Source organism: Zingiber officinale, chromosome 6A (genome assembly GCF_018446385.1).
Source record: "Zingiber officinale cultivar Zhangliang chromosome 6A, Zo_v1.1, whole genome shotgun sequence".
Classification (NCBI taxonomy): Eukaryota; Viridiplantae; Streptophyta; class Magnoliopsida; order Zingiberales; family Zingiberaceae; genus Zingiber; species Zingiber officinale.
This window is the reverse complement of record NC_055997.1, coordinates 143,949,042-144,020,439: the sequence shown is the minus strand read 5'-3', so window position 1 is coordinate 144,020,439 and position 71,398 is coordinate 143,949,042. Positions and strand designations below refer to the sequence as shown.

General features: G+C 39.1%; 6 protein-coding genes and 1 long non-coding RNA gene across 12 annotated transcripts; 4 read left to right on the top strand and 3 right to left on the bottom strand.

Moving 5' to 3' along the window:
- Positions 1–15,062: 15,062 nt before the first annotated feature.
- On the top strand, positions 15,063–17,438 carry LOC121998459 (exocyst complex component EXO70B1-like). Of its 2 annotated transcripts, XM_042553399.1 has the most exons (2): positions 15,063–16,315; positions 16,403–17,438. In XM_042553399.1, exons 1-2 carry the CDS (start codon positions 15,180–15,182, stop codon positions 17,082–17,084), a joined length of 1,818 nt encoding a protein of 605 aa, XP_042409333.1. In that variant the 5' UTR covers positions 15,063–15,179; the 3' UTR covers positions 17,085–17,438. The 2 variants fall into 2 exon arrangements, with proteins under 2 accessions (XP_042409333.1, XP_042409332.1); XM_042553398.1 differs by having other exon boundaries at positions 15,063–17,438.
- Positions 17,439–19,168: 1,730 nt separating this feature from the next.
- On the bottom strand, positions 19,169–20,480 carry LOC121998461 (peroxidase 65-like). The gene has a single exon (XM_042553400.1). It carries the CDS (start codon positions 20,247–20,249, stop codon positions 19,248–19,250), a length of 1,002 nt encoding a protein of 333 aa, XP_042409334.1. The 5' UTR covers positions 20,250–20,480; the 3' UTR covers positions 19,169–19,247.
- A 1,029-nt stretch (positions 20,481–21,509) lies between these two features.
- LOC121998457 (DEAD-box ATP-dependent RNA helicase 22-like) lies at positions 21,510–25,654 on the bottom strand. The gene is made up of 8 exons (XM_042553397.1): positions 25,233–25,654; positions 24,247–24,528; positions 23,720–23,842; positions 22,930–23,372; positions 22,269–22,596; positions 21,998–22,150; positions 21,865–21,913; positions 21,510–21,751 (listed from the first exon to the last, which is right to left on the bottom strand). The coding sequence occupies exons 1-8, from the start codon at positions 25,596–25,598 to the stop codon at positions 21,711–21,713; spliced, it is 1,785 nt and encodes a 594-aa protein (XP_042409331.1). The 5' UTR covers positions 25,599–25,654; the 3' UTR covers positions 21,510–21,710.
- Positions 25,655–25,758: 104 nt separating this feature from the next.
- On the top strand, positions 25,759–31,480 carry LOC121998458. 4 transcript variants are annotated; one of them, XR_006116509.1, is made up of 5 exons: positions 25,759–25,912; positions 26,142–26,313; positions 26,506–26,694; positions 30,783–30,843; positions 30,950–31,480. It is a non-coding gene; the product is annotated as an uncharacterized LOC121998458 (long non-coding RNA). The 4 variants fall into 4 exon arrangements; XR_006116507.1 differs by having other exon boundaries at positions 25,760–25,912; positions 30,783–31,480; XR_006116506.1 differs by lacking the exon at positions 26,506–26,694 and having other exon boundaries at positions 25,762–25,912; positions 30,783–31,480.
- Positions 31,481–41,424: 9,944 nt separating this feature from the next.
- On the top strand, positions 41,425–43,614 carry LOC121994524 (protein RICE SALT SENSITIVE 3-like). Its single transcript, XM_042548530.1, has 7 exons — positions 41,425–41,732; positions 41,793–41,846; positions 41,948–42,115; positions 42,235–42,340; positions 42,527–42,568; positions 42,669–42,725; positions 42,848–43,614. The coding sequence occupies exons 1-7, from the start codon at positions 41,596–41,598 to the stop codon at positions 43,376–43,378; spliced, it is 1,095 nt and encodes a 364-aa protein (XP_042404464.1). The 5' UTR covers positions 41,425–41,595; the 3' UTR covers positions 43,379–43,614.
- An 8,524-nt stretch (positions 43,615–52,138) lies between these two features.
- Positions 52,139–53,892, top strand: LOC121998456 (RING-H2 finger protein ATL46-like). Its single transcript, XM_042553396.1, has one exon. The coding sequence runs from the start codon at positions 52,313–52,315 to the stop codon at positions 53,309–53,311; it is 999 nt and encodes a 332-aa protein (XP_042409330.1). The 5' UTR covers positions 52,139–52,312; the 3' UTR covers positions 53,312–53,892.
- A 285-nt stretch (positions 53,893–54,177) lies between these two features.
- On the bottom strand, positions 54,178–60,402 carry LOC121998455 (probable alpha,alpha-trehalose-phosphate synthase [UDP-forming] 9). 2 transcript variants are annotated; one of them, XM_042553395.1, is made up of 5 exons: positions 60,109–60,402; positions 58,202–58,263; positions 55,272–57,365; positions 54,910–55,183; positions 54,178–54,820 (listed from the first exon to the last, which is right to left on the bottom strand). In XM_042553395.1, the coding sequence occupies exons 3-5, from the start codon at positions 57,251–57,253 to the stop codon at positions 54,497–54,499; spliced, it is 2,580 nt and encodes an 859-aa protein (XP_042409329.1). In that variant the 5' UTR covers positions 57,254–57,365; positions 58,202–58,263; positions 60,109–60,402; the 3' UTR covers positions 54,178–54,496. The 2 variants fall into 2 exon arrangements, with proteins under 2 accessions (XP_042409329.1, XP_042409328.1); XM_042553394.1 differs by lacking the exon at positions 58,202–58,263.
- Between the last annotated feature and the right edge of the window lie 10,996 nt (positions 60,403–71,398).

Sequence of the window (71,398 nt, the reverse complement as noted above, 5' to 3'; positions counted from 1 at the left end):
CCCATTCGAGAGCTCTAGAAAGTGCTAGCACACTTGGGGCTTTCTTCTCCATCCTTTGAGTGTGGGAGACACTCCTTGTTCGTGTGGATATCATTAGAGGAGTGTCTACGTTGACACTCTCGGGATCCGGCAACTCCTTGGACGAGCGGGAACGCGAAGGCACGCACCAAAGGTATAAAGTGTTTTCCTTTGTAGATCTACTGTAGATCGTTGTTTATAACTCCTACTTGTGTTTTCAAAATTTTTCCTTGCACGGATCCTACGGCTTTGGGTGATTCGGGGTTTCCGCGACGCGAAAAGCGATTTTCGCGGCCCGAAATACCCAACAGTGGTATCAGAGCCACGTGCAAGGCTTGTACGAGTTTGATTTTTGGTTTTATGAAAACTAAAGTTTCTGTAATTTTCTGTAAAATTATGATTTTATAGTTTTTATGGGTAATTTTTCTGTAGAAGCGAAGCACAAGTGTCTCGGCACTTGTAGGCTTCGGCTACCGGAAAGATTTTTCCAAAACGGTTTCGTTTTGCCCCAAATCCGTTTGAGACAGCGGGCTTGGGTGCCATTAGATCGCAAAGGAGCAACTCACGATGGTTAGATCGTGGGTAGGGGTACTGCCCCTAACCCCGCAAGGGGATTTGCTCCGCGATTGCACTCGAAATCGCTAAAAACGAACCCGCCGGGAAGATTTTTCCGAAACGGCAATGTCTCGGCCCAAATCGTTTTAGGACAGCGGGTTTAGGCGCTGTTGGATCGCAAAGGAACCCTCGCGATGGTTAGATCGCGGGTAGGGGCGCTGCCCCTGGCCAGGGGATCCGTTCCGCGATTGCGCCCGAAACCGCTAAACGGGACCGCCGGGAAATTTTACTCGTAAAAATTGTAAAAATTAATTTTAAATTATAGAAAATTATGAACATATATAATTTTGAATTATATATTAATTTTGTGATAGTCATGGCCCAAAAACCCAATATGATTGGATTGTGTTGTAATTCATAATACGGCATGCGTGTCATTATGTGTGTTTTTATTTTTCCGCGACCTAGCGTCGTGCCTTTCTCTTATATTCTTGTTGTAAATTAGATTTAGACTCGAATGTAACTCGAGTTTCAAATTGTAATGTACAAATTGGAGCGGTGGAGGGTCCACACGAGACGGAGTTCCGAGGCGGGCACGAGCAACACAAGGTGGTCAAAGGGAGGAGCTTGGAGAAGCTGTTGACCCTAGGTTGACCATTCGATCTTCTCATTGGCTTGAGAAGATCGTAGTAGGGTCATGACTAAATCACAAATATATAAATTAGTTAATTGCTTATGTATATGATGCATGTTTAATAAGTAATTAATTAATTAGTGCCTTACGATTAGATTAGATCTAAGTCGTGCACATGATGCACTCTTGCGATTAGATTAGATCTAAGTCGTGCACAAGATGCATTCTTTTCGATTAGATTAGATCTCGATCGAACCAACTCTAAATGTCTAACCGTGCCGTGATACCTATCACTACCTCGATCACATGTATTGTTGAATCTGCCAAAGCAGAGCAATACATATTATCTTGGTAGGGTACGGAGGGAAAATCTTGGTCCCACCTATCAACGCATGGGTGAATACAAACTCAATTAGATTGAGTATTCCTAGTTACTCGGTTGGATCGAGTCAACTATAGGCATTATTCCAACGGTTGGAAAAGATAGGTCAAAATCACATCTATATTAACTCTCGGGCGTATTAGCCAAAGCTAACTCGAGTTTTAATATAAATGCGGATATTGATTCTATAAACAAGAGTTGCATAGAGATGTAATTGGTAATCGTTACCTACCGATCATACTGAGCCTTGGGCGTATTAGTCAAAGCTAACTCAAGGGTTAGTATGATGTGGATCTTGTCCCACAAGAATTATAGAATTCAGTGGGAGCATCATTTAATTAAAAGCCTAATTAAATGATTTTAAAAGAATATGATATTTATTTCTGCAAATTTTCTGCTGTAGATAACCATGACGTCGAATACGAACTCTTTCTCCCTTCATTCTGTCCTTAAGAAGGACAAGCTCAGCAGAGCAAATTTGACTGGTGCAGGAACTTGAGAATAGTTCTCACTCGGGAACGTAAACTCGTTCTGGAACAACCCATTCAGGAGGCTCCTCCTGCCAGCTGACTGTGGTGCTTACAAGAAGCATCAAGATGACGCATTAGATGTGTCATGTCTTATGCTCACAACCATGAACTCGAGCTTCGAAGCAACATGAGTTGATGGCGCTTACGATATGGTTGAACATCTTTGTCACCTATATCAAGGACAAGCAAGGCTTGGAAGAGGAACTCCAAAGAATACCGGAAGATCACGAAGAGAAATAAGATTTCTACTTTAGGTATACATGTTATAGAAGTCAACCTCTCTATTTCTTCATCGTGGGTATTAGATACCGGATGTTCGCGCATTTGTACTAATGTACAAGCGATGAGAAATAGCAGGGTGACGAAGGGTGAGATAGACCTACGAGTAGGCAATGGAGCACGAGTTGCTGCTATTGCTGTAGGAACTTATCATCTATCTCTTCCCTCTGGGCTTGTACTAGAATTAGATGATTGTTGTTATGTGTCTGCCTTGACTAAGAACATAATTTCAGTTTCTTGTTTGGACAAGAAAGGATTCTCGTTTATAATAAAGAACAAATGTTGTTCTGTCTATTTAAACGATATGTTCTATTGTAGTGCACCTCTAATAAACGGACTCTATATTCTAGACCTTGAGAGCCCTATCTATAACATAATTACCAAGAGGTTCAAGTCAAATGACATGAACCAAACCTACCTCTGGCACTGTCGCTTAGGTCATATAAATGACAAGCGCTTATCCCAGCTCCATAAGGATGGTTTGCTGGACTCATTTGATTTAGAATCATATGAGATATGCGAGTCATGCCTACGAGGCAAGATGACCAAGACTCCCTTTAGTGGGCACAGCGAGAGAGCGACTGATTTGTTAGGACTCATACATAGTGATGTATGTGGCCCTTTCAATGTCGCTGCTAGAGGCGGTTATAGATACTTCATCACATTTACTGATGACTTCAGTAGATATGGTTATGTGTACTTGATGACACATAAGTCCGAATCCTTTGAAAAGTTCAAAGAATTCAAGAATGAAGTACAGAACCAGCTTGGCAAGAGTATTAAAATACTTCGATCAGATCGAGGTGGTGAATACTTAAGCCATGAGTTTCGTGACTATTTAGCTAAGTGTGAGATTCTATCTCAACTCACTCCTCCTGAAACACCACAGTGGAATGGTGTATCTGAAAGGAGGAATCGTACCCTATTAGATATGGTACGATCTATGATGAGTCACACAGATCTTCCGACATATCTATGGGGATATGCTCTAGACACGGCAGCTTTCATTCTCAACTGAGTTCCATCCAAGGCTGTGATAAAGACACCATATAGGATATGGACTGGGAGAGATGCCCAGGTGTCTTTCATGAGGATTTGGGGTTGTGAGGCTTACGTTCGACGTCAAGTCTCAGACAAAATAGGACCCAAATCTGACAAGTGCTATTTCATCGGATATCCCAAGGAAACTAAGGAATATTACTTCTACATTCCCAGTCAGCACAAGGTAGTTGTGGCAAAGACTGAGGTCTTTCTAGAAAGGGACTTTGTTTCTAGAAAGACTAGTGGGAGCACGTTCGATCTTGAAGAAGTTCAAGATGCGAATATTAGCACTGAAGCCTCGATGGAAGTTGAACTGGAGCCACAAAGTGTTGTGGATGATGTTCCACAAGGAGTTGAGGAACAACAACCGGTTCAAGTAGACATACCTCTTCGCAGGTCTGATAGGGTACGTCGTCAGCTTGAGGGATACTCATTTCTCTTGTCTGACCATGATGACATTATGCTCATAGAGGATGAGCCTACCACCTATCAGGAAGCTGTGATGAGACCAGATTCCGAGAAATGGCTAGAGGCCATGAGATCCGAAATGGAATCCATGTACACCAACCAAGTATGGACTTTGGTTGATCCACCTGAAGGGGTAAAATCCATTGGGTGCAAGTGGGTCTTTAAGAGAAAGACTGACATGGATGGACTTATCTATAAGGGTCGCTTGGTAGCTAAAGGTTTCAAGCAGATTCATGGTATTGACTATGATGAAACTTTTTCTCCAGTAGCGATGTTTAAGTCCATTCGGATCTTGCTTGCTATTGCAGCCTACCATGACTATGAGATATGACAGATGGATGTCAAAACCGCGTTTCTGAATGAAAACCTGCTCGAGGATGTGTACATGACACAACCTGAGGGTTTTGTAGATCCACAGCATACTAGCAGAGTATACAAGCTACATAGGTCCATTTATGGACTAAAGCAAGCTTCTCGGAGCTGGAATCTTCGTTTCGATGATGCAATCAAACAGTTTGGTTTCATCAAGAACGAAGATGAGCCTTGTGTCTACAAGAAGGTTGTAGGAGATATAGTTGTCTTCCTCATATTGTATGTGGATGACATACTACTCATTGGGAAGGACATCCCTATGCTTCAGTCTGTCAAGACCTGGCTAGGGAGTTGCTTCTCAATGAAGGACTTAGGTGAGGCATCCCGCATTTTAGGGATACAAATCTATAGGGATAGATCTAAGAGATTGCTTGGCCTAAGTCAGAGTACATATATTGACAAGGTACTCCTTCGGTTTGCCATGCAGAACTCCAAGAAGGGATTTCTACCGATGTCACATGGCGTGAGTCTTTCGAAGACTCAAGGTCCCTCTTCTAGAGAGGAAAGAGACTGTATGGATCAGATCCCTTATGCCTCAGCCATAGGATCGATCATGTACGCCATGCTATATACTCGACCTGATGTCTCGTATGCTTTGAGCATGACGAGCAGATACCAGTCAGATCCAGGTAAAAGTCACTGGATAGCGGTCAAGAATATTCTTAAGTACTTAAGAAGGACTAAAGAATATTTCTTGATATATGGAGGCAATGATGAGCTAGCTGTAAAGGGTTACAGTGATGCTAGCTTCCAGACCGACCAGGATGATTATCGATCGCAGTCAGGGTTCGTATTTTGCATTAATGGTGGTGCTGTGAGCTGGAAGAGTTCGAAGCAGGACACAGTAGCTGATTCTACAACAGAGGCCGAGTACATTGCTGCATCAGAGGCAGCAAAGGAGGCAGTTTGGATCCGCAAGTTCATCACTGAACTTGGGGTGGTTCCCAGTATCGCTGACCCTATTGAGCTCTATTGTGACAACAATGGAGCTATAGCACAGGCGAAGGAACCTCGCTCACACCAGCGGACCAAGCATATACTACGGCGCTTCCATCTCATTCGAGAGATTATCGATAGAGGAGATGTGAAGATTTACAGAGTACCTACAGAGGCTAACATCGCAGATCCCTTGACCAAGGCTTTGGCACAGAGGAAGCATGATGGTCACACTAGGTCATTAGGCCTTAGAGCCTATACTGATTGGCACTAGTGCTAGTGGGAGATTGTTAGTTATAGCCCTAGAGTCAATCATTTGATGATTGTATGGACTCATTGTATCATATTCTTGTATATTAATAAAGGCATTTGTTTGGTTATTATACTTATTTGTATTAGTGCCAAATAGACTAAGTATAATAGCGTCCTTGAGTAGAAGGTTTATACCTATATCAATCGATTAGTTGAATCGATAGTGAGATGATATAGGGAACACTACTCTAAATCATTCCTAGTCGAGTATTAACATTCAGAGACAATGTTAATACAATAAGACTAGCATGTAGGTCAGCTCAATGACTTGATCTCACAAGTCATGGATATAGAGATATCAAGCTGACACATGGGTATGCATTAGAGAATGTATACTGAATGACCCGCCATGAGAAAGTATCATGGATCGTTATATGAGTGTCATATACTTTCTCATGTGGCTATTAGTATGACTATTAGTCCTTAGACCTGAAGTCACCATGGATCCCTACATAAGGAGTTATGTACTTTGGTTTCGTCAAACGTCACCCGTAATTGGGTGGACTATAAAGGCAATTACTGGGTATGTAACGAATTATGCAGAGCGATGTGAGTGATGTAGATGAGATCTATCCCTCCCATATGACGGGAGTGACATCGATATTCTTGATAGAGTAAGACCACGAAGTGTATGGCCATACCCAAATGAGTCAATATGAGATATTGAGCTCATTTGATTGAGTGAGTCTACTTGGAGTTCAAGATTTAGATTGGTCAGAGGATGACACGGTCTATGCCTCACATTGATCAATCTAGATGTCTAGGATAGAAGGACACTTGTCATATATTGTGAGGAGTCACAATTAATAGTCACAAGGTGATGTTGGATCTCAACATTTCTTGTAACTTGGGTAGCAATGATGTATTGCTAGATGCCGCTCATTGCTTATGTTTCTAAAGGAGTTTAGAAACATTACCAACGTTACAAGAACCTATTGGGTCACACACAAAGAACAAGTGGATGGAGATTGGGTTCATATGATGAACCAATTGGATTCAAATTAGACTTATTGAGTTAGACTCAATTAGATTCAATTGTTGAATGAGTCTAATTTAGATTTGATTCATTGAGTCAATTTATATTAATGAATTGAGATTCATTAAACTGAAATTGATATGAATCAAAGATTGGATTTAACTCAACAAGGAAGAAATTGGTCAATTTTGACTTGACCAAATGAAATTAGAAACATCAAGTATGACTTGATGCCACATCATAAGGATGACTCATCCTTGCCACATCACCTCCACCTCATGAGGTATGCCACCTCATGGGGGTTACACTCTCCCCTTGGTTTTAATGTGGCCGGCCACATTAATGAGGGGGTTATAATGTGGTGGCCAGCCACACTAATGCAAAGGAGGTTTTGGTTTTGTGGCAATTGATGTGTGGTAATTATTCCATCTTCTTCCAAGCTTTCTTCCACCTCCTTGCTGCTGTTGTCGTGGACTTCCATGGTGAAGAGAAGATGGTTGAGTGAATCCAAGAGCAAAGGAAGAGTGAAGGTCACAAAGGAAGGATACTACTAGTGAGTGTATAAGATTTCTTTTATACCTTCTTCTTTTCTTCCTTTCCAATCCCATCCGAGAGCTCTAGAAAGTGCTAGCACACTTGGGGCTTTCTTCTCCATCCTTTGAGTGTGGGAGACACTCCTTGTTCGTGTGGATATCATTAGAGGAGTGTCTACGTTGACACTCTCGAGATCCGGCAACTCCTTGGACGAGCGGGAACGCGAAAGGGCCAGCTCTGAGGTGGCACCATCCAGCCCTTCCAGAACTCTGCGCCGTATCAGGCGTTTGGGCGACCTCCCCTCCTCGTCCATCGGTAAGGCCGATGCCTCTCAGAGCGAGCCGAGCGGTTCGAATTTAATTAAGACCGTTCTGCGCCTCCCCTCAGAGAGATACATGGCTGCTGCTGATCGGCCCGTGGTCCCCGAGCAGCAGATCACCTTGACGGGCCACCTGGCAAAAGCTTGGGAGGACTCTCGGCGTCGCATAAAAGAGATGACTCCTGGGCAGCTCGGCGACAGCAACCTCCAACAGGCCACCGGGGTATTCCCTTCTTCTTTATTCGTGTAGTTGAATTAAGTTTTTAACCTATTCACCTTTGATCGCAGAACTGGGTGGAGCAGATTGCTATTAGCAATCGGTTGGCCGAGCTGGAGGACGAACTGAGAAAACTTAAAGCCGCCGGGGACAACCAACAATCGACACTTCATCCGGCCAACTTCCTCCCAAATGGTCGAGCCGGGCGCGCAGAATGCGAAGAATTTCCTGATTGGTTACTTCGGCTTGACCGTTGCTCTGGGGATAAGCCACGGACGTGAAGTGTTGCTCGATGCCGTAGCTTTTGCACCAATCCTCTAGCATCTTCCCTGTGAATTGCCGCCCATTATCGGACACCAATCGGCGAGGGATGCCGAACCGACAGATGATGTGTTGCCAGATAAATTTTTTGACCATCTGCTCGGTGATCTTTGCCAGCGGCTCGACCTCCACCCACTTGGAAAAATAATCTACCGCCACTAGTAGAAATTTCCGCTGTCCGGTCGCCATAGGAAATGGACCAACGATATCCATTCCCCACTGGTCGAACGGACACGAGACTGTAGATGCCTTCATTTCCTCTGCCGGTCGGTGGTTGAAGTTATGGTACTTCTGGCATGAAAGGCACGTCGACACGGTCCGAGCGGCGTCTGCTTGTAAAGCCAATAGGATCTTCTTAGCCAGCGATCGTCTGCCCGGATGTCCTCCGCACGATCCTTGATGTACTTCTTGGAGGATGTAAGCCGAGTCCTCCGAGCTCACGCATTTCAACAATGGGCGTGAGAAAGCCTTTTTGTAAAGCTGATCGCCGATGAGTGTGAACCGACCGGCTCTTCTCCTTAGCAGCTGAGCTTCATACTCATTGGATGATGTGGCGCCCGAGCGGAGGAACTCTATGATGGGTGTTCTCCAGTCGCTCGGAATTGTGAGGCCTGCCATCCGGTCGACATGCGCCACCAACAATACTTTTTCAATTGGCTGCTGAATGGCGATTGGCGTTATTGAGCTTGCAAGCTTGGCTAACTCATCGACCGCTTGATTTTCTGCTCTGGGTATCTTCTGAACAATAACTTTTCTAAAATCGGCTTTGAGCTTTTCGAAGGCTTCAGCATAAAGCTTGAGGCGAGCATTATTAATCTCGAAGGTACCAGAGAGCTGCTGAGCGGCCAACTGCGAATCCAAATGAAGCGTTACCCGACCAGCTCCCACATGTCGGGCAGCCTGCAAGCCAGCTATGAGGGCCTCATATTCTGCTTCATTGTTGGTAGCTTTATAATCCAGCCGGACGGATAAGTGCATCTTTTCTTCCTGAGGGGAGAGCAATATTATCCCAAGCCGAGTGGACGACCCATCCACATATATTCTCCACCTAGCTTCCGGCTCCGACCTTTGCACCTCAGTCACGAAATCGGCCAAGGATTGCGCTTTGATCGCCGAGCGGGGCTGGTATTGGATATCGAACTCACTTAATTCCGTCGTCCATTTGATGAGCTTTCCGGATGCTTCTGGATTTAGTAGGACACGTCCGAGCGGGCTATTGGTTTTAACAATGATCGTATGCGCCAGGAAGTATGGACGAAGGCGCCGAGCGGCGAGGACCAGAGCAAAAGCTAGCTTTTCGAGCCCAGTGTAGCGAGATTCAGCATTCTTTAAAATGTGACTAAGGAAATACATAGGCTCTTCTCCGCTCGCCCTCACCAGTGTCGAGCCAATTGCCTGCTCGGTCGAGGATAGATAAATACAGAGCGGCTCGCCAATAGTCGGCTTGGCTAATACAGGGAGCGAATTCAGATATGCCTTTAAATCTTCGAACGCCCGGTCGCATTCTTCGTCCCAGTGAAATTTTGTAGCCTTGCGTAAGATCTTGAAAAACGGAAGGCTCCGGTCGGCGGTTTTGGAGATGAACCGGGATAGAGCGGTTATCCGACCGGTCAAACGCTGTACTTCCCTTGTATTTCTTGGAGGCGGCATATCTTGTAGAGCTTTCACGTTGCTGGGATTTGCTTCGATGCCCCGCTCGGTCACTATGTACCCCAGAAAGCGCCTTCATTTTGCTCCGAACAGGCACTTCTGGGGATTTAACTTGACTCCATATTTGCGCAGCGTTCGGAAGGTTTCCTCCATGTCCTTGAAGAGATCGGCCGCTCGGACGGACTTAATGAGAATGTCGTCCACATAAACTTCTAGATTCCGTCCGATCTGCTCTCTGAACACTTTATTCATTAAGCGCTGATATGTGGCTCCCGCATTCTTCAATCCGAACGGCATCACATTATAACAATAAGTGCCGTCGGCCGTCACGAAGCTGACCTTCTCTTGATCTTCATGGGCGAGCGGCACTTGGTGATATCCTTGATAGGCGTCAAGCATACAAATTAATTCGCAGCCGGCTGTAGAGTCCACCAGCTGGTCTATCCGTGGCAGAGGATAAAAATCTTTCGGGCAAGCTTTGTTGAGATCCCGAAAATCTATGCATACTCTCCACTTGTTGCCCGGCTTGGAGACTAATACTACGTTAGCCAACCAGCTCGGGAACTGTACCTTGCGGATATGGCCGGCCTCCAAAAGTTTCTCCACCTCCGCTCGGATGATAGCATTCTGCTCGGCGCTGAAATCTCTTTTTCTTTGCTTCACGGGCCGTGCGTCCGGTCGGACGTGTAGTTCATGCTGCGCTATACTTGGTGAAATTCCGGGCAGCTCATGTGTCGACCAGATGAAGACATCATGATTTCTTCGGAGGCTTTGGATCAATTCTTCTTTCTGCTTCTCTTCCAGATCGGACGCTATAAAGGTTGTGGCCTCCGATCGGGTTGGGTGAATCTGCACTCCCTCTTTTTCTTCATAAATTAAAGAGGGTGACTTTTCGGTGATGGCGTTTACCTCGATCTGGGGCGCCTTCCGAGCGGAACAGGCCTCTGCTCGGACCATCTCAATGTAGCATCGCCGAGCTGCTAGCTGATCTCCCCGTACTTCTCCCACTTTGTCCTCTACGGGGAACTTGATCCTCTGGTGGAAGGTTGAGACGACCGCTCGGAATTCGCTGAGAGCCGGTCGTCCTAAAATAACGTTGTAGGACGAGGGAGAATCGACCACCACGAAGTTTGTTGTCCTGGTCCTCCTGAGCGGCTCTTCTCCCAGCGAGGTAGCCAGCCGGATCTGTCCGACCGGCTGAACTTCGTTACCAGTGAACCCATAGAGCGGAGTTGTCATGGGTAACAGCTCGGCTCGATCAATTTACAACTGATCGAATGCTTTCCTGAAGATGATGTTGACCGAGCTTCCTGTATCTACAAAAACGCGGTGGATAGTATAATTCGCTATTACCGCTTTGATGAGCAGAGTGTCGTCGTGGGGCACTTCAACTCCTTCCAAGTCCCCTGGCCCGAAACTGATTTCCGGTCCGCTCGCCCGTTCTTGGCTGCAGCCAACGGCATGGATTTGGAGCTGCCGGACGCTCGCCTTCCTAGCTCGGTTGGAGTCTCCTCCGGTCGACCCGCCAGCAATAACGTTGATCTCGCCTCGGGAAGTATTGCTTCTATTTTCCTCTTCCCGAGCGGATGGTCGAGATCGTTCTCTGGACGCTCGGCGCTTCTCCTTCCTTAGGGAACGATGCCGATCGGGAGTCTGTTGCTGTGGCCTATCAGCTCGCGTCCGATCGGCTTCATGAGTTCTCTGTCGCCTATCGACTGAAGGCGACCGTCGCCCGGCATTCCAGGGCGCGGGATGAGCCACGAAGGGAAGACTTCGGCAATCCCTTGTGTTGTGCGTATCCATCCGGTGGAAGGAGCAGAACATCAGGGTCCATTTCTTCTTTGGCTTGGGCCGGGCGGCAGCTACCTCGTGCACATGAGACCTGGCGTGGGGGGATCGGATTGCTTCGGCCCTCGGTCCTCTAGGCGGCTGATGAGCGGCTTGCTGTTTCCGCTCGGCTGGAGGAGCCCGCTCGGCTGGAGTTTCCTTTTTCCTTGCCGCTTGTGCTTCTTCCACGTTAATGTATTCGTTCGCCCGGTGTAGCATGTGATCATAGTCTCGGGGCGGCTTTCGGATGAGCGATCGGAAGAAATCCCCATCCACTAGGCCTTGTGTGAAGGCATTCATCATGGTTTCCGAGGTGGCCGTTGGAATGTCCATCGCCACTTGGTTGAACCGCTGGATGTAAGCTCGAAGCGATTCACGGGCTTCTTGCTTGATGGCGAACAGGCTCACGCTCGTTTTTTGATAACGCCGACTGCTTGCAAAATGATGGAGGAAGGCCGTTCGGAAGTCCTTGAAGTTTGTGATGGATTCGTCCGGCAGCCTCCGGAACCACCGTTGAGCCGATCCCGAGAGAGTGGTGAGAAAAACTCGGCACTTTACTCCATCTGTGTATTGATGGAGAGTGGCTGTGTTATCGAACTTACCCAGATGATCATCTGGGTCGGTCGTCCCATTATACTCGCCGATCGTCGAAGGCACGTAGTGCTTGGGCAGAGGGTCTTGTAGAATGACCTCCGAAAATTGGCGATTGATCCGCTCGGGAGATGCGTCCGCTCGGGGGGGCTTTCCCTTTTTTGTTGTCCCGTCTTGGTATTTCATCCGAAGATGATCCCCGCTCTCGATTAGTTGCTACAGCTTCAGGAGTGCGGAAGAGAGCCCCATGGAATGGTACTGTCGCTGGTGGTGCTTCCGCTCGGCCACCAGACGCTGATGTTGCTTGTTGCTCCGGCCACTCGGCTGTGGCTTTTTGTTTTTGCTCCACTAGTTTGGCGACCCTCATCTCGATCAGAGCGTCGAGTTCCTCGTTCGAAAGCGTCACCATGTGTTGTCGTCCAACCTCATCCATTGTTCCCGTTCGGATGCAGGAGCGTTCCCACAGACGGCGCCAAATTGATCCTGTCCGAATCGTCGAACCAAAGGACGCTGGGCACGTGGCGCTCTCCTAGTCGATAACGCAGGCCTCCAAAGCTCCGGCGATCCTGCACAGAAGTCGGGCCGGGAAGGGGTTTCCGGCGGCGACCCTCCGACGCTCAAGTCAGGTAAGCGGACAGAAAAAGGGTAGCTCCAAAGTTTGTAGAATGCGTACCTCCGGCAAAGGAAGATGCTCTTTATATAGAGCGATGAAAGAACTAATGCACATCCCCCGAGGCGCATACGTGTCCGCAGCCCATACCTCGGTATGTACTTGTCAGAGAACTTACCCGACACCATACTGCTACAGTTCAATCATGTCTTCGATGGGACAACAGAACACCTTGTTGTCAGACTTAGAGTATGGCCTGGCCATAGGACTTGACGGCTGTCAGAAGATGTTCCTATCCTTCACTCGCCGCCCCGCCAGGACGTCCGTCCGGCCGACCGGCGCGAAGAGCGTCGTCTGGATGGCCCTAATTCCCCGCACCAGCCGGCCGGCGCGCCCATTATGTCCTGCCTTCTCCTAGGCCTTCCGCTCGGTCATTATTTACTATTTTATTGAGCGTCGGAACCCCGACCCCTGTCAGGGCGTCTTTCCCTATCAAACGTTTACGGGCAGGCCGATCGGCCTGCCCTCTTTCCATGCGTCCGGTCGGCTCACCCTTCTTCGCCGGACCACCTGCCCTTTGACCTCCACGTGACATTGACCCCTCGTTAGGGGGTCCCGGGTTCTTACCACCGAATCAATATCAATGGAATCTTTTAACTTATTTTTTACCATCATTACCGAGCTAATATTTTTAATAATAAAATATGTGAAGATAAATATTTTATAATAAAATAGAAAATAACTTTCTTACTAATTGTTCCATCTTTTATATTAAACAAAATTTAACTAAGAAAATATATATATATTATATTATATTTTAGATAGATTTTATATTTCAAAATATATCAAGCACTTCATTCAACAATGACTTTTTTTATTATATAAATGTATTATGTTAAAGTCCCTAACTCTAATTTATGGATCCGTTCTGGATTTAGACGGCTTAATTTAATTTTCTTTAAGAACAATAATTTAGAAAACTAATGTATTTCAGCGCGAATACTATTTTATCAATATTTTTATTAAAATTTATATAATAATTTTTTTTGTCGCATTCAACTCGAATCTGTTTTTGTCCCATCATTTTGTTTTGTTTTTTTTTTTTTTGGAAGGAAAGTCAAATTGAGAGCAATATAAAATGTGTGAAATTTCTTAAATGGAGAGTTTTTTATATATTTTTTTATTTAATTTTTTAAATTAGTAATAGATATTCAATCTTTCGATCAACGAATCATAGATTCCATCTTATAAATTTTTTTCACAATTATCTCAATAAATTCGGAAGTACTTAGAGAAGGGGCACAACAACCCAACATACTAGGTTTATTATTTTATTAAAGAAAAATGTCATGTAAAATTGAAATTAAATCAGGAGTATTTTACACTATAGTCGGAACATTAAGTGAAGAGTCATTGGAGTTTGATTTTGCTTCAGTTAATTTCTGATAGAAATTCTTATTAAAATTTACACAAAAATAAGGCGTAATTAAACCATTAAATAGGGTGGTCCCCAAGATCTAACTAGGCCAACTTGCACGTACGTGCCCCCACTATCCTGTCTGTTGTGCGCTGGACAGTGTTTTCACATGAAATTTTATTATTTTTAAATTAATTTTAAGAGATATATTTCATTTCATCAACTGCATTAATTGCGAGCTTACAACCAGCAACCACTCGTTAACTGGTGTCTAATAATAATTGTCAATATCGAACATGATTAAGGGATCAATCTTAAAAGTTGAGTGGTGATTATTGATTGTTAGTTTTATATTGTGGCATGCTTTCTTCCGTAAGCCGAACATTTTTGGATGTATAATTGTAATTGTATTAATCACTATTAAGATAAACATGGCAGGCTTTATTAGCATTATCATAACCAAAATTAATATCAAGTTATTGTGTTATTGTGGACATATAAAATCTTTGGTGTAATGAATGTATTTAGTATTTATTAAGTATTCAATTACTAAACAATCCTTGTTGGGGGAGTGAGCCGTGCGGTGCATCATAGCAACGACAAGGCTGTGCCAGTTAATCAACGCCAGGGAAGAACCGCTTAAGATTTCCTCCCTGAGGCAGACTCGTCAGTGGGGACCGCGGGCTTACGCACCCAATCAAGAGGCGTTGAAAGCCGGGGCTGCCTTTTCCCTTCTGAGGTGCGTTTCTCGGGTCTGGTTACGTCGGTCGAAGGCCACGTGTCTCGTGCCCAGTGGTCAGTGCGACGTAAGTTCATGAACTCGATCCGACGGACAGGAATAGACCGTCTTTTGATAGGAAGCTCCTCGAGCCGTTGATTTCTGCCACGGGTCCCACTTGGCACCAGACGATTTTTGTTTGGAAACGTGGCACGATATAGTCCGTTTGATGATTGATGGAAAGTTGTGGTCCGTTAGATTTTGGACGGCGATTACGGCCTCTCGGTACGGTGTGGCGCCGGAACCTAGGGATATTCTGTTCCGTCACGGGAGGTCAAAGTCATGGCGTTCTCTTCCTCTGCATCGCGATTAAAGACGAGATTTGAGTCTTGAGAGGAGAAGGAAAAGAGCCGCAGCCGCAGCCGCCGTACAGGAGCAGCGATTGCCTCAAGGAAATTACCCTAGCGATTTGATGGAGGGGTCAGTAGGATCGGCGTCGTCGGCGGATCTGGCCGAGGCCGACCTGGAGGCGGCGGAAAAGCTGATCTTGCGGTGGGACTCCACGGCATCTTCGGGAGGGGAGGAGCGGATGTTGTTCGACACGGGGGAACGCTCTGAAGCAGAGAGGTACCTACGCGCCGTCGACGAGATCCGACGCTCCATAAAGGAACCGGTCGGGGCGGGCAGCCCGCGGCGGTCGTCCTCTTCATCTTCGGAGAACGCGATCCAGATCGCGATGGCGCGGCTCGAGGACGAGTTCCGGAACTTGTTGCTCTCGCGGGCGACCGAGATTGAGGTCGAAGCGCTCGTCGATTTGAGCTCGCTCTCGATGAACTCCGCTTCAGCAGAGGAGATCGGCGATCTTTCTGACGTCGAGGGCAGCGTGAATGCAAGCCATGAAGGAGAATCATTTGCTTCTGATTCGGTGGGTGGGAGCAGCACTATCCGCCGGAGTAGCATCCGGTCGATGAAAAGTATCCGGGAGATGGATCTGCTGCCGGCGGACGCGGTAGATGACCTTCGGAGCATCGCGGAGCGGATGATTGACGCCGGGTACGGCCGGGAGTGCGTCCAGGTATACGCCGGATCCCGGAAGGCGGCGATAGACGTCTGCTTCCGGCATCTAGGGGTGGAGAAGCTTAGCATCGGAGAAGTCCAGCGTCTCGAGTGGGACGCTCTTGAGGCAAAGATACGGCGCTGGATCCGTGCCGCCCGGATCTGCGTTCGGATCGTCTTTGCCAGCGAGCGTCGCCTTTGTGAACGCATCTTTGATGGCCTTGGGATCGCTGATGATGCCCCTTTCACCGAAACAGTCAAAGGCGCTGCTATCCAACTGTTTGGATTCGCCGAAGCCATCAGCATCGGCCGTAGGTCGCCGGAGAAGCTCTTCAAGATTATCGACCTCCATGATACAATATCTGATCTCCTCCCGGATGTTGGGCTTGTGTTCCAATCCAAGTCCGCCGAATCCATCTATACCCAAGCCGCCGAGATTCTCTCTCGGCTCGCGGAGGCTATTAGGGGAATCCTTTCTGAGTTTGAGAACGCAGTGCTTCGGGATCCACCCAAGACTCCGGTCCCTGGCGGTACCATCCACCCACTAACTCGGTACGTCATGAATTACATCAATCTCATCTCTGACTACAAGCTCACTCTCACGGAGCTTATACTAACAAGGCCATCAGCTAGCACCAGATTATCTGGTGATGACTTTGCTGCAGCTGGAGCTGCACCATTGGAGCTTGATTTCCCGGAGTCTGAGAACCAAACTCCGCTCGGTGCCCACTTGAGTTGGATCATAGTTGTTCTGCAACACAATCTTGAAAACAAGGCCGCTCTATACAGGGATAATGCTCTCTTGCACCTCTTCCTGATGAATAATATCCACTATATAGTACACAAGGTGAAGGGCTCATCAGAGCTTCGTGAGATGATTGGCGATGACTACTTGAGAAAGCTCACGGGGAAGTTCCGAATTTCTGCAACTAGCTATCAGAGAGCTACATGGGTCAAAATTCTCCACTGTTTGAGAGATGAGGGTATTCATGTCAGCGGTAGCTTCTCATCGGGAGTCTCCAAGTCCACTTTGAGGGATAGGTTCAAAGCTTTCAATGCTTCTTTTGACGAAGCTCACAAAACTCAAGCCCATTGGTTTGTGCCAGACACCCAGCTGAGGGAGGAGCTCAGGATTTCAATCTCAGAGAAGTTGTTGCCAGCATACCGGGCCTTTCTTGGGCGTTTCCGGCAACATATAGAGAGTGGTAGACACCCGGAATTGTACATCAAGTACTCGGTCGAGGATCTCGAAATGGCTTTGTCTGATTTTTTTGAGGGGTGCAATCCTCTTCAACACAACAGAAGAAGATCTCACTCATGATGTTATGATAAGAGACTGGTGATTGTGGAAGCTGAAATTCTTTAGATTCTTAAGAGGGAGACACATCATATTAAGTCTTAGCAGCCCTGCTCATTGGAAGTATTCAAGAACGCTGTGTAGTTGGGGAGTCAGAGGTGCAACGCATCTAAATATGAAGAGGAACTTGCTAATGGATTTCCTTTAGAGATATGCCAGTTACTGTTTCCCTCTGTAAGAAAATTTGTTTCTTTTTTCCAATTTCAGTATTTGTTTAGCATGTTCATACAGCGTCTACTACTAGTGTCCTTTTGAGAATCATCAAATTTAACATACGTTATTGTACACTTTTTTCTTATAAGTTTTGCATGCTATGAAGCTTATTGAGTTGTGGTGGGGTGGCATTAACTAACTCTAGATGTTTCTTTTACTTTTTTTCTTTATAATATCTGATTCATCTCAAGAAGTTTGCAGATCAGAGATAACACATCACAAATCCAAGTAGGTATGCTTGCAATCTCTGTCTCTCTCTCTCTTTTGTCTCAAATAACTATAATAACATGGCAATGTGTTGTATTGCCACTTGAGGATTTTAGAATGATACATGTTATTATAGCTATGGATTTTTAATTTTTGTGTGAGCTTGCACTTTTATTCCAAACAGAGAATTAGAATTTACTGCAATCAGATCTCGAGTCCTTGACTCTCATAAACTTCAGAACATGTCACCTTTAGTTATAGCCTTTTTAGACTCTCTTTCTCACATTCATAATTCATACTTCATGTGCAATTGTTTCCAATATAAATCAACAAATGTTAGCATATTACATAAGTTCATACACTTTTGAAAGAAATTTCTAGTATTCTAAGACTTGAATGATGGAGAGTGTCCTAGGAAACCAGGGGATCATGAAGGCTAATTTCCTTTTAGAAATTAATTTCTGATTGGTGCACTTTGGAACCTAGAGATACGAAAGGGTCTTAACAATTCCTTCGAAAGATGTAGTGGTCCATTTTTTCTGATTGCTAATTTACTATCTATGTATAATCTACATGACTAATTAACTTCATACAAAAGTTCACATTAGCATGCTTTCCATTTACATGAACTTTCATGCATTTTTTTTTCCCAATCAAGACACTGTATATCATATATTTGGAAGTTTCATTTATTTATTTATTCTTCGTCTCTATTAATTTGGATCACCTTGTTTGCTAGATTTTTTTCCCTAACTGGTGTCAGTTTCTATGATTGAATAGTTGTGAGATATTGTAGGAAATAAAATATATATAATGCATGGATTAAACAAATATGCACAAGGTATTAAAGAAGTTCCAAGTTAAAGGAAATAATTTCTTATCCAATTATGACACAAAGTATGAAGAATTTAAAGATCATCTCAAACTACACAAAGTAATAATTATACAATTGGAAGATATATAGCAACTAAACTAATGATTCAGGAATCAATATCACATTGGAAGAACATGTATGCTCTCATCTTACTAGAAGATAAATATTATTTGAAGAACTAGAACAATCAAATACCCAATCCAAATCCTATTTCGTATATGAGTTGTTAAGGTAATGGTACTAATCTATACAAGAGATTCTGCTTAGCTGAAACTAAAATGAAAGAAAAGAGGATTGAGATAAACCAAGGAATTTTCTTTTATAATTTTTTTATTCACTTCTATCACAAATAAAAATACTTATAATTTTTTTGAGACAATTGATGAAGACATGGAATGTATGCTCATTACAATGTGAGCAAGATCCGAACCATGATGAAACTTTTTTTTTTATTATTGTTCATATTTAGACCATTTGTAATATTATTCTTATACTAATTCTAACTCTTCCCCCTTAGCCGAAAGCTTCAGAATCTGACTGTTTACCACTGAGATCAGTACTGGATCTTCTATGATGCATTGCAGAAGAGCATGGAGTAAGTACTTCAGCGTCATCTCTGTTTCAGTCAGTCGAGGAATCTAAATCCATCGCCATGATCATACTGAAGCATGCGCAAAACAGAGCACGAAATTCCGTCCAGGAAAGAGCAATACTGTATTTCCATGATATAAATAAGATAAAACGATGACAAATCTTTACTCCAAATAATTGTATTCATCGATTCAAACCAGCGACAACAATAACGCAATCAAATTAAAGATTTCAATCTTGTTTCAGGTGGCCAGGTTGTTGAACTGGTCGCACCGCCGCCGGACCTCCCCATTGCTTTCTGTTTTCACTCCGACGAGGCTGAGCTTCACCATGGCGCGGCTGAAGTCGCCAAAGAAGGCCGATTGGTTGGAGGCGTAGAGGTCCACGAACGGCCGCGTCCTCGCGTCGGCCGCCAGTGCTTGGTCCGACGCCAGCAGCCCCAGCCCCCTCTTCAGGTTGAGGTAGTACATGTTGTCGAACTTCCCCGGCGTCATCACGTCGTTGAAGGTGGAGATGGTGCCGTCGTTGAGGTAGTTGGCGCACGCCCTCTTCAGCGCCCGCGCGAATCGCGGCTCCATGGCCGAGTCGAACGCTCCTCCTCCCTGGAAGATGCGCGCCGCGAACTCCTTGCAGTGGGAGAACCCCACCGTGTGCGCGCCGGCGAGCGCCACCATCTCCCGCACCGAGAAGCCCTTGGCGGCGAAGAGCGCGACCATGGCGCCCGCCGTCATGTTGGGCCGCGGGAGGTTGCCCTCCACGGCGGAGGCGCGGGACGCCAGCCCGTCCTTGCGGCCGAGCGGCACGGCGAAGAACGGCCCGCCGAGCATGGTCACCAGGTCGCGGGCGGCGAGCGCGAGGATGTCGGCGCAGGACACCGCGCCGGGGCAGGCCAGCTCCAGCGCTGTCTTGGCGCGCACCACCGCGTCGAAGGCGTCGCCGGGGAGGGAGAGGTTGATGTCCGCCTCGCGCTCCGCGCGGTTGAAAGCGTTGGTGGAGACCAGGACGGAGGCGTCGCAGCCGCCGACGAAGCAGTCATGGAAGAAGAGGCGGAGCGCGCCGGCGGCCGTGGTCGGGCTGGTGATCTGCTTGTTCATCACCACCTCCGCCACGATCTGCTCCGCCCTGGGGCAGGACTTGCGGTAGTAACCGGTGGTCAGCCCGGAGGCCGCAGAGGAAGCCAGCAAGAGCACCGCGGCGGCGGCGAGCAGCAGCCATGGAGGCCGGCCGTAGAGCTGGTTCGCCATTGGAGTGCAAAAGCAGCGGACTTAAGTGAGCTGTGGCCTTATAAGTGAATTAAGCAGCGTAGATTGCGGTGACGGATTAGAAGACCGTTCGGTGCCTGCCAAATCTAGCGAAACAGGAGCAGAGGAGAAGACAAGATACGCACAGTGAATCGACCGTTTGGCGGTGCGATTAATCTAACTGCGGTCTCCTCTAACAAACAAATATTCTTAGATTCGTACCGTTTTAATATGGGGGCAAAGATAAAATGTGGTCCAGATTTATTGAAAATGATAATCACTAAAAGGACATTTTAGTTTTTTCGAAAATATCAAGTAGCTATTCCAACATGAAAATTAATTATTTTATTTATATCAAAATTATTATGCATAAAATGTTGTTATTTAAAATATTTTTTTTATTAAATTGAATTAATTAAACGACACTACAATCATTTTAAATTGATTAAAATCACATTAAATGGTCAGGGAAGTTACGGTTAATTATTACATAGTTATAAAAACAACTAAGTACCTGCCACATACTTACTTTTTAAATCTTAAATTCTAAATTATCTTAAATTCTAAATTTTAAAATCTTAAAATTTTAATTTTAAACTTTAAATTATGAATATTATTATATCAAAATATTTTTTTAATAAATTTGGTCAAAATTAGTTAAATTTTATTTAAATTATTTTAAATGAATCAAAATAACTTTAAAATAATTATAGAAGTTACTAAGTAGATGTTCTAGTAGAAAAATTCTATATCCTCAACCTAGAAATCTTGAATTTTTAATTCTAAATTTAACATTATTATCGGTTTGATCAAAATTATTTAAATTTTATTAAAATTATTTTTAATCAATTAAACTCATTGTAACATAATTAAAAAAAATAATTTTAAAAGTTACTAAATAATTATTATAATAGTGCAATAATATTGTATTAGCTTTTAATATTGTAGTAACAACCATCAAAATAAGGGTTTAGGGAGCTGCCAAGATTATTCTTAAAAAGTAAAAAAACGCGATTTATTTTGAAAAAAGGAATCTGAGATGCCCTTCTCTTTTTGCCCTTCAACATGATGAGGTGCACTCGCAGTGTACCGCATTGGAGATGAGGCAGTGTTCCCGCCGCAGATGGAGCTGCCAAACTAAACTAATCAAGTGCATGTATCTGGTGGGGTCCCTAATCCAGTCGTCCACGTGGGCCCCCAATCCTGACCAACATTTTACCTCAGTCTCAGATTCATAGATTTATTATTATTTAAGTTTCGCAATAATAAAAAGATCGTTGCAAATTTATAGATTTACAGATTTAAAAAATTTGTCACAAAAGATGTCATTCAAATGCCAGGTTGCAGAAGTAGTGCATCACAACACAACATCATGATGGTTAAGCACGTAGCATGCTCATTACAAACGAAATCACATCTCTGTCGTTTCTTTTTCAAGGGAAAAATTTCCATGACTCGTTCCTATTAAGCTGAAAGTAAAGAGGCATCTTCGAATTTACTTCGACCTGCAAAAATCCAAGGATGGAGGTGATCCGAAGTGGTGCAAAAGGTGGTGTAGGAAAATGATCAAAAGGAAGATTGATGTGCTAGGAAAAGGAAAATCTGCTTTTACTCGTACCTTTTTTAAGTTTGTTTCTGAAGCTTCTTTTCCTGCTAAACGCTTTCTCCTGAATGCAAACAGAATCAGACTTTAGCAAGATTGCAATCTCTTATCTCTTCCTTGATGAGACAAAATTTGAGTTTAAACTTACCACAGGCTGACCGATCTTCTCGGCGTGGCGGACGGCAGATACAAGATCTCGGTTGGATTTGGTATACAAACTAGTGACAGCTCCAGACTGACCGGCTCTGGCTGTACGCCCAACTCTATGGAGAAAATCAACAGCTGATGTAGCAAACTCGGCCTTTACTTGAACCAAAGATGAAATTAGTCCTTAGAACGATGCAGATAACAAACCAGTAACATCTCTATGAATCATTTAACTTGTGTATCAGCTGTTACTGCAAGACCAGCATATATACCTGAATGACATGTGAGATATTTGGTATGTCAAGACCCCGCGCAGCAGCATCTGTGCAGACAAGAATCCCACCTTTTTCACGAAAATGGTTCAAGTTATTTGTACGTTCCTCTATAGATCCTTCTCTATGGTATAAAGTGCATTCAAACCCAGCACTTTCCAATATCTTTGCAACTGATCGAACAGCATCAACTGTATTAGCAAAAACCATGGTCCTGCATGCATGGGCATGAGAGTCTTGGGGTCGACATCTCTGACTATAGTTTACTGCATCAAGAAGGGCATTAACTTGTGTCTCAGCTGTTACTTCAATCCATCTCTGCTCTAACCTGTGGCCCAGTAGAAGGCATAGCAACCTTGTCATTGAAATAGAATATAAATGCAAAAATGGCCTATAATAAATTAATTGTTAGACTGTGTGGATTGAGAAATGAAGAGTTGTTTGCTATTTCACATGAACCAGCATGATAAAAAATTCTAAATTCACAAACCACACGGTTAAATCTCATCAAACATTCTTCATAAAATGAACATTTAGCATTGGTATGAGTTGCAAACATTTTGTAAAGCAACAAATTGCTTGATACTTATCCAAGCAGAATTTCTCCCACTTCAATTAAAAATATTATGGTCGAACTTCTGAAAAAGAATAGCATACCGACCTAGGGCTGTGTCGATGGAGGAAACTTCCACTGACCCATGTGGCATCAGGAAACATATGCTTCAGCACTCCACCAGCAGTTTTCTTCCCACTACCAGGAAGTGTGGCAGCAACAAAAATATACTGTTTACTGCGTGTATAATGTTTCCTAACTCTCCTCCAGTCCTTGATCCTGCCACTCAATGGTTCTGTGCCATCAGTTTCAGGAACATCATTGCCAATGGGATTATCAGATTCTTCCTCATCATTATCAAGAAGCAGCTCATAATTTGTATCTTCAACTTCAAGCTCTACATTGTGTTCACTGCTTGTGTCGATCACAATATCTTTTCCAGAAGCTTCCGCCCTAGACAATAATTTTTCTTCAAAACGCAACATGTGTATTAGACGGATAACTTGGTTTTGAAAACTACCACAGAGAAGCATATCTGCTTCATCAAACACCTGTATTGTAAAAGATAATCAGACTGAATGCCTTTCAACTTAACAACAAAATCTATTTATTTCAAAATAAGTTCATAAACGTAACAAATTGTGTTTATTTAAACCACCATCACTGACAGTTATACATCCATATGAACATTTAGTATAAAACAAAAATAGATTTACACTCAGTTGCTCATGATTATCAGTCAGTTTCATATATATATATATATATATATATATATATATATATATATATTTCTAATTGAAAATAACATTAGTTACTAGTTACTAGCTATTCCTAACTTGAGAACAGAAAACAAAACCCATTTCTGGTCCATCTAAATAAGTTCAAGGAGCTAACTTACCACAGATTTGATATCTCTAAAAAAAGTAGCACGCCGCTTTTTCTCTGGGTCAAAGTCAAACAGGTAATTCAACAGAGCAGCTGGAGTAGAGACAAGAATATCAGGCTGAAATCTTGGCCATCCCTACAATAACCATTTTAGAACAGTGAGGTGTGAATAATAAAGCACTAACACAATATCATCATCCTTCAGAGGCTGTTTCATCTAAAGAACTTTGCATGTGCTCATGTATAACTGGGTTAAACAGACTTTGGAGAAAAGTTGTATTTTTGCAACTTGTTAACCACTTTGACATTTAAATGAAGACAAAGAAAGTTTGAGACAAAATGAAAAGGCTCTAATTTATAGATCACAAAGCAACCTATGGTTATAAAAATCTGATAGACATAAAAACAAACTTGTAGATGAAGCATCATAAATCAATTGGCAGCTGTACAAATTGCAAACAACTGAGAAATGGTACTTAACCAATTGATAATCCAACATCAGCCACATAATTTGAACCAAATGTAGAGCCTGGTTCTTACCTTCTGTCCACAAACTGCTGCGACTTTGACAATTGGCTCACCAGAATCGTCGATCAAACCATTGGCCATGTTAGCTACTTGCTCACAAAGCATCACATTAGGGCAAAGGACAAGATATGTCTTGTGCTTCCTGTGACTTCCCTCAGATAAATCTTCATGAGGGTCCAAATTACTAGATACTTTCTCAATTAGTGGAACCAAGTAGCCATGCGTTTTACCACTTCCTGTCTCTGCCGCAATTATCACATCTTCACCAGTAAGAATATGGGGAATAGAAGCTGCCTGAGAAAAACAATCATATATAGACTTCAATGTCTAAACACTAAATACAACAATTTCTAAACGGTAGCAACATAAACGTAAATAACTGACTTCAACATCAGAAGTGCAAAGGGAACTTTAGATAAGAGTTAAAAACAATGAACATATGAATCAAGATATGAGAGAAGAGATGAGGAGGAGAAGACAAGGTTTTTGATGGACATCTTAAGTAGAGGAACAAACCAATCCTTAAGCAAATCAGTCAGTTATTTCCCATCTAGCTACTCCTTTTGCATACCAATATCCACTTAGTCATGAGTAATATTTACGCCAGGCTCCAAGATAAAAGTCTCCAATTCTCAGAAACACGAACTAAACGTATGGATAGAGAGTAAGTTGAAATTCCAAAACCGGATTTTCTAGGATACGCGTTTATTCAACAAAATAGAAGGCTATAACAGTGATAGATTAATCAACAAACTGGGAAACAGAACAGGACGTGGTACCAGAGAGACCTGAATACAAAAGGGCTTCTGCATGGAAGCAATGGACAATTTAATGAAAAAAGTTGCTCAAGAATCAAGCAAATGTAAGTTGGAGCCGCAGTAAGTCGAAGATTCAAAAATGTCCGGCTACGCATTTATTCAAACATACGGAAGGGTACCCGACCGTAATAGCCCAACCATCACATATGAAGGCAAAACACGACACGGGACGGGAGATACCTGAATAAGAGAGGGCTTCTGCAAGGAAGCAGTGGAGAGAGCACGGCTGAGGCGGTCAGAGATCCCCAGGGAATTCCAAGAGACGCCATCTCCCGCGTAGAAATAGCTACCGTTCCCGCAGCCTCCTGACCTATCAACGCTCTCCGCGGACGATTCTTCTGAGACGTCCGCCGCGGCGGAGGCAAAGGCTCTGGCAGTGGCGAGGGGCGTCAGCCTGGGCCAGGGGAAGGACAAGGAGGTCCGACAGTTTGGAGGCCTCAAGGGCGGCCGTGGAGCAAAGAATAGAATTCGTACGGAGTGGAACGCTCGCGGAGATAGCGCGGCGACGAAGCCATGGACAAGAGGAGCTTGGCGAAGAGTGTTCATCACTGCGTAGTCTGCGTTCGCTTCGCCTCAGCGCGTCCGCCGCCTCCACTATGATACTCCAGAGCTTAGGGAAGGGTTATCGGGTTTTATGTTTTCAGATCCGTTTTATTCAGGTCCATTATAATTATAATGTCCTCAGGTAGGTAGTACAGTTATCGGATCCAATTTATTATTCGGGTCTATTTAAGCGGGTCCGCGAAAGCGCTTAACTAGAACTCCACCATGCTCCTGTTCTATCACCTTCTCTCGCGGCCGCCTTCCGAACACTCGCCGGAACGACGACGCTCGTCGCGAGCCTCCGCTCGAACTCTCAGGTTTTCTTCTGCAATCGTTTCTCTTTGTGACGATCTTTATTCTTTTCATGTCTGATCTATTCAACTGCCTTCTCATTCTTGGTTCATTGTTCCATCGACCTCGGAGTTCGAGATAAGGATGTAGGATGGGCATCCAATCGTTGACTCCCCTCTTCGTCATTCTGTTTAATTTTCATGATTTATGGATCCATGAGAAGTTTCTAATAGTTATGCTATTTCACTTTATTAGATCGACCAAAAAGATGAGGCATCTTTTATGAATGGTTTTGACAAAAGGGAACTTCTTTGCGGTCGATTATAAGGCTTTCGATCCATGGCTAACAGGAGACTTCCTCCAGCCTCTTTTCCATCCAATATTTTTTCAACCTCAAGAATTAGAAAAAGAGTTGCTTGGGAAATGGGTATGCAATCATATTTCTAGATTTTCTGCAGTTTTGGAATAGTCATATTTCACTTAATAATATCACTCTTTCCTTAATGTTCATCATTTATGAAGTGTTATCGCTGTCAAACTCCAAGATTTAGCTACTTAGACACGCTTTACTTAGTCTAATCCTTGTTCAAGGAATTCTGAGACCTTTTTTGCAAAGCAGATCCTCTCCAAGAACTCAATGGACCCAGGAATATGACATCAAATGGAAAAACCATGATTTGACAGTGGAGCGATTATGTTACTTGCAACTTGTTAACCACTCTAGTTGTCGACTGATTATTTCCTATCAAGAACATTTGGATGTTATCTTCAGTTGTAGTGACTATATTCTATGATAAGTCTCCTAAAGGTCATATTTCAAACGATTTTATTGGATTCTTTCCTATAGCAACCAATGTGAAAATACTATATGAAAAAAATAGTGCATCCGTTTGAAGTTACATATAGCTTAAGATAGAGGATATAAAAGGATAGGATATTGAAGAAATGGAACTCAATTTTTGTAGAAGCTTAAATGCATTCCATGACTTTCACATTTCTGATTTTAGTGGATCTTCATAATTTGAGTCTCCATGTTTTCATGTTCTTGGCTAAGTATTGAATAATTTGTACTCAACTGCTTTTGTTCTTCTTTCTGCATTCTTAATAGAGCAGTAGTTTCAGTTTTGACAACTCTTAGAAGAAGATACCGCACTTAAGAGGTTCATATCATACAAAAATAAGATGAAGAAGGTGGATGAGGGATATCCTCACTATTCTTGTGGTTGCTTGTATGTTTATTGTTGAATATTTGTGTTTAGAACCTTCGGTTACATTTGACACTCATTTACTACCACAACTATTTGGTAAATAGTTTATTGCTACTGCTTCAGATTTGGTGCTGGTCGATATCTTTCATCTAAGGATTGAACACTTATTCAAGATGATCACCTGCTTGAATTGCATAGTGATTAACAGAAATTATACTAGTCATAAAAATTAATGCTAAATATACAACTACAACTGCACAATTTGAGTGTATCTTTTGACTAGGACTTCTGTTTCTACTTTCCATCCTAAAACCTTTCTCATTTTAGGTCCCCTTCAGAAATTTATGTGGGCTCAAGGGTCAGGTCTTTTAAGAACCTTACATTCATGGTCACTAGAGTTGTACAAGAAGAGACTTCTCCGGCAAAGCTTTAGTTCAGAGTTTTGATCTGTAAACAAAATCAAGTTAAAGAATATAATTGCTATTTGATGATAACTTACTGTATGCATATGATAAGTACTGATTTTCATTGTAACTATGTTGGTCCTGAATCAGCAAAATTTGATTCATGTATATGTACTTAAATTTTTTGAATGTTATTTCAATGTTCTATTCCTCTTTTATTTGCATTTTCCTTTCTAATATAAATATAATTTGAGCGCAATCCATTTACATTCAATTCTCATCCATAATTCCTTGTTTTGATTTCCAAGTAGTCACAAGGGCATTTTTCTTGTTCCACAAAATCCAAATGATTGAAGTGTTTCCATTTCATTGTTTCATGATTTTTAACTTTCTGTAGGAGGGCTTTAATGTTGTCTTCATTTCTTGTTTGATGAATGACAATCATATTCAATGGTTCCATGCTTTGCCAAAAAAAAAAAAAAAATGTATGGCTTAATGCATGAGCTCACAAGCCTATGTATGGGGATCCTTTTGGTGTGTGTGGAAGATATAGTATTAAGTGTATATCCTTTTTTATAGAATATAAAACAAATACTTGTAAAAATAACTTGAAAGAAAATCAAATTTTACAAGAGCTTGGAAGTAGAAATCTCAAGCTCTTGGGGTTCACAAGAATTGTAAAGCGTGAATTCTGAGTAGCAGAGTTGTAGTAAAATGTCTTGCACTTGTTCTAGGTCAAACTCCTCTTGCCTTTGTATCTATAGTGTTCAAACCAAACTTGGATTAGCTTCTTACAACTGTTCTATATAATTTCGGTCAACTCAAACCTTTGCTAGTTCTATTTAATTACTCAAATTCATTCCACCGATCCAACACCAATGAGTCAACTCAATTGGATAAGATTGCAAACTCAGTTGCTAGTGGATCAAGATTCTAGTTGATTCAAATATAATCAAGCCTCTATAAGTCAGCTTACATGGTTATTTCTGAATCCTTATCCTCCAATAGTCACTTTATTGAGTTGACTTATGTCCACTTTAGTCAACTCAATTCAAAAACAGAGCTAGTTAACTCAAGCTGTATTCAATAGTTGACTATCTAGTTTACTCAAACCATTTGAGTTGATTGAATTCGTGTTCAGTCGACTCAAGCTAAAATAAAACCTTCCATTTGCCAGTAGAAGTGGATTGAATCTACTGTTGATCTCAATTTGACTCGAGATCCTGATCATTCGTTGACTATGACCGATAACACATGTTCCTTGTTGAATGCTTGCTTAAGTAAATTTTTATACATAAAACCCAAATTACAAGTCGCTCATGATCTCTCAAGCTCATTTAGTCTTCCTTTGCTAAGAGGTCGTGCCTCTGGGTCCACCTCATCTACCAAGAGGTCTCACCTCTAGGGATCTTCCTCATCTACACTTGTTGTGTTCTTTGCCAACCTTGATCTCTTGAGCATTTGGCCAACACCAATTGATCTTCTCCATCTACTAAGGTCCTCTTGAGCTTTTCCTTCTACCAACATTTGTTATACTTCTCCATATGCCAAGTATCCAATCAATGTTACCTACTTGGACTTCCTCCAACCTTAACACACGTGTTGAGTTATCACTACACCTACAATTACTAGTCAAGTTTCTACACCTAAACACAAACACATCAGAAATACTGATTCATATAGGTTGAACCTAAGTTAAACCCATTGTCAGCCAAATCAAAACAATCTTGTCAGACTTGACCAATTGGGGCATAATTGCACCAACAAAATCTTATCATAATTTGGTGTTCCTTACTCTAAAGCAGTTATTATTGAAAGTAAATATACAGACTTTGAACTGTGATTGTAAATGTTAGTGCTTCAATTGTATTATTCTTCTCCTATGTGTGAAATATAGTACAAATAGAAAAAAACAGAGTTTTATCATTTTCCTTCAAATAAACAACCTCTAATATAACATGCTAACAACATTGATGTTCACTTTTCTAAAAGCTTGTCTGGTCAATGTGTGTAAATTAAATGGGAGTGTTTATCAATCAGATTCAGATAATAGGGATAAAACTATCTATCTTAAAGCTAATTCAGTTGCTGATGTCAAATTAATAGTGACTTGATTGGCTTAAGCAAATATAGAATGCAAAAGGACTTAGATATTAGTTAATATAGTTCTGTGTGAATTGAGATTAAGCTGGTTAACAATTTGAGTCTTTTTAATCCTAGAAAGGTACAGATATTCAGAAGTTCATCAAACTTTAGGTCAGAGCATCTGATTAAATGCTGCAGAATTGGATTTGGTTAAATACCATAGAATAAACTTTTTTGTTTTCTGAATTGCTCTTTGCATTAATTTGAGGAAGCAGCATGAGTTTTCAATTTTAACATGATTTTGCATTTTAACTTGGGAAATCCCATTACCTGGTTCATATGAGTGGAGAATACTAATTGTTTCTGTGTATGCATTTGTGCTCATTGAGGTATCTTAATAGTACCTCTTGTGTTATGTTTATTGACTTTGTGTGTAAAATCAAAGGAGATAGCTTAGTTTCTATGACATTATTGAACTGTTATAATCTTTCTACAGTTCTTGGTTGCTCCCCTTTTGATCATGATATAAATGTTTGATCTTGTTAGTTTGCATTAATGTATTCATGATCATACATGGATATTTACTATAGGCACCAGTAATAGAGCATGCTGTCATTACACTAGGCTTTGTTGATTGGATCCCATGACACCTGCCCATTACACTAGGCTTTCTATGACATTACACTAGGCTTTGTTGATTGGATATTTTGTGTGCTTGATCTCCACCTTTTAATGGTATACTTCTGTTTTATCATTCTTTATTTAATGTAATTCAGTTATTGTCTTATTTTTTATGTGACATGGACTCTTCGGATAATGCACAAGCTTAAGTTTATAGTTTATTCCCATGATGTTGGTAACATATGCCATTTTGTTGAAGAAAAATGATTCATTTCTAGGTAGTTTCTGAAAGGAATATGCATTTCCCATGTCTAACCCATATTCAAGCTAAGAATGTCTTCTCCAACTCAGTACCAACTTCATCAATGTACTTGGATTGTTTCAATATAACAGAAGAGCTTTTTGTTGTGGCTGAACTGAACATGATTGTTAAATAATGAACATCTTCCTTAGAGGGAGGCAAATGCAATTAAAGCTGTAACATAAATATTCTTGATAGCCTCTCATGTTAGTTATGAAGGGCCCTTTGGCCTTGCTTGTTGTTTATTGTCTGTCTAAATATGGCAATTTTCTTGTAGTGTGAAGAGAAACAAGTCCTTGATTATATAAGCTGCCACCATGCTCCTGTTCAAAAACATGGTTGGCCACTATATCCCACTGTATCCACCCTATTAGTTTTTGTGTCTATGTTGTTGGCATGCCCAATGATATATGACTTTTTTTTTTTAATAAATTGTGTGTTCAGATCTTATAAACAGCATGCTCAGGTTCATGGAACTGACTTCGTCGTGGCATTGGCTATGACAATCTTACATGTTCTTGGGGAGGCCCATCCTGTTTTGTTGCGATTGTAACTGACAATTGTTTGACTGTTCATTTCTTGGTTTACAGAACCATGCGTTCTAGCCCTTTACAATTGTCCTTCATAGTACATTTGATATTCTATGTGGTGAAGGTTTGACTAAAAATTGAGATAGTAATGCTGCTCAACTCTCTCTTTTTTTTGCATTAGTTGCTGAAACTTTCTTGTGCTCTGCCTCTGATGCAGTATTTACATATTTTTGTTGTTGCCAGATGATTATGCTCTTCTTGATAATGGCATGAGATCCTCTTTTATATACACCTCTTATTTTTATTAACTTACATTTAATTATCATGCCAAATTGATTCTGACAGCTACTAATTATTTTGAATCTATCTAGGACAACATTGCTTTGCCATTTTGATCCTTTATTGATTAGCTTCAACAATGATTACTTTATGTGTTTGCAGAAACTTTTCCTCTCACACTAATGTTGAATCCTCAACTATATATATATATATATATCAAAATTGATGATAGATGATACTTGAGTTGAAGGAAAAATAGTTTTTGATTCATTTGGATACTTGCATATGCTGATAAACTACTTTGAAACACTTAGTTTTTTCCATGCTTCCATGTAAATATTTGGATGAAGTATAATGTAACAGTTGCATAGATACTATTTATAATTTTCTCCATTACCTAATCTTTGAATACTTCTTTTGATGTATCATGTTTAACTTATTCCATTGTGAGGTAAACTAAAATTGATCAATGTGAATGCAATGGGAAATAATAAATAAATATTTGACAATTCTTTAGTAAAATTATGAATTCAAATTACCAAAACCTCTCTTTTCATACAGATGTGATATAGTTGAGGTGAAACATTTACTTAAACCTACACTTTTGTCCAGATAATTCTTCTATTGAAGAAGTAAAGTTTGTGAGATGACTTAGGAGATATACCATTTACACACAGCACAATTGCCATTAGAAATACCAAATATGCAATTTCTAGAAAAACACTGCTTGTTTACTTGGTTTAGGAGAAACATTGTATTTGCAAATACTGCCTTGTGAAAGAAGGATACTTCTTATTAACGTGTTAGGAATTAGTTTATATGAGATGGAGTTTATTTACTTGTCTCTTCAGTGTAACTGTTATTATAATTTTATATGAGATAGTTTATTTTTTTGTCTCTCTTCACTGTTACCTTTATTGCATACCCTCTTCACCTTCATGTTCCACTGAGCTCCTTTTCCTAGTGGCACTTTGAAGGACAACCTCGTTGCTTACTTGCCATTTGAAAATTAGATAAATATCGACTCCTAATCCTTTTTTCTTCTCTTTTCCAATGATATGAGCTTGAGACCACCACCCATCCACTGGATTGGAATCAAATGCTTTGGAGAGTCCACTAGACAAGCTACTGGAGGAGTTAGTGTGGGCAATAATTGTAGATCCATCAGTAACCCCTGATACACCATCGTCATCAATTAGAGGCTCTCAATCTTCTACCCTCCTGACAGACTGCAGGAGAATGGTCCATGATTTCTATTTGGTGGCATTATGAGGATTATGCACTTGCTTTATTTCAGCAATTTTCAATCAGTCTCATTCTACAAAGCAGTGGACTCCACTTCCTTGCTGTTTGATGAGGAATCCATCAATCAATGTGCCTACGAAAGAGAACCTACAAGTGTCCATCTTTGGTGTCATAAGAATCATTTTTCCACCCATGTGACATCCATTCTGTAAAGAAGTAAAACCAAGAAGATGCGTGTTGACGTTGGGTTCCAAGAACAACACTAGATTATGATACTAAGGAAAGCCAATGGAAAAGAAATGTCAGCTAGAATGGTTAGGTTAAGGTAGAAGATGAATGGAGCTGTTAGCTGTCTATGAAGTGGGCCCCGCCTTTGATTGATTTGCCAATCCTCTTTTTTTGGAGGGTCCATATATAGATCATAAAACTAGCTTCATAATGGATCAAGTCCAAGCTATGTTGTGAGTCCTTATTGCTCACAAATTAAAATCTTATTTGGGTTTATTTAATATGATTATTGATCAAGCAGCTTTCATGGGATCTCAAGGAGAATAATATCTTATTACCCTAACAAACTATTTTCAGAACTTGTTGAAACTTTGCGTAGGAGCAAATTTCAAGTTGCCTTGTAAAATGACATGTTTGCGGCATTTTTCCTTGTATCATACTTGCCATAGCACTAATGTATCCAATGACTACATTTCTTCTTGTACTATTGTGAACTTAGAGTGAAAACGTTAGGGAGAGAAGGAAAGGGATCATTAAATTACATATGAAGCTCCTTCATTTATGTACATCTTTGTCACATCCCTCCTCTCCTTCATATCTTCCATCCAAGTACAAACCCTAAATGAATTATTATCACTACTTATGACAGTTGGCCATAGAATAATCAAATAATGTTCCTAATTTGCTTGTCTGGAAAAGTTGTATAATCTTGTACTCACATATACTGTCTTCATTATCAAGTCTTATTTCTCCTTATCTTATTACAAATTAATTGATTCTTTAAAATTACTGATTAAGATGGATAACATTCATGAATGAAAAATGCACCGAGGGGTATTATTTTTGGAAGTAGTGTTTGGTTTCACAGAGCCAAAAAATTAACAAGAAAGACTAATTTTTATACTAAAAACTTTTTGTTTTATAGTTTATATATTGTAGCATGTGTTTGCACAATGAAGTAATGAACCATTTATGCTTATTTTGTTTTCACTTCAGCTGTTAACCTTTTAAATTAGCTCACTGAGAATTGGATTCGTACAATTTATTTACCAATAGCTTGAGAAAAGTTCATATGCACTTGGCTCCAAGAAACCTAAACATAGATCTCATACATCTAGTTTATGAAATTTTACATGTTAAATCTATGAGAAAAGCCCCATAGGAGTGAAGAGTTTTCCTTGGGGATCTTTGAGATGTTAATCTAGAGATAGTTAAATTTTCCTATAATTAAGGGTAAAATAAACAATCGATGCGCCACTGCCACTTTGAAGGTTGTACCATGGTGCTGATGACATGATTTACACGCAAGGTCAAGATGCTAATTCTATCTAATGATAAGTCTCTTTCATGCTTTCATTGTCCAAAATAAAAGATTGAAGTTACAAGAGGACAAAGGCCACTTTTCGATATATTGGCAATGATAGCCGTACAAAACCTTACTGGATGTAGCTGTCACTCTAAACCTATGCTTAGTTTAATCAACCCATGAAACATTCAAACAAGAATACTATTGAGAAATCAAATATCCTGGAAGAACAAACTTATATTATGCTGATGAGTAATTTCATAGATTCTGGTCCAATGGTTGCCAAAGTTTGTCGGAGTTGTAAACATCAGCAAGGGGCCCAAGGACACTGTAGACTGTAGTTGAAGTGTATTGGTCAGTGCCCAATCTACTTTTTCCAAGCAAGCGAATTCAAAACAACCATCCAGTATGTACTCATCCTTCTCATCTTCCTTTTCTTCTCACTTAATTGATTCCAGGGAGAATACAATCCAGTCCCCCAAAAGTTCCAGAGGTGCTTGGCACAGTGGACTAAGAAACTGCCAAATGATACGCTGGCTACAATTACTGCTAACTTATTAGTATATCAGCAACACTCCTTAAGGATCCAGATCAGCCTATATTGCCCATCCGCAGCAGCCTATGTGCTAGGGTAAGCAATGCTCACATTATGTTTTAGCAGCTTTATACTTTGGTCATGCACAGGAGCAATGATTACTCTATTAAAGTATAGGTTGTGTATTATCTTCATATGAAGTTTCTGTACTACTGTAGTGTACTTGAATCATAACATAGATTAGGAGAATGGGAATGCCACACACATGAAGAACAAGTTACATGTCCTTCATATGAAGTATCTTCATATGCAGTTTTTGCCCTCGTTAGTGCAAATACTTCTCTATTATTAATAAAATGCCACCCACATGAAGAACTAAAGCTAAAATATTAATCATCTACCCATTTTCCTTCTTACATCATTATACAGAACTTTTTTTAATGTCTATTTAAATGCATTACCTAAACACTGAACTAAATCATTGCATTGAGTTGACAGTAGATTCTTACTAAGGTACAGCATTGCATATGCAATTACAACATGCTGGACTCAGGAAGAGCTTTGGATGCTGTCTTAAAATTAAGTTAGATCTTCCATGTAGCGATAAAAGGTTATGTTAATTTAGGATACTATATATTTCAGGATTAATGCTTATTTTAAGTATATACGAATATGGAAGTTCCTCTGCATGATTTTCTTCTTTTCTTTACTTTGGTATACTTTTCCTTTGTATATTATATCTTTCGCAAAAGTTGATTCATTCAAGTAGAAGCTAGCAGTATGGCATGTTTGTTTACAAACTGAGTGTGGAAAAAGATGGAGATGAGGGAAAAGGAGAGTGAACTATAGCTGGGGAAGCTATATGGAATCCATGAAGAGATCTGTGGTTTACTGCGGAAAGGCAGGGAAAGGATGCGACCATCTTTTCATGGAGGGAGTACATTGAGCTTTTAGAGGCCAAGATTGTGACTACCAAAAGCCTTCACGTGACCATTTTGGATTCTTTCTCAGTGGAGAAGTTAGAATTGGCAGTACTGCTTTCATGCAGCATTGACCAATCCAACTTGACCTCATCTCTTTTATATATATAACATGTATTAAAAATTAATAAAGAAATATATCTCACCTCTTTTGTTACAGTTCATTTCCAGTTCTGCCCCTACCACAGAAGAGCATCACCATGCATAGCTGTCTTAAATCCAATAATGGTTAGCCAATTGCTTGAAATTCTGGTCTATGAGTTTCAATAATCAAGTTGACTCAACTAAATGAACTTTAAATACTCGGAAAATTTTCAAAATCTAAGTTTATTGGTTTCCGCTTGATCAATGGTTTCTTTTGGTTGGATTTTGGTTGAATTGATTTGTTTGAAAAATGGTCACTACTAGATCTTGAGAGAATAATGTCTTAGACAATAAGTAAATCCATATATAGGCGACAAAGTTGTAAGATTAAATAATTGTTGTAGTTTGTCATTCCCCTCCTATCACTATTTGTTCTACTGTGTCAGCGTCCGAAAGGCTCATCTGCCTTAATTACAACAGTAGGCCATGCATGCCTGAAAACTACATCAAACTGTTTATGCTGTACCCATACATATTGTTTTGCTTCCGATTTCCATAATATTAAAAATGGAGATATTTATATTGTGCTAGACTATTTGCTTTCTGTTATTTTCTCAAAAAATACACGCTTGTAACAAACTTGGGAGGTGTAGAACTGCTATCTGGTTGGTGCAACAAGTAGAAAACCTGGCGAGGGATTGAGACAATGGACTTTTTTTAACGCAGTTACCACTGAAATTAAGGTGGGGTTTCGGATCTTTCGGTAAATTAGAGAAAAATTTTCAATGGTAATCATAACTTTGCATGTAATCCTCATGCCTAAAAAACTTTGTTTCCATTTCCTATATGTAAAGTATTACTTGTTTCAACTCTCTCATGCAAATATTGATACCTAAATTGCTCCTCAGATTTTTTAGGTACAAAAAGTCTAAAATTGAGTACAAAAAGTCTGAAAACGAGTATAATTCTTCTTAAAGTCAGTACTTTATATTAAAAATCGAGTATATTTTCTATCAAAATTATCCCTCTTATTTTTTAGGTATAAAAAGTCTAAAAATAAGTATAATTCCTGTTAAATTCAGCACTTTACACTATAATCCAGTACTCTATACTAGGATCGAGTATATTTTCTATTGAAATTAACCCATATTTTTTAGGTACAAAAAGTTAAAAATTGAGTACAAAAAGTCCGAAAATGAGTATAATTCTTCTTAAAATCAGTACTTTATATTAAAAATTGAGTATATTTTCTATTAAATTCAGCACATTAAACTAAAATCGAGTATATTTTGAGGTGAAAAAAAAATCGTACTCAATTTAATAGAAAATATACTAGATTCTAATTTAATATACTGAATTTAAGAGGATTTATACTGATTTTTAGACTTTTTGTACCTAAAAATATCATGGGCAATTAAATAAATATGTTTGACTGGGGAGTGAAAAGAAAGTTTTTCATGAATGGGGACTACATGTACAGTTGTGTTTACCAATAGGGAGTGCATGCAAATTTATCCTTATTCTTTCACTGTTGACAAGACAACCCCTGTCTTCTCACTATTAACAAGACAACCCCTGTCTACCTGAAACAAATGCATGTATAGGCATACTAATTAAGGCCAATCTACAAATCCATAGCATATGTACGGCCTTAGGAAGCAGCAGATTAACATACTGTTCTCAACAGATGATTCTAGGTGGCATTTATAGTTAAATATATGTTCAATAACTTCCTTTTTCTCTTTAGTAAAAAAAAGAGAATGGGTAAGTGGTCGACCTGTGATTTTCCCAGACTCTTCTGCCATTCCTCCCTCCATACACATCCACCGAACTCCTCGCAATTCGAACCATGCAGTTTTCCTTCTTCAAGGAAAAAAAGAATTTAAGTAGTGCTTTAATTATAGGCATGGGACAAAAGAACAATATATAAGAAAATAATAAATCCATATTTCTGATCTCTGCTTCTTGAATCACAAGTTATCCCTACGCGGAAGCCATACTTCTTGTTATCCGGCATGCTTTTCTCCTGTCGCACAAACATTCATTATTATTTGTCTATTTGCATGGTTATTCTATGCTTTACCGTTTTATGACATTGTTTGGGTCGTTTTATCCCTTCACAACATTTTCTACTGTAAACTGTTCGTATAGCTACTGTAAACAGTTCGTATAGTTATTTTTATTACTAAACACATATGTTTACTTGGAGTTGTTTGGTCGGCTATTAGTTTAATTGGGTCACATTTTAGAGTAAGGAAAAGTGATCATGGAGATTTTGAGATCTTTTTCTATGCTATATTGTCAAGTGACCACTTAAGGTTGATCATAAATTACTTTCATGAAAGGTCGATGATGATGTAACATGTTATATTGACTTTTAAGCATATTAATTATGCCGATTCTACTGAAATGGTGGGATATCAAGTTTTGAGATAGCGCTACAGTTGACTAGATGATATCAATGCATGCACAAACATGTGGTCAAGCTATTAAAAATGTAAAGTTTTACTTTTTAATTCATAACTTGTTTTATCAAATAGCATGATATTCAAATTAACATAGCTGTTTTCAAAAACGTATTAAGTTATAATTACAGAATATGAAGACAAGTTGTGAAAAGTTTAAATTTTATTATTATTGTTTATTGTTTTCTTGAGTCCATCACGTTGCTTCACCATTTAAATGAATTAATAGTAAACAGTAAGTAGCATGTATGAAGGATGTGTTTCTTACAATGAAATGGAAGAAGGGACCTAAAGGGGAATCACCATATTCTTCATTAGTTGAATATCTCAGTTCTAAGAAGACCCATCGACATAACCTTCTTGTCCAATCATTTTTTTTTTTTTGAGAAATAATGCTGCGTTAGATCTGTATGTGAGTACATGCTCATTATCATGGACAAAGCAATGGGGTGAAAGGTAACTTTATATATGTGTGTGCCGTGGGCATTCTTTCACCCTCTCTTTGGGATTGTACCACCAATCTTTTTCATTTTTAAAGAAAGGCAGGGAATGATGGGAATTAAGACTTTGGTGATGATGGAGTGGGTCAAAACAGAGAAGGTAAAGGACCTGTCACTGCTTCCCTGACCCTGTTAATTTGCTTTCCATGTCAGTGGAAAAGAAGAGAACAAGGAGGGGGAGAAAGAAGGGGCAAAGTAACTTAATAAATAAAGTTGATGAGGGATGAAGATACCTTTAAAATCACTCTTTGGTCATCATGCAATATCTCGGGGACAAGGGAGGGTACTATTCCATTTCCAATGGCGCAGAGGTATCTTTTATTATTTACTTCACTCGCTCTTGCTTTTCCATGTTCCATTTACCCACACCATTAACATCCTTTTTCCTCATTGGCTAAGAGAACAGGGACATGGGCCCACCTTCGGGTCCTCTGTTCCTGTTTAAAGTTTGGGCATTCAGTTCATTCTTTTATATATATATATATATATATATATATATATATAATGGTAAAAATAGGATTGGTTCTAGTTATCGTTCATCAAGCATTTGTACTAAAGCTGGATTTGTTGTGAAATATAGTGCACAATTGAATTGCTCAGTTGAACACTATGGGTCTTCCCTCTATTCAACAAGTGATTTGATATATGTTATTCGACAATTCAGCTGTCGAAGAAGGTAAACTTAATAAGCTAGATAAAAACTTGTTCTTTTTCCTTTTTTGTGTAATTTGCTTTTTCTGTTCTTGAATTGTGTTGAGTAATAGTTTCATATAACCGAAGATTTTCGTGGGAAGCGAAATAAATAAATCCATACATATGGAACATAATATCCTAAGTTAATAGATCAGATTTAGTATCCCTAATTTGGTGGTGATGTTATTAGGGGCGGTATACTTGAATTACTAAAAATTACATTGTATACCATATACCGTACCGAAATGCTCGGTATACAACAAAATCATACTGATATTGTACTGAATTTTCGATATATCGAAATTTCGGTATGATTAAATTTCATACCATTTAGGGTGAAATTTCGGTATCAGTACGGTTTATCGAAAATTTCAAGATAAATGCTATACCGGTACTGATACCAAAATTTTGATATGGTATTATATCGTACCAAAATTTTTGATATACCATAAAATTAGTATGATTCGATATATTTTGGTACGGTATGTGTGATATACTAAAAATTTTGATATTTTTGCCACCCCTTGATGTTATGGCCAATTTGGAGTTTGTGAAATAATAATCATAATTATTATATATATATATATATATATATAATAGAATTTACATAAACTATTGTTTTAAATGTTAATTTATAATTATTATTCGTAGTTAATTTCACACCCCTATTAAATTATTTTTTAAAATATTTAAATTTTATATCATTCTATATATTTACATTAATGTACCATCAAATTATAATTTGGTTAACACGATATAAATTGTTAGCCATATCTATGGTATGAACTCTCTTCTTGGTCGGCTTGTAATGCGATGAATAAAGAAAAAATATTGTCACCCATGTCAATCATATAAACTCTCCACTTGGTTGGTATGTGATGCGATGAATAACAAAATTTAGCTTCGTGGATGTATAACCAATATGACTCCTTGAAATTCAAGTCTAAAGTGCAAATTGATATATTTTCTAAGATGAAAGCTAAAAGGATATAAAATTAATGTGTCAAATTAACTTTTCTTTTCCATTATGCAACTGTTAAAATTATAGATGATCTAGTTTGAACAAGCATGACATGTGCATGTAAGAAGCCTACGAACTCCTCAATAATTGAATTTCACAATAGCTACATGTCAAGCTATGCCTCTTAGAACGGGAATCCTATAGATGACATGGACTCTCTATAGGAACTTTTTTTTTCAAAAGAGATCTCTTTTCAATCATCTAGTCAAAATTTAATTTTGACCATTGATGGTTATTTAAAGGTCAGTATCAATAACCAAGATTAAAGTTTAACTGAATTACTACTTTAATGAGGACATTTCATAGAAAAAATATAAATTCAGACTTGATCAATTTGACCTTCTAATGATTTTAATACTAAGGACACAAACTGTAATAATTTATCAGTCATTTATTATTGAATAAACAACTCATCGGTGATGATTGACGCTAAGTTGATATACCGCAAGAGAACTGCCTGAAATTAGAGTTTACGCTTGCTTCCTTTCTAAAATTGAGTTCTATATATGTTATTATCACGCAGATTTGACAAGGAGAGAGTGCTTGGCTTTGTCAGCCAACAAGGCAGCATGAACTTTCAGTTTCCCTTTTTCTAATCAACTTATTTTCACATGCACGAAATCTTCACGTATGAGATAAGATGAGACATTACGTTTCATCTCCACTCACATTACTGCTTTTCTTGGTGCCCAAGTGAGCTTCAAAAAGTCCTCTTTTTAGCTGTTCCAAAAAATAGAGAGATTCCAGTGTGATGATGATAAAAGTGACTTGCATGCAAAATTTTGCTTGGATTATTATTATTTTTTTCACTCAGTTTCGATTTCAGAGGACGAGTGCATGAAGGAAAGTCTAATACTGAACAGTCTTTTTAATTCATAGAAAAAAAAATTGATTTGTACGTATGTTTTTCAATTATGAACAGCTTTAATCTTAATGGTGGGTCTGCTGTGTGGCCTCACTCCAGAGTGGGCTCTGCCTATAGCATTGGTAAAATTTAACTCATGATTAATCACTGTAGCAGAAGAGATCAATGACACAGTGGTATATATTTGGCCACAGTGCCCCTCTTGCCGGATGCTTCAGTCTTTGGTTTTCCCTCCTCCAAGAAAAATTATATGCCAGAGGAGAAAACCAGAGATCCAAGAGGGCTTGGATCTCTAAAGTTCACTTTCTTCTTCTTCTTCTTCTTCTTCTTCTTCTTCAAGCTCAGCTTTGATTGGATCAATGGAGGAGCAACTCAATCCTTTAGCTGTGACTCATCTCCTGCAACACACCCTGAGAAGCCTGTGCATCAGCAAAAGCTCCCAATGGATTTATGCTGTCTTCTGGAGGATCTTGCCGAGAAATTACCCTCCTCCCAAGTATGCAATTGACATCTTATTTTATGTAGCTGATCCTCGTGTTTAATAAATCAATTGCAGGTGGGATCTCCAAGCAGGGGTTTATGACAGAAGTAGAGGAAACAGGAGGAATTGGTACATGCATTCTTTCCTCAATCTTAAATTTTGGATTTGATATCATTTCAGCTATAAATTATATATATATATATAAAGCTTTTCCTTTCTCAATTTATTAGGATACTTGCGTGGGAGGATGGTTTCTGCAATTTTGCTACTAATTCCACAACCTGTGATCAATTAGCAGCAGGCACCTCATCAGCTTATGAAGAATGTGAAACTAGTAAAGGCCTCCAACCTGAGCTCTTCTTCAAGATGTCCCATGAGATCTACAACTATGGAGAAGGGTAGTTGTCATAAATATATACATATATATAACTTTGTTTATTAATTCATATACATTTAGCAACTTGATGTTGCAGTAGTGATGGATATAGTCCACGAATTAAGATTATTTTGGTTGCAGCTTTATTGGAAAAGTTGCTGCAGATCACGGCCATAAATGGGTGCTTAAGGAACCCCAAGATCAAGAGATCAACTTCCTCTCCTCTTGGAACAACTCTGCTGATGCAGTTAGTGCTTCTTCCTTTGCTTCTTGCTTTAAGTTAATTTCTAGTAACAAAAGAATATATATATATATATATATATATATATATATATATATATATATATATATATATATATATATATATATATATATATATATATATCTGTGAGAATAATTTTTTTTAATTTTTATATAAATTTTTTTTGTGCAGCAACCAAGAACTTGGGAAGCTCAGTTTCAATCAGGCATCAAGGTCATCTTTCTTAGTGGATGTTAATTCGTTTATCAAAGTTCATTAATTTTGGGTATTTAGATTAATTAGTTTCACATTATGTTATGATTCATGCATGCAGACCATTGCTCTAGTCGCAGTTAGTGAAGGAATTGTGCAATTGGGATCCATCAACAAGGTGATTAATTAAGATAATCACCTTTGCGTGCATGGCGACGTCTTAATTAATTGATTAATTAGTTTTTAATTAATCTTACGTAGTTTAATAATTAAGTTCATTAATGAATACAATTAATGAAGGTGATGGAGGATTTGAGCTTCGTCGCGTTGCTCCGCAAGAAGTTTAGCTACCTCGAGAGCATCCCCGGCGTCCTCCTCCCCCACCCTTCCTCCGCAGCGGCCGCGGCCGCCGCCTTCCCCATCGTTGACGGGTGCAACCAGCTGGCTGCTGCCTGTGCCCCCCACTGGACCGCATCCCTACCCCTGCCCCTGCCCCTGCCGGACTTGTATGACCAATACTTGATGGCGCAGCAGATGAGGGTCACGCCGTCAATGAGCAGCCTCGAGGCGCTGCTCTCGAAGCTGCCGCCCGTTGCCCCGCCACCAGTTGCCCCGCCACCAGGTTTCATGGAGATGCCCCCACCGATGGCCGGGCTGATGCAGAGGCCGCTGGTGGGTGCAAAAGAGGAACAAGGAGAGGAGAAAATGGAAGAGTTACAGCCGACGCCGCCACAGCCAGAGAGCGGTGGCGAGAGCAGCAGCTCATTGCCTTCGTATTATCTCAATATGACCAAATTACCAGGTCAGGATCATGATCCCGAGGGCTTCTAATTAATAATTAATAATGAATCATTAGTTAGGGAGTGATCTACAAAATATTGTGAAAATCAATCTATTGAATCAACTTAAAAATTATATATCAATCTCCTTGTTGATTACTTTAGATGCTTACTTTGTGCTGGTAATTAAAGATCTTTATAATCTGTAATGGTTAATTAATTAACTTGTAAGTTATGTTTAAACAGTAAATATTGCTAACTACTCATCCAATAATACTTCTTCTTAAATTACGTGTATAGTACTTTCATCAGTGAATTTAAAATACACATTGAATTATTTATTTATTTATTCATTTGCGCCAAAGTGGCTTCAAAAATGTAGTTTGGCAACTGTCCAGAATGAGGAGAAAGATAATTGGTGAGACAGATATTCTTTTGTTTGGGACTTTATTTTTAGTGTTACATCAAGTACTGTGGTGATCATTTTAGCAATAACTGCTCGTGTGTTGTATTAATTCTCCTAACGTGAAATAATTCTCCACTTTAACGACATTAAATTATTATAAACAACTTTTAAATGTTAAAGTAATAAATTATGAACAATTATTTAAATATAGAAATATTGCTGAAAAAACTTGCGATGGTTAAGTGTTAAGGTCTTATTTGTAGATACCAAATATGAAGCCAACTCCCCCTCATTCAAGCAAAGGCCAACCAACTGTTGGGCCTTTGCGTTTCAGTAAAGCCCAATTATCCGAAGCATGACAAGATGGCCACATCTCAGCCCACTTAGTGTAAACTATGCCCATTAAATGAAATCATCAATAGCCGGCCCGGAGCAGCAAATATATTATTTATTATCAATAATAATGCATAATAAAATTCCAAAATGCCTAAAATCTCAGATTTTGTTACTTATTTTTTTCTTCTGCGTTCCCTCCCCTGCTTATTTGAAATAAAGACTCGTGCGTAGCTTTGACTATCTTTTTGTTTAGTCTTCCTTCAATGAAGATCCCCAAACCATTCAATGAGCTCAGGAGAATCCAAGAATTAAAATCGGAGGAGACTTGATACTAAGTTTTATTTTTAAATAAGTAAAAAAAAATCAAATAAATGAGTAATAATCAATTGATGGTTTAATTACTCTATTAAATAAATTTAATTACTGGCTTGTTCTTTCCACTATTGATATTTGGCCGTAGAAGATAAACAAAGTAAACTAAAAGACCAAATCAAACAAAACAACAGAAACTATTATTGATTTACTTGAACTAGCGTTAAGGGAAAAAAAATAATAAAATAACTATCAGGATGAAAAGAAAGATAAGAAAATGGACGTGTTATCCTCTTTTCTAACGGTCTCAACTAACTCCGACGATCAGAAAAAATAAAACAAGAGTTGCTCAGGAAAAAGAACTATATATGGTTAATTAATGTTGGTCAGTTGGAAAACTACAAAAGGAAGGAAAGGAGGAGGGTTGCTACACTTGACAAGAGAAAGAAGAAAGAGAGCTATTGTTGGAGAATGAGACGAGAAAAATAACTAAGTTACGTCTAGTTGAGGAAAAAACATAGAAAGTACTACGAAGGAGAAAATAAGAAGAAAAAGAAGAAATCAGCGAATGGAGATTTGCGCATGAACTGGTGTGAGTAAGGCTACGTAGGTGGGAGAGAATAAAAACACAAGAATATTCTTTCTTAAAAATTTCCTTTAATCCAATTAAATTTGTTTTAATCATATGACCAAATCAAATCTAAATCCATCATGGTTTAGATGAACATATTCCTTATCTTCATGTCTATCCATTGAATTTTATTTGACATCGATTTAATTTTAATTTAACATCTTCACTCAATGTATAAACCCTTCAAATGATCTAATACATTGTGTATTAGTTAAAGTGTTTACGTATAAGATATGGATTATATATATATATATATATATATCTTACTATTTTATTAAAAATCTCCCCCCTTTACTAACTAATTTTGGTGAAGCCTAAAATGAATTTACATTACTATCCTTTTTTTTATTCACACTAAAAATAATTCCAAGGTTTATTAGTAATTCCACAAGCGAAACAATCAGTGATCTAGAGTTCGAGACTCAGCTACGACGTATTATTATGAATTTTTCTCATCATTAATTTTTTCTGGTTGTTTTATATAAAAAAAATAAAATTCTTTTTAGTCCCACATCTTAGAATTGATAACACTATGATCAAAGAAGCTTCTATAAATATTTTAAACCGACGATGTTAAAAAATATACTTTTCTTAATTTCTTTTACTAAGATAAGTATAATATTAAATTAAAATAATTTATTTTTATAGGGAAGCCCATTACAGTAATTTATTGCTAGGGCCCAAATAATTTATATATTATTATATTACACACGCAACGTGTGCTGATCACACTAGTATATATAAAACAAGAGAAAGTCAACATTTATTTGGGCATACTGAATTTAAAGGGGCTTCAAAGAATTGGATTCTTGTAAATGCTTTTTTGATCCATCCTTATCTAAACACTATCCAACTCATAGATTGAAGACTCGAGGCAAAGTCTACCTGCACTTTGGTAGACAAACCTTTCGCTTTTTCGGACCGAACTCGGATCGTCTAGTCTAATCCTGTCCGAAAATGAAAAGGTGACTAATTGAGGATGTCACTAATATATTGACTAGATGTAGATCACACCCCACTTTATAAAATAAGTAACGTCAATGCCAACAATGACGAAGCTAGGATTTATTATTTACTCAGGCTAAAAATTTTTTAACAGAAAATAAAATAAGATATATATTCATTAGACATGAACAAACAACAATTAAAAATTAACATCGAAATTGTTGGTTGCAAAAATTTTGATCGGTAATGTATTTTGGGATAAAAATTTAATTTCGTCACTAATTTAGCGATGAAATTTAATAGCTATCGCTAAATATAACGACGGAATTAAATTTTTATCACTAATTTCCTTAGTATTTAAAAAAAATAGATATTCAGAGAAACCTATAATATTATCACATGAAAATATTCTAAAAATATCTTTTACAAGATAAATAGAATAGTTATAACATGTATCTTTTATTTCAACTCAAATCCATACAAAAACTCATTTATCAACCAAACAGATAAAAAAAATAATGCGTACTAAAAATATATCAGAATGTAAATTATTAAAAGATTTATAAAGGTCTAAAATTGAGTAAAGTCTAAAGTTGAGTAGAATCACATAACTTATGGGACTAGACAAACACATCGAATAGGTAACCAAAACTCTAGAGTTGAAATCACATCAAATTCTAGACAAAAGGTAACCATGTTCCACTAGTATGAGCTACATCAATAAGGATGACATTTGTAGTATTTTTAGGTCGAATCCTGCAAAATCCGAGAGTGCAGGTCAATTCATTAGCAAATCCAAAATATCAAGAATACCTTGATGTATTAAGCTCAATAGCATGAAATAGAAAGCTAACCTCACCTCATTAATTTAAAATATAATAAGTCTAGGTTGAGTGGCCAAAATCAAGTTCTGTAAAATCCATTGGCAGTTCTTCTTGAGTTCTGCAAAAAAAAATTATATTTAAAACGGATAGAAAATCAAAATCTAACAAAAAGACTAATATACATTCAAATAACTTTCAAACATGATATGCCACATGCCAATGTAACTGTAACCAAATATAGCATCTCAAGTCTCAACTAAACATTTAAAACAAAAAATAGTGAATAAAGAGTAAATATGCTTACAGAAAAATTCTGCAGTTTTTCACTTCGACAAATTATTTGATGTCTTAAGTAGTTTGATCCATGAAAATGTAGGAAGAAGTTTCTAATAGTATCACCCAAAGTTCTCCTATTGACTTTGGAATATCAATATACCATGAACAAGGACGGTAAAAGACTGGCTTTAGTGGTGATCCAATGGTATAATCTAACTTCATTTATGAAATACTTTGATACTCCTAAAAATGACAACAAAAAGTAAGTCAATAACTATGTTACAATAACTTAATCTGAGAAAATAACATCATAAAAGATTCTTGCGAAGTAAACAAGACTACAAGCTAAATAGGTTATGACATATAAAATGGCACAGTGGTTGATCCAAAGCTTGCAAAATTTTAATATGCAGAAACCTTGGTTAAAGTTGAACAGTGAATAATGTAAAAGCAGACAATTTTATCTCAAACATTCAATTTCACCTAGTAAATGCATACCTTCAATACCAAACTAAGTTTTGTGTTCTGGCATGCACTATGCATAGCTTCAATACTAAACTCCAAAAATACAAAGATGATCCATATATATGTTACTGAAGTTGTGATTTATGATTCTTCAAAGTATAATATTCATCAATATAATTATAGAATCTGAATCAATACTTAAAGCAAACTCTCTTTCAATGTAGATAATCATAGAATCTGTCAGAAAATTCTCTTCCATTCTATTACGAAGAATTGTTTTAACATGCTTCATAGCCGAAAATGCACACTCTGTAGTTGTCGTAGAAATAGGCAAAGTTAAAACTAAACGGATCAACTTATCAATCAAATTATAGTATTGCATTTTTTTGTTTCAAATAACCCTCGACACAATTATAAGATAGTGGACATTTTTCTAAAAATTTCATGACAAACTATATCAAGCTCATAATGTTGTAGTTGACACCTCAAATTATACATTTCTTGTTCAGTGAAGTCCTCAAGATAATACTTCTCAGCAAGCATACAAATCTTATCAATGTTGAACCACTTAAAATTATCTTTTGGATTCAAAGTAGAGCTAAGCATAAGAAGTTCTACTATCTCATCACTGAATCTAGAGTTTAACTCTTCCAACTGAAAATCTATTGCAGCATTAAATATATCATAATAAAACTGATGCTCAACTATGATGGTATCATTTTGTTGGCATGAATGACTAGAATGCTTATAACGAGCACTCATCTCTGGTATATGTCCAATCTAGTGCAAAATGATTTGACATATGAAAGAAGAATATCAAAACCATCATTTCTCAATGTCAGAAGAAGTGTTTTAGTTGTAGAGACCAAATCCATTGCATTTATGATATCAAGAGATTTTTATTGCAAGGCATGACAAAGTAAATATGTGATCCTCATAATTTTATGCATCAAATGAAAAATAAAAATAAAATCAAAAGATTTCATCACCATTAATGAAACACCAGCTTCCCCACGCATCGAAGTAGAGGAACCATCAGTGATAATGCTTTCAAGCACATTAATAGTTGCATTGTACTTATCTATTAAGTTACAAATAGACTCAAAATGGGAGCTCCAACGAGTAGTTCTGGCTCGATACAAAGTACCAATCTGATTAGCTCCTCGCCCAATCTCACATTCACCAGCAACAACAGAACGTGCAATTTCATTAACTTGAGCAAATTGTAACTCAACATTGCGTTTGGAAGAAGATGTAACAAGATTAACAATAAGCATCATATTCGAAAAGAAAAGCATTTAGAGATCTCACTTTCAGCAGCTGCAACAACGCTAACTAGAGTCGGTGGGCAAAGTAATGTACATAATATGCATAGGGGCAATTTTTAAGAAATAAACCTTGCAATCCATTAAAAGCACCACTTATGTTTCTAGCACTGTCATATCCTTGACCTCGCATATTATGTATTTCTAGATTATATCTAGTGAGGGCATCACATATTTCTTTCTTAAGCGTTGCAGCTGTGGTGTCATGAACATGCACAATTTAGAAAAAACGCTCTTGCAAAAAACCATGGACATCAACAAATCTCAAAATTATAGTCATTTGTTCTTTGTTAGATACATCCTTTGCTTCATCCACCAAAATACAAAACTTAGAATCTCCAATTTCATAACGAATTTTATTTCTAATTCTGTTACCAATAATATGCAAAATTCCTTTTTGAACTTCTGGTGAGGTATACTTTGCATTTCCCAGAGCTTTCTTTAAGATAACATTGCCTATACTAGCATTCCATTTCCCCAAAAGTTTTAGCATCTCAATAAAATTACCACGATTCTGAGAATATGAAGATTCATCATGACCTCTCAATCCACATGCTTGCAAACTAAGCCAACAGACACTTTCAATTGTTGCTACAAGTCTTAATCGATTCTTTTGTATCTGTTCAGAAAATTCTCGATTCATAACTTTATCTATATGTCGAGTTACATTCATCACATCAACAACAGATTTTACGGATTTATTATGCACCGAATTAGAACTTCCCATGTGAGACAAAAAGACACACTTGACTCCATCATTAACGCGTTTCCAACTTTTAAACCCTACAACTGTAAATCAAATTGTTGTGCTTCACTTAATTCAAAAAGGTAACATAGAAAATAAAATGTTGCATCCTTTGAAGAAGAGTACTCTAACCATGGAACTTTTTTAAACCATGTATATTGAAATCGACAATGTTGATTTCCTGATTCAGACCGCGGGTACTCTTGCAATTTAGGTTGATATGGACCCATTTTAATATAAGCTCGCCTAATTTCATCATGATAATTAACAGGATATCGCCACATTGGAATTCGTAATCTAGGATCTCGTTCGAGTGAAGTTTCATCAAACTCAACTCTTTGAGATTTACAAGGGCGTTCGAACTCTTCATTAGAAATGGATGTATTAGTCTCGGTCCTCTCGGATGATGAAGGATTATCAATTCTTGACTTAAAGAATGATAGAATATTGTTTCCCCTTTTTCTCTTTTGATTTAACATTAAAATATCCTAACACAAACAAATTTTGACATGATCAACTTAGAATCTCAAAATCTTAAAGAACGATTTCTAATATAATTTCTAGTATAAATCTAATTTGACATTAAAATATCCTAACACAAACAAATTTTCATATGATCAACTTAGAATCTCATAAATCTTAAAGTACGATTTCTAATACAATTGCTAGTATAAATCTCATATTCGCCTACATAGATTCAACAGTAATAATAGTAGCTAAAAATTTAACATTATTTGTTGAATTAAAAAAGTACTATAAATATTTATGATTGTGTTATTTAATATTTCACATAAGAACAATTTAAATTAGCAAAATTTTAAAGTAGAAAATAATTAAGAAATCAACTAGTTTAAAATATACATAAGAACAATATTAGTAAAAAAAATAATTAAAAATCTAAGATAGAAAATACCTCTCTTAGTATTAAAAAAAAAAAAAATCCAAATCTCGAATGATGAGGATGCTGCGATTTGGTGCAGACAACCACAGAGGAATAATCTCATCAAGAAGCAATTGATGGCTTCTTTCTTATCAGGTTTGAACTCTTGGTATAGCTTCACAAATCACAAAGAGTTGCTCGTTTTCTTAACTGTAAGGTATCTGTTTAACAAGACACACCTAGATGATTAGGTTTTTTTTGTTCATGGGGCAAAACAAAAGAAATTCCAAAATAGAATAAGAAAGTATACATGCAATAAATACAAAACAACATTATAGAAAAACCCTAAAATAATAACAAAATTTGATTTTTTTTTTCAAGAAAATTTCATCTGATTGGCCATGACTCAGTTTGGAATAGGCGGGCCTTCTCACTTCTAGCCAGTGGTGGCTAAAGTGGTGAAGTTGCTGGCGTTGGTGAGAGGGAAAAGATGGAAAACTCAAAGGCGGAGAAGAGGGAGCTCCGTTCTTGTCGAAGGGAGAGATGACTTCTTTGAGTATGGTGTAGCCCAGACAATCGAAAGAGGACTGAGGAATGGAGTTGTCGAGTCGGAGAAGAAATCGACAGGGAAGACTGAAGAGAAAGAAGAAATCGACAGATGAGAAATTGGCAAGGAAGAGAATCGGGCGGATGCGAAAAAAAGTATTAGGGATTTTATATTTTTCTAAATTTCTACCTCTTTCCGACGGATTTGGATGCCACCCGGGCTGCCCACTTAAAAAAAATGGGGCCCAAGGTTAAATTATCAGATAAAAATAAATTTTAAGAGGAAATTAATGGAAAAGACCCCTGGGCTACAACCCGGGTAACGTGCTGTCTAGCTCCGCCCTTGAGTGCCAAGCGAGGGAGGGATCCTCGGCATTTGTCCTCCGACGTTCAAGTCAGTCACTAGAATTGTAGAAGAAAATGGAGCAACAATAGCACAAACGCAAACAGTGAATAATGCGTACCTCCACCGGTGTATGAACCCCCCTTTATATATAGAGTCCTGGTAGGTGACATGCATGGTCCATGAGACGTGGACACCTTCTCTAATATGTCATATGAAAAACTTGTCAGGAAAGTATCTCTGACACATGCCTTAACAGAGTGTGCATATTCTTGATAAGATAGTGGAAGCTTCTGTCGTATGATCCTTCTGTTGACTATGCCTTGTGGCAGCGGTACTATCTCTCAAAAGAATATTGAGAGGTATGACGATGATCCAGCTACTCGGCCAAGTGAGGTAGTCGCTCGGCTAGGGACTCCTCCGCTCGGTCGACCTCGACTATTCTTCTTCGCGGTGACTCGGTATAATCGACTGCCGCCTTCCGATCGGACAAGCGCTCCTGTCTCCTGGTGTTCTGTCATTTCATACTGAGGGTCTGATGATCTTACCATACTGTTCCGAACTCTATGGACGGTCAGCTCGACCAAGTCTGTTCCAATCGAACATTGTCTGTCCGACGGACCTTTATAATCGGCTACTTTTATCACCACATCATATTCTAATCTAATCTAATACAAATCTGACCAGAATTTCAGATGGAAGGAATATTCTGTACCTTCCTTTCCTGTTCATGCTCTTTAATTATCAGAACAATTTCTTCGAACAAGAAGCCATCTCATTATCATTTGCAGCAGTAACAAACAGGGAGATGCTGCATCCACGGCCATGGAACTTCGGATCACACCGAATCTAGCACCAAAATCTATTCTTGCTCAATCTTCTTTTGTCCTCATCCTCAATCTCCCATGGCCTTTAAATCTTTCTACGAGCCAAGCACGACGCAATTCCTCCGATGAGCAGCTCATCGGGCAGCAAGATCCGCCCGGCGCTCCTCATCGTCATCGTTGTCCTCGCCGTTGCATTCTTTGTTTCCGGCCTCGTCCACGTCCTCTTTCGGTTCGTCTTCAGGAAGCGCCGCCGCTCTCCTCCGCCTCAGGACGGCGGCGGCGGCGAGTCGTCGGTGCCTGATCGACGGCTGCAGCAGCTGTTCCACCAGCACGACTCCGGGCTCGACCAGGCCTTCATCGACGCGCTCCCGGTGTTCCTCTACGCCGACCTCGTTGCGGCCAAGGAGGAGCCTTTCGACTGCGCCGTCTGCCTCTGCGAGTTCGACGCGGCCACCGGCGACGAGCTCCGCCTGCTGCCCGTCTGCGGACACGCCTTCCACCTCGCCTGCATTGACACGTGGCTGCTCTCCAACTCCACCTGCCCCCTCTGCCGCGGCTCCCTCTTCCCTCAGAGATCTTCCATCGAACACATCGCATTCAACTTCAGCGACCGAACCCAAGACGACGAGGAGGCCGCCGGAGAGCCCCACGCATGCGCCGTCGAAGAAACCGCCGCAGTGAAGGCGTTCCCGGTGAGGCTTGGCAAGTTCAGGAACTTGGGAGACGGACACGGAGACACCGAGGGCACCACCCATGGCGACTCAAGCGGCAGAATTGTGATGAAGAATTGGAGATTCAAGGAAGGGGAGAGCAGCAGCAACAGCCGTCGCCTCAGCTTGGATGCGAGGAGGTGCTTCTCGATGGGGTCGTACCAGTACGTGGTGGCCGACGCCGAGCTCCACGTCGCCTTCAAGAACTGCTGCTCTTCCGCTAACAGGGGAAGGGAAGTGATCGGCGCCGACGAGGCCGCAGAGGGGAAGCGACTCGGCGTCGGCTGCCGGCGGGAGAGCTTCTCCGTGTCAAAGATCTGGTTATGGAGTAACAATAAAGAAAAGACGCTTTATTCCAACACGTCCGATCTCGAAGCAAGCTCGCCATGGAAGAAGATAAAAGCGAATTGGTGATGCTGGTGACAATTCTTCTTCTCAACACAAATTTTGCCACCGATTATTCTCATGGATTAGTTTTTTTCAATGGCTGAATCCTCTGCATGGAAAGCTCTTCAAACATGCTTCCATGCATACAGCAAAATGATGAAATAAATATACTTTCTACCTTTACCTATCAATTTTCTTGTTCCTGCAAGAGGGTTAGAACAGAACTTGGAGAGTTTCAGAGAATGATGAGTGGAATTCCTTGGTTACCAGAAAGACAACTCTCCATTTTCTCATGCACATGCTGCTTAGATGTTAGAACTATTCTCCATGTTAGGCGAATTCGTAGTCTACTGTTTTGGCATCAATATTTATTTCTGGGGTTTGGTTTCAAGTGGTTGAGTCCTCTGCGTGGGCCCATGTTATTGTGCTGTCACACTTGTGCCAAACTTGATAGTGGCCACTGCTCGAGCCAAAATGTGTTCTGGAGATTCAGCTTTCTTTTATGTTTGCATCTGTCTTCTAGTGATCAGTGAAGTCCTTTGTCACACAATTGATTCCAGCAAAGAACTCATTTGTAGCCATTTGCATCCTTGTGAGGGTGACTGATTCAATTACACAAGTGCAAATGTCGATGTACCGAAACATTCTCCTCTATTATTATGAGTTGTTTGGAGTTGTGGATTGGAAATTCACGAGATACGATATTTCAATAAGAACCAACATATACAAATATAACACGAGGGCAAGCTATCAATAGTTGATGAGCTGGAAGTTTCCCAAAAGTGATATTACCAAAAACTTTAATACTGTAAATTTGAAGGAAACCATATAAAAATGCTAATGATCTTCATAACTATATAATTTAACTCAATCACAGATGTTAATACGAAACGTAGAGGAATTAATGATAATATTTCACCTATTGAAAATAATGTAAAATAGGATGAGTGAACACATATAACAAATCCAAATACACAAATGAATGCATCAGGGACATCATCGATATATTACGAGAACTTGCGACAAAATTGTCTTTACTTCATGAAGGTTGTGAAACCTTCTGAGTGTGAGTGATGGGGATTGGCAAGGAAGAAAGTTGTATCGTTTGATGTTAACTAACACGGACTAAAGCTGTCATGGGAAGACCATCAGGATACACAGATTCCATTAGTCGAAGATGAATTGAATAAATTATGTGTCCGATGACCAAACTCAACAAAGCTTTTCGAAAGAAACCTGACTGTGCTGCTTGTCTCTGTGATTTTGAGTTGAGAAAGAAGAGATGCCGTGCAACAACCTTATCACTTCGCTGCAATCTTCGACATAATATTTGGCTTTGCTTGGTTTTTGCCCAACGGTGCATGCAAAAACTTCAGGAACAGAGGGAAACTGATTGCTTGAAGCTGTGCTGTTGATACTTTCAAACATATCTTCATCGGATCGGTCGTCCCCAATGCACAGCACGAAATCTGGGGGCTTCCCACTCTTGGTCAAGGTCCCAATAAGCTTCTCGACGACCACCCCTTTACTCACTCCCTGCACGTGATATTCCTCTTATCAACTTTCCAAATACAGCAAGAAATAGAGCAATCACGAACTTGAATGGCTAACACTAAAGCACATACCTGTGGTTTTACTTCCACGATATGCTGACCCCGCTTGACAACTACTGGTTCGTTTGCAAGAACACTTTCGAGATGATCTAGCAGTTCTTTGGCTTGACATGAACCAAAGTCAGGATCTGCATATTGATGATGCCACACAATTGCACTCTCCTTGAGTTCTACATTTGAGCCATCTGTAGTCTCGGTGTACAGCTGTATTACAGGTTCAGCTATCTTAAACCAATCCAAGACAACAGGAACGGAGCTTGATTCCCACTCGGCATCCTTTCTCCACCTAATGATTGGAATAAGACTAGATTGTAACAGGAACAAGCAATTATAAATTGCAAACTTAGCAGCCTAAGGGCTTTTTACTTATGTACCTGATGAAATAGCCATGTTCAGCAGCAATTCCCAGGTTTTCACACGAAGAAAACCAATCACCAAGAGACTCCCTGCCTCTCCCGCTAACGAGAAATACAGTATTATTTGGATCACTGCATAAGCTGTTCAGGATAGATAAGGTTTCTGCACTTGGAGTTTTGTTAACAGATGTTTCAGACATAATGGTACCATCATAATCCAAAAATATAGCCCGTCTGCAAGTGTTTTTATAGGCTGATAAAATATGGCTTAATGTCAATTTCCTAAAATTAGGCGAAAGGAAAAGAACCCGGAAATTTAAACCAAAGCCAAGAGCCCAACATCTTCGACTGTAGTGGTCCTTGCATGCTCTCTCCAGATCCTGAGAAAAACTGCTAGCCCAGTAAGAAACATGATGTGAGCTGACATAACGATAATGCTTTTCATGGCGCAACTGTTTTTCTGAATCTTCCAATTTCAAGGATTGATACAAAGCATCACAAACATCCTCTGTACTCCAAGGGTTCACTCTAAAAGCTCCACTAAGTGATGGAGAGCAACCAACGAACTCGGATACAATGAGTGTGCTCGCATGGGAACTGCCAATACTGATATGTCTACTCATATCCATTATCTCTGTTCCCTGCCTACAAACTACATACTCGTAAGAAACTAAGTTCATTCCATCCCTCACTGCATTTACAATGCAGCATTCAGCTGCCACATAAAAAGCGATTTTTTCATGGAGAGGTATAGGCTGGTCAATAAGTACCACTGGCTCGTAGTCTGAAGTGCCATATGAATTGTTTATCCTTTTAGCGATAGATTTTGCTTCCTCATTTGCTTCTTTTACATCTTTTCCTGTGCTTCTAGCAGGATTTACAATCTGCACAAGGACAACATTTCCTCTAAGACTAGGACTCCTCTCCAGCAGAAGTTCCAATGCTAGCAACTTTAGGCTAATGCCTTTAAATATATCCATGTCATCCACACCGAGCAACAATTTCTTCCCCTTGAACTTTTCCTCAATCTCTTGAACTTTTGAAATTGTTTCAGGTTGATTCAGTAAAGAATGAAGTCGGCCAATGTGAACACCCACTGAGAGAATCTTGATGTTCACAGTACGACCATAGTATTCAAGTCCAATATAGCCACGTTTTGACTCATAGTTCAGTCCCAACATCCTGCTACAGCAAGATAAGAAGTGTCTTGCATAATCATATGTCTGGAAGCCAATTAAATCAGCATTAAGCAGTGCCTTGAGTATTTCCTCTCTGACCGGTAATGTTCGGTATAATTCAGATGAGGGAAATGGGCTATGAAGGAAGAAACCAATCTTTGCCCGGTTTAGTCGTTTCCTTAAGAATGTAGGAAGAAGCATAAGGTGATAATCATGGATCCACACACTGTCATTGTCCGAGTTCATTACCTCCAAAACCTTATCTGCAAATTTTTTGTTTACTGAAATGTAAGCTTGAAAAAGAGAACGATCAAAGAGGTCACCCTTATGAAGGCAGATAGGAAGCATGTAATGGAAAAGAGGCCAAAGTTGCTGCTTGCAGAACCCGTGGTAGTACCTCTTAAAGAGGTCAGGGGGGAGGAATGTTGGCATGCACCTAAATTCTGCCAAAAGCTTCTGTGCAACTTCTTCTTGCTCACTAATGTCTACATCAGCCTTAAGATTTCCTACATAAATTACTTCAGTATCAGAAGAAAAACCATCTTTAAGTTGAAATAGAAGTGAGTCATCATCCCATGCAAAACACCATCGTCCAGTTTTTTGATCTTTCACAGAGTTCAGTGGAAGGAAGTTGGCTACAATGATTCTGCGGCTCTGGATTGATAATATAGGGGAACATGAATCTTCATTAGTACTTGCTCCATCAATATTATTTATGATTCCTACTGTCGTCATCACTCTAGAAAGTGATTTAATAGTATCAAACTCCATTGCATTATCAGACCCTAATTCAAAAAGGTTGGCACATGATTTTGACAACATTTTTGCAAAGCTCTATGAATCTCGATGACCACAGCAGAAGAGCCTCTCAATTACAAGTACCACCTCAAAAACTGCCAAAGTTCATATACAGGAGGAATTCCAAGAATTGAAACTGTAAACAAACAAAGGCCGCATATCAAAAACCATTAAACAGTCTGCTCAGCAGGAACAACCCAAAAAGGATACATAAAATCTTCAAGGTTTTCATAATGATATATTAATTACCATCGAGCATCTACTCACACAAAAATGTATGTTCACAGATCATTGCAATTTCAACACATTTTGTCAAATTTAAAATTTCATACTTTTACAGGCATATAATCACTTGTTAAATAATGATAACATACATGCATGCATGCATGCATGCATACATACACACACATACATGCTTTATTTTTAATGAAAAGGTTGAATATACATACAATAAATTAACCAAAAATTAACAATAGACAGGATTCCTAGAATGTCAAGGTTTGCCAACTATATCACAACTGGAAAGTGATTTCATTGTGCAAAACTAAAGGGTACTAGAATTTGCGAGATTTCATTGTGTGTAATCAGTTACTGATTAAACGTAAATCAGCACAGCTTGGAAGTTATTGAATATTTGTGATGTCTGATTTTCTGTACTTGAAGAGGAGTTATCATACATAAAATAAAGGGCAAGTTACAGATTTTAAGCATGAACCAGCCTGGAGGAACAAGATCCCTATATCTTCACTTATTTATTGAATATCTAGACTCCCAAAATGAGCAATATCTTTAAAAACACATGCACAAGGAATAACTGATTAGGTTCAACAACTGCAGTCAGTACAATGTATTTAGATCATCAATCTCTCTATGACTATCAGTTTTCTATTAAAATGAAAAGGTATCAAACATTGTAAAAAAAATCACAAACTGCAACTGTAAAAATGAAGTGAAAAGACAACTTGAACTAACCAACAAAGAACCAGATGAGGCCTAATTCAGGAGACTTGATGATGCTTAAGTGACTGTTAAGTCTGGAAAGGAAAATCTTGAGTAACCAAACATAATCACAAACACACACAGTTTATAATTTATATAAACAGGTATGTTGCAAGACGGAAAAGAGATACAGAACATATATCACAGGATGTTATGCTAAGACTTCTTTGAATCAAACTATTATTTCAATTTTACCAAAAACAGACGCATCTAGAACACTTCAGCAATTATATCAGTGCTTTTGATAGATCCAGAGGTTGAGCATTTCTGATTCTAGTAAATACTTTTTCCTTTTATACGGTTATATAGTAGGAATTCTTTGGTAAAGTTTCTTGACCAAAAATGTACTCTTTGAATGTTACAATAATTGAAAATCAGAAAGATTTGGATTTCTTTTATACTTAATAAACCTTTCAACATGCAGAGTGATTTGGTTAATGATAATTGTTTTTATGCATAATGTGATCATTACAATCCATTATCGTTGTCCTAATCTTTAAATCAAATAGGAATAAGAAGACAAATGGTTGAAAAGACCAGTTTAACATTAAAATGAGTGCTGGTAAATTTTACTTGGCACCCCCAAAAGACAAATCCCATCACTTAAGAACTTGACAACCAAATTTTGAGAAAGAGCAACTTTAAAGGCTTAGTTATTGATAATTCTAAAATATAACTGAATATGAAACACCGCTAAATCTATCACCAAGTCATATTTGCAAAAATAACTAAGGGCAAGGCATGCAAACTTCCAATTTAGCAACAAGGGTAAAAATAACTTATTGCTTCTAATCACCCTCAATCCCCCTGCAGAATCCATTTAGACATCCCCCCTCCTGATTGAAACCTCACCAGCACCACCTGAAGGAAACACTAGAAGTCACAAAATCATTGGTGTTGCTCACATAAAGATAAATCGTTGCTAAATGGGATCGCCATTACTAACTGACTGTGGCTGCCATGATGATGTGCTGACCTGACTATTGCATCTGAAAGTAGGGAATTTATAACAACAAATCTGGTAGCCTCGGCTGTGACATGAACTCCAATTTTGTACAACACCACCTAGAAAACTGACCGAGATAATCAGGTGTACCAATTAAGGGTTTATCTAAAGGTCTACATTCAAGTCAGTCACGCAGATTTAGAACATCCATTTAATAAACATAATGGCAATGCCCTTTTCAATCGGTCATCACAATAAATACTGGATTGCTTTTTACAGTCTTAGGAATATGATACTGGTCTTGTAAGTTTAAGACGTAAGTTTTAATCAAACAAAACTTTCTAGCAACAGCAACAATCAAACCTTATCTCATAAGGTGGGGTCGGCTAAAACATAGCACTAAGCAAAATTCTTCCTGTGGTAAGAATTGAAACCGTCTCTGAGATAAGCATGAAAAGATAATGAAAAACCAAGAAAGCACATAAAAGCCGTCTACAAATGTAAAAACGCCAAAGTCAACTTAATTATTACGACCGTTTCCAAATAATCACCTCATTTTTCCATATGTGGACACAAGAGATAAACCTAAAAAAAAAATATCCGCAAACAAACCAACAAGAACAAAAAAGTGAAACAAAATCCGACCATTGTAGAAATACTCTCCTCACGTATGCATAAACAGTAGTGGCGACAGATATAATTCGATTTTTTTTTTTTTGGTTTTGGAAAACAACAAATTCGACCGACAGAGGCAAGCTCATCTAGAATCTCCCAAACCAAACAACACCAGGGCAATCTCCCAAACCCAACCTTTCGATCCAAACTTTCTCAACACAAACAAATCCATCAAGAATCACCCGCTAGGGACATCCTAACATCAGAATCACCGAGTCTAACAACGGGAGAACGAAAAGCAAAATCCAGTGGCACTCACCTACAAGTGCGGCAACGCGGAGAGAAAGCCTCGATCTTACGGAGGGCTCGAAGAAGGCGGCCGAGACGCGCACAAAGACTTCGTCGGCGCAGTCAAAGCAGCTCGAGAGATGGCGTCCCTTCTTCCCCCCTCGCTCTCTGCCCGGATTCGAGATGGCGACGAAGCGGAGGGCCAGACCAGTTGTAACGGAGCGGAGACGGAAACGTTCGGCGAGGAAGGGGATCGAACTGGACGGCATTAAATCTCGGCTTTATTCATTTTATAGCGCTCCTCGCCATGCTTCCTCTCTCTCTCTCCCTCTCTCTCTCTAATAAATGTTTATCCATTTATTTAATTTTATTTATTACTAATAATATTTTTTCTAAAATATTTCAATAAATCCTTCTTTCCCTTGAATTCATTTAGTCCATCAATATGCCATTATTTACGACAACTGCCACTGGCTCTATTTCAAAAACACCCTCGTTCTTCAGGAAATTTAATATATATGTTCATATTAAATTATGAGTAAAGTTAGGATTGGATAAGGTTGGGTACCTAATTGGAACACTGGACCATATCCTTATAAAATAGAGATAGGAAGGTTTTGATGTGACGTTAAAAATAAATTAATTAAGAATTTTTACCAAAAAAAACAAAAGTAGGATCAATTAAAATAAGATGATTTTAAATAAAATTAGCAAATGGAAATCAAATGAGTTAGATGAAATCCAAATTGTAGGATTTTACTAGTTATTATCCTATTATATTTTTCATCTCGCAAATATTCTCATTTCAATATTATTATATCAATTTAATATTTTTTATTCTTTGTCTAATTTTATTTAAAATTATTGTTTATTGAATATTATTAATATTACATTGTTTTTTTATCAATTTGATTAAAATATTCAAATTTGATACGCACCACTTTAGTATTATTATAATATTTATAATTATGTCTTCTCATGTTGTCATCAAAGTTTAGGGTTTGAATTTGATAAAGCTGAAATTATTTTTAACTATTATTATACAATTATAATTGTTATGTTAAAATAAGAATATTTGTGAGCATTTTTTTTATAACTTTTTAAAAATAGGATGTCTTTGCCTAAAATAAAAATAAGTGCATCCTTTTCAATATTTTTGCTCTTTAATTAACGTGTCATGCACCATTATCCATAATGCCGGGATTAGGTTTTGAAAAAATAATTAATTAAAAGTTGATTGCCTTAAAAGTTGGATTAAGTTAATTTAAAATTTATCAACATGGATAGGACTTTCGAAGAGTGTTTGGCAAATTCAATTTTCCTCAATAAATATTCTCTTGCATTCCTCTATAAATTAATGGTTTGGCATTCGAATGTAAACGAGTTAAGCCGAACTTGAATTAGACTAAAGCTTAGCTCGATTCGATTTATGCTATCTCAATTTGTGTTTGAACTTCATATTTAATTATAGGCTCAAGCTTAAGCTTGAGCCCAAGCTCGATTTTATTTATTTATTAATAAATAAATTTATATATTATATATTATGTATTATAAAATATATATTTTTATTTGTTCATTTGACTTGATGAACCACTAATCCAGTAATAATTGAATTAAAAATCAAACCGTTTCGAACGGGATCAACTTTAAACGCGAGTTGAGTTTTGACACAGTCGTTCATTAGTGACTCATGAATGACTTGGATCATTTACACTCTTAATTTACTATCCATTTAAAAATTAATTTTAAAAAATTATGAGGAAAAAGAAAATTATATATATATATATATATATATATATATATATATATATATATATATATATTTTGTATTTAATCATTTTTATTAGACGAGGCCATTGCGTGCATAATTAATTAATCGTTGACAAAACACAATTGGATAAGATTGGACCGCCAAAGCAATTAATTATCATTAATGGAAATTTAATCGGTTAAGAGTATTTTATGATTTATATATATTAAAATTTACATATAAAAATAACAATGTTATCATTATTATAAAACTCATTTTTTTTAATCAAAGATACTGTCAGCAAAATATAAGAATCTTCTAACTTAAGCAAGAGAACACAGATTTATATCTTCATGAAGAATCACGATGGATGGTCAAAATAGGGTTTGACAATTAGTGACAAATCATGCAAATCGTGTCATAACATTTTAATATCAATTTCACATATTAATAACACAAGAAATAAATTTAAATTCACTACAAATAGGATCAGAATAATAACATTATAAACAAAATGTGATTCGATATAAAATATTATTCATGTTGTTAAGTTTCTAGAGAGATAATCAAACCTACTCCCACCTTGGCCCACTTGTAATTGTACTTGTTATATATATATATATATATATATATATATATATATATATATATATATGCATTTTAAATCATTTAAAAAATTTAAGGGTCCTTTTGAAAAAATAAAGTTTTAGAGGATGAACATGCAAAATTGTAATTAAAGATAGGATGCATTGTGCACAAGGTTGTAAAGATAGGTAGGAGTCCCCCACATACAAAACGGTTTATTGTATTCATGCAATGGATAAGGTTGTCGACCTAATCCTTAGGATTCGATCGATATGTCATACATCAACGTATCTCGCCTATCTTTGTTTATATATTTCTCCCTCGCTCTTTGATAGACAAAGATAGAGATGCTACTTCTTGACTATGTTTATATCTCTTCATTCCTCATTTCCGAAATAAATTCTATAAAGGGATCCTTCGATAGAATTTAATCTCGATCATAATGAAGAATTAAGCAAGTGACCACTTAACTCGGTGATTATGATTTCATTTATTTGTGTAGTTGAGCGACTGCCTAGTCAAGTGACCGAGTAACGTGAAGTCGAGCACCGAGCCTCAGCCACCTTGGGGTCTTTTTTTAATATATTTTTTTTTATTTAGGTTTAGGTAAGTGGATAGGTCTAATTTAGTTATTTAAAAAATCAACGGCAAGATTTGAATATTTGAAAATTTAGATACGTGGCTTAACAAATTGTTGGTGTATCAACTTGGCGCCAAACAAATGGAAGGGGGTGGGTCCCGACTCTATCGCATCCTACTCATGGGGGCGGGGTCCATCTTGAATCCAGTCACCCGAATGGTGAGAACTCGGGTAAAATTTAACCGGAAGTCCTTAACCTGAACATCGAGGATGGCGTAACCGTAATTAATGATCACTTCGAGGGCTGTCGTTCCGACACATCGCCTGAAACGGACGACACCGCCATTCACGGCCCGGTCCTCGAGGGCGATCCGACGGACGAGGAGCGCAAGCATATCCACAGCGGACGGTTGCCATGGATCGGATGGAGATGGGCGGCGGTGGGACCCGCGTTATCTTTTGGATGGGGGAGGCGCTGCTGTCGTTGACGCGGAGGCGTGGGGCGGACGGAATGAAGCGATGGGGGTGCGCCACGAAGGCCGAGATCGTTGTGGGACCCGCCTCTGAAGATTTGGTGGCAGCCAATCACGTTGCTTGGACTTCGACCGTCCAGTCCTTCCGCTGCGGACGTCGACGTGTGTCTGGTCCGGTCTCTACTTTCTTTATGCCTCCCGTCATTTTGTCAATATTATAATTCCAGGCGTCATTTTGTCATTTTTGCTATTATTTTCAAAGTTATATAGTAATTTGTGTCAGGACCGTATGCGAGATGAATATTTCGATCGACTCGTCTCGATTTTATGCTTGTCTATAAAAAGTTAACACGTAGCGGAAATAAAATGCATAACAAAAGAAACACATGGCACAAGATAAATTGATTTTATTTGATTCATGGCCTCCCAAGAGGACTATTTCAAAGTCTACTTATAAAATTGGTGTTATCTTCCGAGAGGGTAAATCTCGATCATTTATTTTTATCATTCTTCCATTTCTTTCATTTGTTCTATCAAAATTATTAGTAGCAATATAATATAAAATAAAGCAAGGAAAAAACATATGCAGGATTTTGCTTGATTCTCAACCCTCAGTGTTCTTGTCGAGAAATTGAGAAGACGAATCTATCAGTGTGACGTGTCTGGAATATTGACCGCATCTCCATGATCCGGATGGTGAGCTATCCTCTGTGTTGACCAAGTCATCAGAAGTCCTCTGGTCAACGCTATCTACAGCCAGCGATCGGGTTGCCCCGGTCTCTGGTACCCCGACGCTCGAGGCGAGTCCCACGAATACATAAGTAGCCGACTAGTAACAAGACAATAAAATAAGTACAAAATGAGTACGTCGACGTACCTTGGCCCCCGAGGGGTGCCCTCGGATGGGTTGGTGAGCTTATCGCGGTGCGGATCGAGTCGTCGTGGCCCTGACGGGTAGATGGGCGTGAGCCAGCTGAGGAGTCGGATCTGAGAGAGACGACATGGAATCCGGTGCAACATGGATCCAGAAGGCGGCTCGTAGGCCGAGACATGATAACGACACCTAGGCTGGAATACTACAACGGCTCTCAGGCCGACATATGGCACGCAAGCCGGATAATACCAATAACTCAGCGGCTCGATGGTCGGAACACAACACACAAAACATAATACAAATCATGGTCCATGGAAGCCGTGGGTCGGCCGGTGGTGGAGGTGGCAGCGGCGTGAAGCGCTGGTGGATGCTAGAGGCGGTGTCGATGGTGAAGGCTGCTAGAGGCGGCGAGGATGACCGCTGGAGGTGGTTGTGGTAATCCCTGGAGATAACGATAGAGATGGCCGCCAAAGGTGGCGAGGTGGTGACCGTGCGGAGGCCACTGTAGTAGCTGCGGGAGGCGGCGATGGCGGTGGCTGCCGGAGGCTGTTGCAATGGTGGTCGTCGGAGGCAGCGGCGATAACTGCTGGATGTGACCACGCTCCTTGGCGACGTCAGCATCGGAGGGAAGGGGAGGAGACGAGAAAGAGGAGTAGAGGAGGTGCGGCGGCTGGCTGTCAGAGGTGGCAGGCAACGATAAGACATGTCCCGATGGTCGGCTGCGATGGTAGCCGCCAGATGCTACGACGAACACTGTCTAGGAGAGGAGGAGAGGAGAGGCGGTGACCGGAAGAAGAAAACGAGGGGATCGAAGCCATGGGCGGCCAGCCTCGTCGTCGTCGAGCACTCTGAGGAGGAAGAAGACTCTCCTCTTCTTGGCGGCCGAAAACCACAACACGAGCTCTCTCCCTCCCTGGATGATGAACAGTGCCCTTTTAATCACCAAACCCTACTCAAGCCCCAAAAGACCGAAATGACCTCTCCTCTTTTTCTTAATTCCCTTTGGGCCCTCTCCATATATCCACATCACCCAGAATCAGTACATCTAAGGTCTACATACTCAACGAGAGCCAACTAACGGTCTCCTTTCTGGAAGTTTTTTCAGAGATGGAGAAATTCGCCTTACAATTTGAGATACAAGCACAAATAATATATATTTAAGTATAACTTGTAATAAGCAAACCGAAAAAATGATAGTGGCCAATCAAAAAATTCTGAGAGCAGCGCAAAAATATAATACAATAAGAATACAATACAAACAAAAAGTAAATACAAAAATATAAATGGAAAACCTCTTTTTGCTTGATATCAAAAGAATTAAATATCGAATCCATCTATGCTAATATAGCATAGGGTCAACTCGAGTCGATCTCCCAACGAATGCAATGATAGGATGGTAATATAATATTGCTTGTTATTTATATTTTTAGGATTTTTAATATGAAAATGGGTGTTGTTTGATTTTTTATTTTAAATCTAACAAATAAAAAGTAAAATAAGTAGGAATCTAATCTAATGCTCGAATGAAATCTAACTAAGTGCTAATAATTAATCCACAACGCATTATCAGACGCTATGAGTTTCATTATCAACACAATTAAACTAAGGAATGAAATAGAAAAGTATTAAATGAAAAATAATCTAATAAATGAAAGACAATACAAATAGTGAGAGCTAAGTCTAACCTAACTACAATTGCAGAAAATAAAAGATAACATGAAGTAAAGTATCAACAAAACTAAGCATGAAACGAAAACTAAAGTATTAAAGAAATCTAATATAACCTAACGACATCCAAATGATGAACCAACATCATGGAAACATAAATCACTAAACTAACAAGTATTACATTGAATTAAACTAAAGAAATTGTATCAATCAGAATAACACAATTGGTTGAGATATTTTAACGAACATGTTGTGAGCTGTTGTGTTTGGAGCACAGCGGAAGACATATACTGAATCATGGATCTTTCGTGATACATATAGTTTTGCACAAAATTATATAAAACATACCTCGAGTCCTCGATAGGTGTGAATAATATCACGGACAAATAAGATAGATAAGAGCCCCACGTGTGACTCCTCTAACGGTATCCACGCGCACTAGATCACGAACTTGACACGATCCGTTAGGTGCTAGCCACTTGGATCGACAAAGTCTTGGAAGCACTACTGATCTCTTCCGGTGGAAGACGAAGTTGACGAAGGAGAAACAGAGAGAATGAAATCCTTTCTTTGATTCTTTCCGAGGATGGCTATTTATAGCTTCCAAGGAATACGAAGAGTTAAGCTTTCAATTAATTCATCATTTATGATCTTCATTAATAAGGAAGATGAAGAGTTATAGGCTCCATAAATTCTTCATTTATAACCTTCATTATGATAACTCTTCAAATTCTTCATTAATTATCATTATGATGACTCTTCGAATTCTCCATTAATCATCATGATTATGGCTATTCGAATTCTCTCTTCTTTGTATCAAATAAATCCATATTTGATCTTGATCTCGACTAGCTTCTGATACTCTTGTTCATGTCTACGTGCTATGCGTGCGACCCTCTAGGTTTTATACACGAAGGCAGTGTAAATCCATACACAGACTAAGGTAACCGCCTAACAACAGTTTTTAATCACCCAACGCGATAAAATTAATATCAGTCATAAACTGTAAACCACTATGAACCGATTACTGTGTAATTCAATCTCTTCATCTAAAGCCTACATCCCAATTAATTCGATACATTATGCATCATTACCAAATTAATTATTTTACTTGATTTCCAAGATATAATAGACTCCTCTTGAATGATAAATCATTCCTCCCATGGCCATGGATTTTGAGTCACTAATATCTCTATCAAGCGGCCAGGATGTTAACTCCTAATCCAAGAGAGCGATGAATCCTCTATTGACTCAACACTATTCTCTCTATGTTTTGTCATACATCCAACTACCGTATTAATCACAATCCGATTAAAGACTGCTTTTAACAGCGTCAAAGTACATAACTCCACGCATAGAATAAATGAAGGTCTCAAGTCAAAAGATTAGTTACACTCGTTCATAAGAGGAATAACCAATGATGCTTAATATGTGGTCTCCTCTTGAGCGGGTCGTGTCCAGTGTACCTCTAAACTCAAGGCACCCCCAAGTACAACTTGGATATCCATCCCTCCGGTCTATCTCGACCTAGTCATACTCAGCGTTGATCTAGATATCCATGTCCCCTCTAGATATCTATCCGATCAAGGACTGTTTTCAGATTAATATACCCATTAATCTGTGGGACTTTATCATCAATCATATACGTACAGAAAAGTAAATAATTAATGATAAATTCTTGTCTTTATTAAATAATTATCCACAAAATACATAAGGAGTGTCTTGGCACATAAGTGCACACACTAACAATCTCCCACTTGCACTATTGCCAAACACTATGGACTCTCAGTCCTAGGCTCCTCACATGGGTCTCATGTTTCTGTAGAGGTAAGGCATTTGTGAGTGGATCTATGATATTCTCGCTGGTATCTACTCTGCTAACCAATACATCACCCCTATGAACAATCTCCCTAAGGAGGTGATACTTCCTTAGTACATGCTTGGATCGTTGGTGAGACCTTGGCTCCTTTGCCTGTGCTATGGCCGCATTATTGTCACAGTATAGCACAACTGGATCAACAATGCTAGGAACCACTTCAAGCTCCGCTATGAAGTTCTTGATCCACACAGCTTCGCAGCTGCTATATACTCGGACTCAGCTGTTGAATCTGCAACTGTCTCCTGCTTGGAACTCCTCCAGCAAACAGCTGCACCATTTAGACAAAACACATATCCTTGTTGTGACTTCGGATCATCCCGATCTGTTTGAAAACTTGCGTCAGTATATCCTCTGACGACTAATTCCTCGTCTCCTCCAAAAATTAAGAACATGTTCTTTGTTCTTCTAAGATACTTGAGGATAGTCTTTACCGCAGTCCAATGACCCTCTCCAGGATCTGACTGATATCTACTGGTCATGCTTAATGCATACGAGACATCTGGTCGAGTGCATATCATAGCATACATTATGGACCCTATAGCCGAAGCATAAGGTATCTTGTCCATTCTACTTCTTTCCTCATGTGTTCCTGGACACATAGCTTTGGAAAGATGCAGACCATGTGACACTGGTAAATATCCTCTTTTGGAGTCCTGCATACCAAATTTATTCTGCATTTTATCAATGTTTACACCTTGACTCAACCCTAGTAACTTGCTTTGTCTATCTCGGTATATTCTAATACCTAAGACATAGGTTGCATCTCCAAGATCTTTCATTGAGAAACACTCTCCCAACCAAGTCTTGGTAGATTCTAGGCTAGGGATGTCATTGCCTATAAGAAGTATGTCATCAACATACAACACTAGGAACGTAATCTTGCTCCCACTAACCTTCTTGTAAACGCAAGGTTCTTCTGGATTCTTGACAAAAGAAAAATGTTTAATGGCTTCGTCAAATCGCAGATTCCAACTCCGAGATGCTTGCTTTAGTCCATAAATGGACTTCTTGAGCTTACATACTTTATTGGCGTTCTCAGATTTTATAAAACCGGGAGGTTGTACCATATATACTTCCTCCTGTAACCTTCCATTTAGGAAAGCAGTTTTAACATCCATTTGCCAAATCTCGTAGTCCTTGTAAGCTGCTATAGCTAGCAAAATTCTAATGGACTTAAGCATTGCCACGGGCGAAAATGTTTCATCATAGTCAATTCCATGACGTTGATTGAAACCCTTTGCCACAAGCCTAGCTTTATAGGTAATTATGTTCCCATCCATGTCAATCTTTTTCTTGAAGATCCATTTGCACCCTATGGGTTTTACCCCAACTGGCACATCAACCAACTCCCAAACTTGGTTGGTGTACATGGAGTCCATTTCAGATTTCATGGCTTCCAGCCATTTCTCAGAATCATTTGAAGCAACTGCTTCCTCGTAAGTCGACGGTTCATCATCTTCGATGAGTAGCACTTCCTCATCTTGGGTTACCAGCCAACCATATCTGTTTGGCTCTCGGTGTATTCTTGTAGACTTACGTTGATCTCGCGTTTCTTGAGCAGTCCCGAATGAAGGAGACACTTGTGCTTGTGGCACTGTCTCATTGTCCAACTGTTCATCTTCCAACCTGTTTGTAGAGTATATAATTTCTTCAAGACTTACTTTACTCCCACTATTTTCTTTAGAAATAAATTCTTTTTCCAAGAAAGTAGCATACCGAGCAACAATAATTTTGTGCTCACTTGGGAGATAAAAATAATATCCCATTGTAGCTTTGGGATAACCTACAAACATACATTTTATGGATCTTGCTGTAAGCTTATTAGAATTTTCATTCTTCACATAAGCATCACAACCCCATATCTTTAGATAAGACAAATTTGGTTTCTTTCCAAACCATAACTCATAAGGAGTCTTATCTACTGTCTTGGTAGGAACTCGGTTAAGTGTGTATGCTGCTGTTTCTAAGGCATAGCCCCAAAATGACATTGGAAGACTTGCATGACTCATCATTGATCTAACCATATCCATGAGTGTGCGATTTCTCCTTTCCGAAACACCATTCCACTCTGGCGTCCTAGGAGGTGTAAGTTGGGAAATTATCCCACACTCTTTTAGGTAATCAATGAACTCTTGGCTTAGATACTCGCCACCTCGATCACTCCGAAGGGCCTTAATCTTCTTACCAAGTTGATTTTCTACCTCATTCTTGAACTCCTTAAACTTGTCTAGAGTTTCAGACTTATGTCTCATTAAGTAGACATATCCACATCTACTTAAATCGTCAGTAAAAGTCACGAAGTATGTATACACTCCTCTAGCATGAACTTGCAATGGTCCACAAACATCACTATGTATGAGTTCTAGTGGTTCCTTTGCCCGTTCACCTATCTTGGTGAATGGCTTCTTGTTCATTTTTCCTTGTAAACACGCTTCGCATGTATCTATGGGCTCTAATTCAAAAGAGTCCAAATACCCATTATTGAGTAGTCTAGCGATGCGTTTCTGGGTTATATGACCAAGTCTACAGTGCCAGAGGTATGTTAAGTTTGAGTCATGTAATTTCTGTTTCTTACTTTCAATACAATAGATCGGTTCATCTAAGTTAAGAACATAAAGACCATTATTCAATGAACCATTCCCATAGAATATATTATTCAAATAAAAGGAACATAACTTGTCCTTGAATTGAAATACAAATCCCTTGGTGTCTAAACTTGACACCGAAATGATATTCTTTGAGAAACTAGGAACAAAATAACAATTTTCTAAGTTCAAAACAAGTCCGCTAGGCAAATTTATTGAATATGTTCCTACAGCTAACACAACAACTCTCGCTCCATTAGCTACTCGTAGGTCCATTTCACCCTTGGACAACCGTCTGCAGTCACTTAGACCTTGCATGTTCGCACAAATGTGAGAACTACTTCCAGAATCTATGACCCATGATGAAGAAACAAAAAGATTGCACTCTATCATAAAAATACCTGAAGCATCCGCTCCACTGGCATTCTTCTTCATGAAAATATAGCAGTTTTTCTTCCAGTGACCTTTCTTGCCACAATGGAAGCACATGGCCTCCTTCTCATCGGATTGGGGTACCTGCATCCCTTTCTTAAGCTTCTTTTGAGCTTGATATTTAGGATTCTTCACTGCATTAGCCTTAGGATTAAACTTCTCGATGCCAGAGCGCTTGTTGGTCTTTCTGACCATCATTGCATGCAGTGAAGGATTTACCTTCATATCCTTCTCAGCGGTTTTCAACATTACCATCAGATCAGTCAAACTCTTGTCCATGCTGTTCATGTTGAAATTCAACACAAACTGAGAAAATGATGGAGGTAGTGACGACAAGATTAGGTCAACAGCCAAGTCTTGGTTCAACTTGGAACCTAAGCTCTCGAGCCTCTCTATGTACCCGATCATCTTGAGTACATGAGACCCAACTTGGTTTCCTTCCTCCAGCATGGTACGAAATAGTGCTCGAGAGGTTTCATACCTCTCTACTCTAGC

What these genes read in the sequence shown, in the direction of transcription:
- LOC121998457 (XM_042553397.1), bottom strand. Translation starts at nt 25,598, where the DNA reads ATGAACACTCTTCGCCAAGCTCCTCTTGTCCATGGCTTCGTCGCCGCG. An exon ending in ATATCTCACATGTCATTCAG is followed by an intron (nt 22,151 to 22,268) that starts GTATATATGCTG and finishes GTTCAAGTAAAG; the next exon opens with GCCGAGTTTGCTACATCAGC. An exon ending in CAGAAACAAACTTAAAAAAG is followed by an intron (nt 21,752 to 21,864) that starts GTACGAGTAAAA and finishes GGATTTTTGCAG; the next exon opens with GTCGAAGTAAATTCGAAGAT.
- LOC121998455 (XM_042553395.1), bottom strand. Translation starts at nt 57,253, where the DNA reads ATGTTGTCAAAATCATGTGCCAACCTTTTTGAATTAGGGTCTGATAAT. An exon ending in GAACATGGCTATTTCATCAG is followed by an intron (nt 55,184 to 55,271) that starts GTACATAAGTAA and finishes TCCAATCATTAG; the next exon opens with GTGGAGAAAGGATGCCGAGT. An exon ending in TCGTGGAAGTAAAACCACAG is followed by an intron (nt 54,821 to 54,909) that starts GTATGTGCTTTA and finishes TATCACGTGCAG; the next exon opens with GGAGTGAGTAAAGGGGTGGT.
- LOC121998461 (XM_042553400.1), bottom strand. Translation starts at nt 20,249, where the DNA reads ATGGCGAACCAGCTCTACGGCCGGCCTCCATGGCTGCTGCTCGCCGCC.
- LOC121994524 (XM_042548530.1), top strand. Translation starts at nt 41,596, where the DNA reads ATGGAGGAGCAACTCAATCCTTTAGCTGTGACTCATCTCCTGCAACAC. An exon ending in ATCTACAACTATGGAGAAGG is followed by an intron (nt 42,116 to 42,234) that starts GTAGTTGTCATA and finishes TTTTGGTTGCAG; the next exon opens with CTTTATTGGAAAAGTTGCTG. An exon ending in AATTGGGATCCATCAACAAG is followed by an intron (nt 42,726 to 42,847) that starts GTGATTAATTAA and finishes CAATTAATGAAG; the next exon opens with GTGATGGAGGATTTGAGCTT.
- LOC121998456 (XM_042553396.1), top strand. Translation starts at nt 52,313, where the DNA reads ATGAGCAGCTCATCGGGCAGCAAGATCCGCCCGGCGCTCCTCATCGTC.
- LOC121998459 (XM_042553398.1), top strand. Translation starts at nt 15,180, where the DNA reads ATGGAGGGGTCAGTAGGATCGGCGTCGTCGGCGGATCTGGCCGAGGCC.